Source organism: Zophobas morio, unplaced genomic scaffold, assembly GCF_036711695.1.
Source record: "Zophobas morio isolate AGI-343-1 ecotype UQ-CSIRO unplaced genomic scaffold, CSIRO_AGI_Zmor_V1 ptg000017l, whole genome shotgun sequence".
In the NCBI taxonomy this organism is placed as follows: Eukaryota; Metazoa; Arthropoda; class Insecta; order Coleoptera; family Tenebrionidae; genus Zophobas; species Zophobas morio.
This window is the reverse complement of record NW_026972122.1, coordinates 2,751,310-2,823,398: the sequence shown is the minus strand read 5'-3', so window position 1 is coordinate 2,823,398 and position 72,089 is coordinate 2,751,310. Positions and strand designations below refer to the sequence as shown.

The following is a 72,089-nucleotide window of genomic DNA, read 5'->3' as shown; positions in this document are numbered from 1 at the left end:
ATCGAAAATCCGAAAAGTAAAAAATCGAAAAACTGAGAATTCGAAAAATCAGAAGATCGAGAAATCGAAGTCATCAAGTCGAAAAATTGAAAAACCGAAACAGGCCAAAATCGAAAAGACGAAAAGTTAAAGTTGAAAAATTGGACAATCGAAAAATGTAAAAGTGGAAAAATAAAAAAATGAAAGACGGAAAAATGAAAAACTGAGAATCCGAAATCAAAATATCGAAACATCCAAATTTCGATAAATCAAGAAATCAAAACATTGAAATCTCGAAAATTTTTAACAATGAAAAATTAAAAAATCGAAAATTTGAAAGAACAGAAGATCTTAAGCCCGGAAGTCAAAGAAAGATTAAGAAATTTGTTGAAACGTTTGAAAAATAGAAAAGTAAAAGAATCGAAAAATCCAGAAGTCAAAAATCGAGAAGTCGAGGAATCGAAAATTGAAAAATTGAGGAATTGTAAAATTAAAAAATAGAATAATAAATAAACTGAAAAATCCCAAAACTGAAATTTCGAAAAATTGAAAAATGAAAGAAAAACTGAAGAATGGAAAAACTGGAACAACTCAAAACTGAAATATCCAAAGACTGAGAAATTTAAAAAATTGAAAAATGGGGAAATCGAAAAATGGCAAAATTGAAGAATTGAAGAACTGGAAAATCGAAACAGTCGAAAGTCAAGAAAGGGAAAATCAAAACATCGAGTAATTGAAAAGTCGAAAAAAGAAAAATCGAAATATTTTAAATCGTAAAATTGAAGAGAAAAATTGAAAAACGTAAAACTGAAACATCGGATTGAGAAATCGAAAAATTGAAAATCGAAAAATTGAGAAATTGTAAAATCGAAAAATAGAATAATCTGAAAATTCCCAAAACTAAAATTTCGAAAAATTGAAAAATGAAGGAAAAACCGAAGAATGAAAAATTGAGAAATCAAAGGCAGAAAAGTGAAGTCGAAAAATCAAAACCTTAAAAAATTGAAAAATCAAAAACCTAAAATTTTGAAAAATTGAAGAATTGAAGAAATAACAAATTGAAAAACTGAGAACGCATAAAAGTCAAATTGGAAAAAAAAATATTTAAAAATCGTAAAATTGAAGAGGAGAAAAATTGGAAGAATGTAAATTTGAAACATCGTAACATTGCGAAATCAAAATATTAAAAATCGTGAAATTGAAAAATTGAGAAATTGTAAAATCGAAAAATTGAATAATAAATAACCTGAAAAATCCCAAAGCTGAAATTTTGAACAAATGAAAAATGTAAAAAACTGAAGAATGGAAAAACTAGAAAATCTCAAAACTGAAATATCCAGAAACTGAGAAATTAAAAAAATAAAAAAAGTGAGAAATCGAAAAATGGCAAAATTGAAGAATTGAAGAGCTGGAAAATCTAAACAGCCGAAAGTCAAGAAGGGGAAAATCAAAACATCGATTAATTGTAAAGTCGAAAAACTCAGAAGTTAGAAAAGTCAAAAAAAGAAAAATCGAAATATTTAAAATCGTAAAATTGAAGAGAAAAATTGAAAAACATAAAACTGAAAAATTGAGAAATTGTAAAATCGAGAAATTGAATAATAAATAACCTGAAAAATCCCTAAATTAAATTCCGAAAAATTGAAAAATGAAAGATAAACCGAAGTATGGGAAAACTGAAAAAGAAAGTCGAAAAATCGAAACCTTAAAAAATTGAAAAATCAAAAACCAAAAACGTAAAACTGAAAAATTGAGAAATTGTAAAATTGAAAAATAGAATAATAAATAATCTGAAAATTCCCAAAACTAAAATTCCGAAAAATTGAAAAATGAAAGGAAAACCGAAGTATGGGAAAACTGAAAAAGAAAGTCGAAAAAACAAAACCTTAAAAAATTTAAAAATCAAAAACCTAAAATTATCAAAAATTGGAGAACTGAAGAAATGACAAATTGAAAAACTGAGAGTTTATAAAAGTCAAATTTGAAAAAATTGTATTTAAAAATCGTAAAATTGAAGAGGAGAAAAATTGGAAGAAGGTAAAACTGAAACATCGGAACATTGAGAAATCGAAAAATTAAAAATCGTGAAATTGAAAAATTGAGAAATTGTAAAATCGGGAAATTGAATAATAAATAAACTGAAAAATCCCAAAACTGAAATTTCGAAAAATTGAAAAATGAAAGAAAAACTAAAAAATCGTAAAAATGAAACATCCAAACACTGAGAAATTAAATAAACTGAAAAACTGAGAAATCAAAAAATAAAAAGGTGAAGTCGAAAATTCGAAACTTTAAAAAATTGAACAATCAAAAACCTAAAATTTTTAAAACTTGGAGAATTGAAGAAATGACAAATTGAAATACTGAGAACGTATAAAAGTCAAATTTGAAAAAAAATTATTTAAAAATCGTAAAATTGAAGAGGAGAAAAATTGGAAGAATGTAAATTTGAAACATCGTAACATTGAGAAATCGAAAAATTAAAAATCGTGAAATTGAAAAATTAAGAAATTGTAAAATCGAAAAATTGAATAATAAATAACCTGAAAAATCCCAAAGCTGAAATTTCGACAAATTGAAAAATGAAAGAAAAACTAAAAAATCGCAAAACTGAAACATCCAAAATTTGAGAAATTAAAAAAACCGAAAAATTGAGAAATCGAAAAATTAAAAAAATAAAAACTGAAACATTGAATTGAAGCACAGAAAAATAGAAACAGTTGAAAGTCAAGAAATAGGAAAATCAAAACATCCATCAATTGAAAAATGAAAAAATTGAGAATTTAGAAAAGTCCAAAAATTAAAAATTGAAAAATCGAAATGTTTAAAAATCGTAACACTGAAGACAAAAATTGAAAAAACGTAAAACTGAAACATCGGAAAATTGAAAATCGAGAAATTGAAATATTGAGAAATTGTAAAATCAAAAAATTGAATAATAAACGATCTGGGAAATCCCAAAACTGAAACTTAGAAAAATTTAAAAATGAAAGAGAAACTGAAGAATGGAAAAACTGGAAAATCTCAAAACTGAAATTTCCAAAAACTGAGAAAAAAAAAATAAAAAAATTGAGAAATCGAAAAATGGCAAAATAAAATTGAAGAATTGCAGAACTGGAAAATCGAAACAGTCGAAAGTCAAGAAAGAAAAAATGAAAACATCGATTAATTGAAAAGTCGAAAAACTGAGAAGTTAGAAAAGTAAAAAAAAATCGAAATATTTAAAATCGTAAAAGTGAAGAGAAAAATTGAAAAACGTAAAACTGAAACCTGGGATTGAGAATATCGAAAAATTGAAAATCGAGAATTTGAAAAACTGAGAAATTGTAAAATCGAAAAATAGAATAATAAATAACGTGAAAATTCCCAAAACTAAAATTCGTAAAATTGAAGAGGAGAAAAATTGGAAAAATGTAAAATTGAAACATCAGAACATTGAGTAATCGAAAAATTAAAAATCGTGAAATTTAAAAATTTAGAAATTGTAAAATCGGGATTTTGTTTCAAATTCTCGATATTTTAATTTTTCATTTATAAAATTTTAGATTTCCCGATTTCCCCATTTTTCAATTTTTCGCTTCCTCGATTTATCGATATATCGATGTTTCGAATTTTTAATTGTTCGGTTTCGTTGTTTTTCAATTTTTTGGTTACTCATTTTTTTCATTTTATCGATGTTTCAGTTTTGGGATTTTTCAATACTTCGATTCTCCATTTTTTCGAATTTCCGATTTTTTGTTTTTTCGATAAAGGTTTTTGATTTTCCAATTTTTGTACCATTTATCAATTTTTCGATGTTTCATTTTTTTTTATTGTTCAGTGTCTCCGTTTTTGAATTTTTGGTTTTTCGATTTGTCGTTTTTTTTAAATTATAAATTTTTCAATTTTTAACTTCGATTTTTCGATTTATCAAATTGTGGATTTTCGATTTTAATTTCCCGATTTTCGAATGTTTGATTTTTAAATTTTAGGTTTTTAAATTTTTCAGTTTTTTGATATTTTAATTTTTCCATTACTCAATTTTTCAATTTTTCAGTTCTTCGATATTTCTATTTATCAATTTTCCTGTTTTCAATCGTCGTATTTCTTAAACTTCGGATTTTCGATTTCTCGATTATTCAATTTTCCGATTTTTGGATTTTTCAATTTTTCAGTTTTTTAATTTTTTGTTGTCCGATTTATCGATTTTTTTAATAATCATAAATATTTCATTTTTTAACTTCGATTTCTCGATCTTTTGGTGTTTCGATTTGTCAATGTTTCAATTTTTCAATTTTCCAATTTTTCCCCATTTTAAAGTTGTATTTTTTCAGTTTCTGGATTTTTCAGTTTCTGGATTTTTCAGTTTTTCGATTCTCCAGTATCCCCATTTTTCAATTTTTCGATTACTTAAATTGTGGATTTTCGATTTTGATTTCTCGGTTTTCGACTTGTCCATTTTTTAATTTTTAATTTTTCGCCTTTTCCGTTTTGGGATTTTTTAATTTTTCGATTCTTCAGTTGTTCAATTGTTCGATTCTTCAGTTTTGGGATTCTTTAATTTTTCGACTTTTCGATTTTTGCATTTAAAATTTTTCACTTTTTCGATTTTTAAATTTTGGATTTTTCAATATTTAGATTTTCAAAAACCAAAAACCAGAAAAATAGAAAAACTCAACAATGAAAACTCAAAACATCGAAAAGTCGAGAAATCGAGATATGAGAAAATCAAAAAATCGAGAAATAAAAAAGTCGAAAAATCAATTAATCGAGAAATCGAAAATTTGTAAACGCCAATAATGAAAAAAATATTTTTTCAGTATTTTTTTCGTAGATAATGCTAACGAATATATTTTCATTGGTTGACGAACTAGAATAAGACTGTTTTTTTTGCGAAACTTTGGAGAGTGAAAACTAAAAGCGGGTTCATAAACCACAAGTAGCATTTCCAATCAAAACTTTGTGGTGACATCGGCAAATTGTTGGTGGCGATGAAATATGTAAACGAAAAACTAAAAATCGAGAAATCGAAAAATTAAAAAAATCGAAAAATTGAAATATCAATAAATTGAAAAATCGAGAAAGCGAAAAGTGGAAAAACTGAAAATTTAGAAAATCTAAAAATTCAAAAACCAAAAACCAAAAAAATTGGAAAATCGAAATATTTAAAAATCGTAAAATTGAAGAGGAGGAAGACTGTCAAAAATTTGAAATAAAAAATGAATAAAAATTCATACAAAGTAGATCAAAGTAGATTTGTGGAGTTTTTGATGTACTCTGTGGATGTATAAATTACCACCAATAATTTAGTGCCGTCATTCCAGCCGTAAACGGGTGACCTATTTTGTCACACTCTAGGGTTACTGAAGCGTCATACTTCCTTAGTTCACCCTCGGAAAGTACAAATAAATAAATAATGACGCAGAACTAATTTCCCCTTAACGAGTAATCTGCAAATAATGAAAAAACCGGCAATTTGTCCAAACGTCTAAAAATGCGCCAGATGAAAACAAAATTGCAGATAATTAAGAAAAATCCTAATTTCCGCAAATCCGGCGATATTAAGCACACTTATCTCCCATTTCCTTGAAGGATAATAATTCCGGTCATTATTTTCGATTCCCGGACTCATCTCGCCGTGGAAGAATTTTTTTAATAACTCCTTTTAAAACGCAAACATTTATAACTTGTGCCTCGAGCATTTTGCGGGGAATTACACCCCTGCGAACAATAAACCACAAGCAAGGCTCTTAATTTCGAATCCATTCCGTGCACAAAATAGAATTTTATTCGCTTAAACCCAACTAATTGAACATTTGTCAGAATTGCAACCGTAAACATAGCGTTCGGTCACATAAATCCCGAACTACCTGTACATAAATTACCTTTTTCAGCTGGCGAGTTGCCGTAAAATTAACCAGACGTGACGGCGTAATAAGTTAAAATTTTCGGTTCCTCTTTGGACGTTTATTTCAGGGGCGCGTTCTGGTGGGATTGCTTTGGGATGTTGAGATACGATATCGTCGAAAAAAGACATTTTCATATAGATTATGTCTTATGCGACTCAAAGGTGAGATTAAGCAAAGGGAGGATAGAAACTTTAGGACTTATTTTTTTGATCAGGGGAGATGTCTTCTGTCTCCGGTATCCTTGACTAGCTTTTTCGTTTTATCGGTGTGTGTATGCGAAACACATAAATTTGAAACATCTTATGTTTATTGACTACGTTCGATATACGGCTTCTAGTCAGAATCGTACGATATGCATTCAGATTCATTTCTTACTCAGCTACACTTACATCAATTTTGTTTTCTTGAACCTGAACGTCCTGACCCATAGATTAGCAGCGTTGGGGACAGATACTTTTAAAAATATAGATAAAAGTATCTAGATACAGATTGTTTTCGATTTTTACGAAATGTATCTAGATACAGATACAAGATACTTTTTGAAGCTTTGGCGAATAAAATAACTGAAAACATGTTTATGTATTTTTTATGTATTGTTTAACGAATTGTTTAAAATTAATAACATTTCGAACGATTGTCACCTAAATTATTTCTTCTTGGTGTCAGAATTTGGTTTCCGCTACTAAACACCCGTTCCACAGGTGCAGAAGAAATGATTGTGGTATTAAATTTAAAAAATAAACATTTTACTGTAGCATAGTTATTCAAGACTGAAAAATATTTTCTTTTTTCCTGCAAATAGGCCATCGCTTCGCTGTATGATGTGTTGCAAATTGTGCAATATTTATTACGTACGCTTAAAAAGAATATTTTTTTTTGTTTTTATTTCCATACTACAGTGTCCAAATTGTGTTTGAGTATATCTAATAATTATCTCCAGCATTAAAATTAATATTTCAAAAGAATACCGGAAATGATTATTCTGTGCTGAAAGTCTATTGTGAGCAACCTGTCATAAATTATTATTCTTCAATATCGGCTTACGATGTTTTTAGGACCATAGCCGGTAATCGTCTATCCCGGTGTGGCAGGTATATACATTTTAGGAAGAATTGTTAGTTCCGTTCAAGGCAAAATAAGTACAATTTCTTAGAAAGGTATTTAAACCCCTTATAGGATCAAAGGCTGTCTGGCAAGCCGGAATCACCAGAGTGCAACTTTAAATTTTCAGATTTTTGTTGAAATTCATTTTATTTTAATCTCGTTTCACGATTTCTGAGAATATATCACGATAAATTATTCTACCGAGGGTTGTAAAAATATTAATTTTATTGCCCAGATTTACACTTAAACATAATCGGCACATTCTAGGGCAAAACGGACCTGCCAAGCCCACCTAGCGTTAGGTCCAACAATGAAAAAGTGAAGAAATGACACATGTGGCAACAGGAAAAGATGCTACATTTGTTTGAAAAATAAAGGTATAAAACAGTAACAAATATGCGATTTATGCGAGAGAAATGTATGTATTGAACATTCGATTAGTCGATTACAGAACTAATTTGTGCTAATTGAAAAAATTAATCATTATGTAACACGCAATTCTTGTTTTCTAAAAATAATAACATACCTTAAACAAATATTTTTACTATTAAAATTACTCTTATTTAATAACACAAATACAACCAACGGGCTTACCGGACCCGGGTTGCTCAGGTACACAGATAAAATGCATTGCCCCGACAAGCGTAAAACGCAGCGAATGGTGAACTGTGGTTTATGGTTTTTAAAATACCATTTTACCACGGCTTAGATTTATTAGCCCTCAGGATTATATTTAAAGATATATAAGTACTGAAGGCTACAATGTAGGAAATGATGGTATTTAAAATATGAAAATTTCCGTGACAGAACACTATTAGTGGACCTCTTACCTCTATTTTTGTTTACGTGACCAAAATCACCAACATGAAGTATCAAAAATTACTACTAGTATAACTCAACTATTAACTACTGAAAAAAAAAAAGAAATAAAAAAATGTATCTGTATCTGCGCCATTAATTTTGTATCTAGATACAGATATTTTGTGCTTAAATTCGATTTTATCTAGATACAAATACTAGATACCCAAAAATGCATCTAGATAATTTATTTAGATACAAGTATCTAGATACTGCCCAACACTGTAGATTAGTAATATAGCCGATGTTCGACGCAAACAATGTCCAGTGTGGCTACCGGCTTCGAGAAGTTATTCAACTGCTGACTAAAACTTACTTACTGAAACATCATTATTATTTTAACTTTTTAGATATACTCGTACAGTCTGGCGCACTTTGCGGCTGGAAAATTGCATAATTTCGCTTGAGTTTTGTTTTTGTTTGGCTTAACAGGGATTTTAGCGCGTGTGAATAATCCATTTAAGCCGGATGCAACGACTGCAATTACCTTAGCTGAGATTTTCACAACAAATTACCTGCCTATAGTGCAAATTATTGCTGCATTATTCATACAAACGTGTATGTGAATATTGCATTTATTATTAGGTTTTTCATATTAAGTATATAATTTTCTATACATGATGTCATCAATTTTTTGGAAGAAGGAAGAAATAATAATAATTTTTTTAAATGTATACCCTCTTTTTAAAGTTTCAGGGAAATTCAGTTGGTCGTTTCCGGGATAATCGGTGCTCATACTCCAAAAAAATAAATAATAATTAAATATTCGAGTTTTATATAATAATAATTGTTTTATTCTTTCTGCTTGCCCACCCCTTCCAGTCCAGTCCTCTTCTATTCTCGCTTAGCACTTCTTTCCTACTTTCCTCCGATTCTCTCAATCCTTCACATCCTTCCAGCATATGCTCTATTGTTTCCCACTCTCTCCAATATATCCTACACCTTCTGTCAGCTTCATCCATCCAAAAAGTATTCTCTTTCTCTTCATTTCCACACCTAAATCTCGCCATCATTCTTTTCTCCTTTATACTCTCTCTCCCTGTGCACTTTGGTACTTCATCCTTTACTATTTTTCTATACTCTGCATTATATCTAGACTCCGATATTTTCGATCTGCGTTCTTGCTTATCTAGATCTTTATCTTTTACACCCAGTTCTTCTTTCATACTTCTTCCCATTTCTCTCATTCTCCCTATTTCTTCATATGCATATCCCTTTCCTTCATAATACTTGTCTCTTTCGTTCCAAACATGTTTTCCCCCTTCCTTTCTTATTTCTTTCCAACATTCTTGCAATATTTTACAATCACCTCTCTCACTAAACTTCTCTTCAAATCCAACTGGCCTTTTACCCGCTTGCACTCTCATTTTCTCCCTTTTTATTTCTTCTATCACTATATACCCCGGCGTATGCTATTCCAATCCCAATGTCCATTTTAAGTATTTTTCTTGCACTCTCTCTATTTCTTCATATTTCCTCCATCCCCAAATCTCAGCTCCGTACATAAATACACTTTTGATCAAACTATCAAGCATCATCATTCTTCTCTTATAATCATGTCCAAATTTTCTCTCTCCTATCACTTTGTTCGCTTTTGGGACCATATTTCTTGAATATGCGCTCTATCTGAGTTATTGCTCTTTAATGTATATCCTAAGTACTGGAATTCTTTCACCTGTTCAATCTTCTTCCCTCTCCATGCCCACTCTTCCTTCTCCTTTCTTACTTTCTTCCCAAACACCACCATTTTTGTTTTTTCCACATTCACTTCCAATTCCTTTTTTTGTACGTACTTCTCGAAACTTTTAATCATTGTTTTCATTTCTTCTTTTTTCTTTGCCACAATCACCAAATCATCTGTGTACGCCACACATTCTCCTTCCCACTACCACCCCTTCTGTCTGTGCTTTTCTGAACATTTCATCTATATCTCCTAGATAAGCTGCAAACAATGCGAGGCTGAGTGGGCATCCCTGTCTCACTCCTCTATTTGTATAAAAACTCTCGCTGTCTATTCCATCCACTCTCACCTTACTTACTGTTTCTTCATATATTTCTTCCATTTTCGTTACCAGGTACGCATCTACTCCCTTTCTCCTCAAATACTCCCACATTTTCTATGTATTCACACTATCCAACGCTGCTTTGAAATCTATGAACAATGCGTACATTCGTCCACCCTCTTTCCTTATTTCTCTTCCCACTAAATGTCGCAGGATGTACACATTGTCCATAGTACATCTTCCTTTCCTAAACCCTGCCTGACCGTCTGGTAACATACCCCTTGCTTCCATCTCCTTTCGGAACCTCTCATCTAGTTTCATTGGGTATATCTTGTACGCCGTATTGAGCAAGGTGATCCCTCGGTAGTTCTTCACATCACTTTTTTGTCCCTTTTTAAATAACGAGATTATTACCTTCTCTCCACTGCCGAGGAAACCGTTTTCCCTTCCAAACTCCATCTGTCCCGAACATCCACGCTCCGTTCTAGATTCCATCCCCTCCTGGTGCCTTTCCTCTTTTCAGTCTTTCAATCTGTCTTCCTATTTCATCTTCTGTTATTTCCGAACCTCTCCACATTTCTTCCGTCGTTGTGATTCCTTTATTTATTTTGCAGCTTTTTTTCTCACAACTTCACAATAATTCCAGATAGTGTCTTTTCCATTCCTGTATTTTGATTTTCCTACTGACTTCAGTCTTCCTTCTCCATTCCTTGTTCATATATGTCTATGTCTTTTTTGTATGAGTCTCAATTAATTATTTTTGGTGACTTTAATTGTCCAGAGTTTATTCGAGATACATCAAGCATAACGTTACCTACTATACCTCATCAGTGTATAATAAATTTTATTTCTTTTTACGATCTGAAACAATGGAATAATATTTTAAATAGTAACAATCGGCTTCTTGATCTTCTTCTTATTAGTAAAGATAATCACTGTATTGTTTCTCATGCACATGATCCACTTCTACCTGAGGACCGCCACCATCCTGCTCTTGCAGTTGAAATCAAAATGCCAAGGTATTACCGTAAGAAATTTCCAATTTCGGTGGACTCTGATTATAATTTTAGTAAATGCAATTTTAATATTCTCTATGAGAAACTTTTGTTAGTGGACTGGTCGGTTCTTAATACTTTTAACAGTGTTGAGGAAGCCGTTTCTAAGTTCTATCAAATCTTAGATGAGATTTTCCAAATGCATGTTCCAAGGAAAGTAACTTATGTAGGTAATTATCCCAATTGGTTCAATGGCTCTATTATCAAAATAGTGAAGCAAAAGACATCTGCTTGGAAAAAGTATAGTAAAACTAAATCTCCGGATGACTATCTGACATTTAAATCTTTGAGAACCCAGTTGAAATCTAAAATAAAAGATGCCTATAAATTGTATTTGCAACGAATGAATTACTGTGTTAAGTTAGACCCTAAGATGTTTTGGGCATTTATAAACTCCAAAAAAAAATCAGATCCTTTTCCACAGAATATGACGTACAAAGATTCAAACCTCTCCAATCCCAAGGATATTGTTGACGCATTTGCTAATCACTTTGCCCAATCTTTTACTGACAAAAATCCACCTGTTAATCTTAAGTGTACGAGTCTAAATAAAAATATTCTTAGCGTAAAACACATCAGTGAAGAGAATGTATATAACGCCATTAAGAACTTAAAACCCAAAATGACTAACGGACCTGATCAAATACCAGCTTTTGTAGTGAAAGATTGTGCAAATGTGTTCACGATACCATTAACTATTATATTCAACCTTATTTTAAAGACATGTACTTTTCCTAATAAATGGAAGTACTCTAGAATTTGCCCTGTTTACAAAAAAGGAGAAAAATCCAATGTTGAAAATTATAGGCCCATATCTATTATTTCTAATTTTGCCAAGGTGTTTGAAACAGTATTACATAATATTTTGTCCCATCATATATCACAAATGATTTCCTCAACTCAGCATGGTTTTACCAAAGGACACCCCACTATGACAAATCTTCTTTCCATAACACAATTTTTAAGTGATTCATTAGACAACCAATGCCAAGTGGACGTTATTTATACTTTTATCAAAGGCATTTGATAAAATTGACCATCGCCTCCTAATGCAAAAGTTGGAATGTTTTGGGTTTTCGGACTCATTAATTTCATTGTTAAATTCTTATTTAGACAGTCGATATTTATTTGTTAAAATCAATGGATTTAAATCAGAACTGTTCAAACAAGAGACAGGTGTTCCACAAGGCTCCGTATTGGGTCCCTTGCTTTTCGATATGTATATTAATGACATTATTGATGCCATAGATGTGCATTCCCTTCTCTTTGCGGATGATTTGAAGATTTATACTGTAGTCAATTCATTTCATGATTCTCTTCGGCTTCAAAAATGTCTTGACAGAGTTTACAGATGGTGTTTGAATAACAATTTAATGATTAATAAAACTAAATGCTATGCCATGTCATTCACCAAAAAAGAAAAACCCATTATTTACAGATACAGCATTGATAGCACCGTTCTTACAAGGCCTGAAGTTATACGCGATCTTGGGGTGTTCTTCGACTCAAAACTTTCATTCAGTCAACATATTCAGGTAATAACTGAGTCTGCTTTCAAATCCTTAGGCTTTGTCATCCGGAATGGTCGGGAGTTTGGTGATATTGAAACACTGAAATAACTCTATTTCACTTACTGTAGATCTTGTCTTGAATACGCCTCTGTCATATGGAGTCCTGTATATAATATCCACATTTCTTCCCTTGAAAGAATACAAAGACGTTTTCTTAAGACGGTGTCCTACATAGTCGATGGCGTTTATCCCCTGAGAGGTTATCCTCAGGATCTACTTCTGGGTAGATTCAAAATTCCATCTTTGCTAAATAGACGTAGAGAGCACTCGGTAATAACTTTATTTAAAATTGTCAAAGGACTGCAAGAGTGTCCTGATATACTTTGCAATTTATCACTTAAGATCAACAGAGGGAACATGAGTAGTAAAAATTCTTTCTATTTGCCCACTGTACGCACTATCAGTAGAGCAGGTTCTCCACTTGTTCAAATGGTTGTTAATTATATGGACATCGAGAATCAAGTCGATCTATTTAACTGCACTTTAGGTCAGATTAAAAGATACTACCAAACAGAGCCAAGTTGAAGTTATGCTTAAAATATTTGTACAACGCTTCTGTGTCCTGTAATTGGGTTCCCCACCCGTGGACACTATGCATTAATAATATTAATAATAATATTAATAATAATAATAATATATTTCCATACTTTTTCTTCTGCTTTCAGGGATTTTATTGTCTTCTTTTCTTTTTCTTTCTTCACATTTTCTCCTATAATTCTCTCTTGCTTTTAAGTACTCTTCTTTCCTTTCCCTGTTATTCTTCCATTTTCTTAGTTTTCCCCTTGCTTTTCTTTTCAACTCACTGCATTCTCCGTTCCATCCATTATTCCTCCCTTACCATATGTATATCTTTCTTTTTTCCGTAGCTTCTAGAATTAAGTTGATCAGGTCTGTTATCGTAGCTTCTATATATTCTTTTACTTCAAATTTCATTTTTTCTAGTCTACTTCTGTATCTTTGAATTCCCTCTTCATCCCATATTCTTTTTTATATTTCTTTTCTTTCGTTTCTTCTCTCTTGTGTTTCGTACTCTTGCTCTCTCAGTCAGGTCAGCTCATTTCAGGTCATGTCAGGTCAGGTCAGGTCAGGTCAGGATAAATGGGGAGGGGCCTTCAGGCCTGGTCATCCGAGAGGGGTTGGATGACCTTTTGACGACATTTGCTTTGAATAAGGACAACACTGGATTGTAGACAGTTAGGTGAGCCGCTCTTGGTAAAAGCCCTCGCATCACGTCAAGGTGGCGGTCCATCGAGGGGGGACTAACGCAGTGGACATGACACGGACTTGGAACATGATCAATTGACGGACTAGGCAATGGACACGGATAATGATAATTCCTGTCGGAGAAGATGGTGGTCAAGCGGGCCTCTCCTGACCGTCAACAAGCAACCGCGAGACATCTTTGGTGGTAAACCAGGCCGAGGGGTCTATAGATGCTGCTGGTAAGCCTTCCTCTGAAGAGGTGGATTATCCTGAGAAGATCACCAGTACCAAATGAATCTAACAAAGCCCCAGATACAGGGAAAGATACCGGTAAGAGAAAAGTATCAACGATATGTCTTACTTCCCCTTCGGAAGAAGTAATCGATGGTAAGAGAAAAAGGAATAGTCGGGAAGAAGAAAGGGAACAAGAAATGTCCAAGAGAAATACACCGAAACAACAGAGAAATATCTTACTTACACCGACTATGCAAAGATCAATTAATTAGTCACAAAATGTGAAAAATATTGTAGAGCGTTTCGAAACCAAGTCTAGAGGAATTTTTAATAGTCCAAGATATGGAGTGGACTGAAAGCAGCTTTACTATGGCTAAAGTAGAAATTCGGAACCCCATAAAAACAAACGAGGACAGTGTAATCTACTTCTGCGATGAAGATGGAGATAGGCAAAGCAGATGGGACAAACAAATATTCTGCGATGGAGGCAGCTAGAACAAAGGGTTAGATATGGAGTTAAGGCCCGACAAAAGACTAAAACTAGAAACGTGGTATTGGCTTTTCACGATTTCACGGGACTGGACGGCCGGTGTCAAAAGGATATTTACCAGCTCACCATAAGTATCAAACAAGCAATGGGAAGTTTTGATAATGAAGCTACCCCAAAAAAGCTAGTTCCAATCAGGGAATGTCATATTGGTGGACAGAAGATATTTTGAAACTTCTGAAATCTGCCAGACACAAAAGAAGAAAATATGAAAGAGCACGAAAATGTAAAGAATCGAAGTTATAAGCGGAATACACGTCGGCTAAAAAATAGCTAAGGAAAGCAATAACCAAGTCAAAGAAACAAAAATGGGATCAGATTTGTAATAAACTAGATGAAGATATATTCGGGGATGGATGCAAAATTGTAGTCAATCAATTTAAGATTACCCAACCTAAGGTTACTCTGACAAGAGCAGAGAGAACAAGGATCTCTAAAGTACTTGTGTTGAAAACGAACGCAGGTCCGTTTTGCCCTACAATCTGCCGATTATGTTTAAGTGTAAATCTGGGGCAATAAAATTTATATTTTTACAACCCTCGGTATAATAATTTATCGTGATATATTCTCAGAAATCGTGAAACGAGATTAAAATAAAATGAGTTTCAACAAAAATCTGAAAATTTAAAGTTGCATTCTGGTAATTCCGGCCTGCCAGGCAGCCTTTGATCCTATAAGGGGTTTAAATACCTTTCTAAGAAATTGTACTTATTTTGCCTTAAACGGAACCAGCAATTCTTCCTAAAATGTATATACCTGCCGGACCGGGATAGACGATTACCGGACATGGTCATAAAAACATCGTAAGCCGATATTGAAGAATAATAATTTATGACAGGTTGCCGACAACAGACCTTCAGCACAGAATAATCATTCTTTTGAAATATTAATTTTAATGCTGGAGATAATTATTAGATATACTCAAACACAATTTGGACACTGTAGTATGGGAATAAAAACAAAAAAAATATTCTTTTTAAGCGTACGTAATAAATATTGCACAATTTACGACACATCAAACAGCGAAGCGATGGCCTATTTGCAGGAAAAAAAGAAAAGATTTTTCAGTCTTGAATAACTATGCTACAGTAAAATGTTTATTTTTTAAATTTAATACCACAATTCCTTCTTCTGCACCTGTGGAACGGGTGTTTCGTAGCGGAAACCAAATTCTGTCACCAAGAAGAAATAATTTAGGTGACAATACGTTCGAAATGTTGTTAATTTTAAAAAATTCATTAAACAATACATAAAAAAATACATAAACATGTTTTCAGTTATTTTATTCGCCAAAGTTTCAAGAAGTATCTGTTTTCTTGTATCTGTATCTAGATACATTGCGAAAAAATCTAGATACTTTTATCTTCCATATATCTATATCTGTATCTAGATACTTTTAAAAGTATCTGTCCCCAACACTGCCTAGTACTAATAGAAACACCTAAGAAAACAGTCAAGGGAATAACCAAATACAGACCAATCTGTCTTGTCAGCTCTCTGAGCAAAGTTTATAAAAATCTGATTAAGAAAAGCCTAAGTGAAGAGATTAATGAAAGGGGTGGGCTGCAAGAAATGCAATATGGATTTAGATCGGGGAAACCCACCATCAACGCCATAAAAGAAGTGATACGGATCGCAAAAGGAACTGATGAACCGGAACGCCGGGATGGTGTGCTCTCATTTTAATAGACGTCCAAACGCATTCAATACAGCGGACTGGAAATTGATAAATCGGTAAACTACAAAAAAGAGAAATTTCTAAATACCTAGTGAACACCATCAAAAACAATCTTAAAATAGACAAAACACCATGTTGGAGATAAGAGGGGGAGTTCCACGAGGATCCGTAATAGGACTATCAACAAACTGCAAATAGCCAAAGAAAAAAATGGAGGCGATAATACTCAATTCCATTAGGAAAATAGAAGATACCGAATTCGAGTTGGAAGAACACAAAATAATACCTAGTAAAAGCATTAAGTATCTTGGGATGGTTATCGACCGAAAATTGACATTCGAGGGAGATGGTAGAAGATGACGAAAATAATCGGACAAAAAGAGAAGGACGAGAGAGGGGAAGAACAAGAAGGTAGAAGATTCAAGATAAGAAGAATGACACAGACCGCTAATGATAAGTGATAAACGTGTATACTATTATTAGTTCGACTATTCCATGCGTATCGATTAAGAACCAATCTGATTGGTATTAAGTGAATTAAAAATGAGGAAGAAAATTGTTTATAATTATTGTGTGTTAGTACTAGCTGCATGGAATAGTCTTGCAAAATACAATTCGTAGGATGAATATTTTTATAATTCAGACTTTTATTAGCAAACTCATTTTGTGTTGCGCTCAGGAAATACCACTCGTTGCTATGCAACTCGTGATATTTCCATCGCAACACAAAATTCGTTTAGGTAATAAATCGTCTGAATTATCACAAATATTCATCCTACTCACGGTATTACTATTGAGAATAAAACCTTATTTTATGGTCTAGTGATTGTAAGTAATTGAAAAAAAAATCATAAATATAAAAAGGTCAGGTAATAATTTTAAGTACTGTGTTAATCACTGCTTCAAAACTAACCAAAAGCCTTAGATACTCGTAATATAACTAACTAACCATTAAATTAAACATGTGATATCTATAATTCTGTTTATCACATAAAATAAATAAACAAAAAGATAACAAAAGTAACGAAAAATGATTTTACTTGAAAAGGCAAGTTAGTTTTTTGCTTTATTACCTACCAAATTACGATCTCGAAAAACATTCTTTCTTCAAAAGTTGAAATTGATTATCTTATATTAACAATAATCATAAATACATAATTTTAAGCGAACTTTATTGTGACATGTGATCTTTCTTCCTTTGTCTCTGATACACAACAAATGCGACATTGTCATTCTCGTCTATTTTTTGTTAATAATTTATTTAATATTTCTTTAATATACTGATTTTTTCATTAGTTTTTATAAAAAAATTAACGTTCAAAGTTTAATGGGGTCTTTGAGTAACATACACTAGAATGTGCTACAGAAGAAGCATGCTTTGCGTTGTTTCGAGTGAAAATTGTCTATAACAATATTCTGTGATGAGGCCATCAACATTTTTACACGGATATCAATTCATTATTTTTTTCGAGCTATCATGAAATTTTCTAGCTGCGATGGGTCCTGTCCCTGTTTAGACTAGTGCCTAATAGTGACCAATTCACTTAAGTTTATAATAATAATAATAAGAAAACCGAAACATATATACTGCCTTTATTGATTATAAGAAAGCTTATAATTCTGTCCCTCATTCCTGGCTATGCAAAATTCTGGAATTATACAAAATTGATACTAACAACATCTGCACTTTTCTCAAATGTTCCATGGAATTTTGGAAGACCGCCCTCCAAATAACCTTAAATGAACAAACAATTCAGTCAGATCCAATAATGATCCGAAGAGGAATTTTTCAAGGGGATTCTCTTAGCCCGTTATGGTTCTGCTTAGCAATAAATCCCCTCTCCGATATCCTGAACAGCTGCAATTATGGGTTCAATATAAGAATTAACAAACAAAGAGAAAACAGAATAAATCACTTGCTGTATATGGATGACATAAAAATAAATGCAAGTACACAAAATCAGTTAACAAACCTATTAAATCTGACTGAACAGTTTTCCTGTGATATTGGTATGTGTTTTGGTATTGAGAAATGTAAGACCCAAGCAATCAGAAAAGGCGTCCAACACCAAGTACCACAAATAACCCAGAATAACAAAATAATCGAAGCCCAAGAACGACATGATACATACAAATATCTGGGTTTCTGTCAATCCTCCCACATCAATCATACCAAAACGAAAACACAGTACCTAGCGAGATTAAAATTAATATTGAAGACACAGTTAAATGGAAAAAAATTAATGAGAGCAGTAAATACATTCTGCTTTCCACTGCTAACATATTCTTTTGGAGTCATTAAATGGTCCAAAACTGATCCTGAAAATTTAAACATCGCAACAAGGAAAATCTTCACACAGTATAGAAGGCATCATCCAAAATCGTCCATTGAAAGATTCTCATTAGCAAGACAGAATGGAGGAAGGGGTTTCCAGAACCTAGAAAACTTATATCAGAGACAAATCTCAGATCTGAAGAAGTGTTTCTTGAAACGAGCAGAAGGCATATTTGAACCACACACCCTTAAATCTGTCGAACACCGAAAAAATCCACACCCCTCACACAATAAACAAAATAATAAGTGGACTAAAACAAAAACAACTACATGGAAAATTCTACAAAGACTTAGAAGAAACTCATGTCAACAAGAAGATGTCATTGATTTGGTTAAAAAAAATCAAGTTTGTATGCCGAAACAGAAGGATTTGTGTTTGCTATTCAAGAGGAAGTAATCAATACCAAGAATTACAGAAAATACATCATCAAAGATCCGAATATAAAAAACGACTGCTGTCGCCTCTGCAAAGCAAAACCTGAAACGATCCAGCACACAATCTCCTCCTGTAGCATCCTGGCACAAACTGACTACAAAGCTAGACACGACAACACAGCCAAAATCATTCACAAAGAATTAGCAACACTTATGAACTTACTCGAAGATACGACACCCTATTACACTTACACTCCATCTCCGTTCCTTGAAAATAACAAATACAAATTATACTGGGATCGCACAATACTTAGAGACTTAAACATTACAGCTAACAGACCAGACATCATACCTATCAAAAAACACACGAACGAAGCCATTCTCATTGACATTGCTATTCCTAACACAAACAACATTATTCAAACATACCACACCAAGATTTCAAAATATCTACAATTATTATCGATAGAAATGAAATCCATGTTGAATCTTAAAAAAATTTCAATTCTACTCTTAGTTATCTCTAATGTAGGTGTAGTCCCAAATAGCTTAGTTGAAAATTTAAAGTCTTTGCATTTGAGTGATTCAATAATTGTCAAAATTCAAAAAGCTGTTTTGTTAGGAACATGTCATATTGTTCGTAAGTTTCTCGAACAGTCTGATCATGTCAGTCAGATTAGATTAGCACCAGTAGGTCAGAGTAGTGTAGGTCACTTTCCAAGTGATGCGCGTATAAATGATCGGTAGTTACGCTAGATTTTTGGGGATGGAGTGAGATTAGAGAATAATAGCAGACTAATTTGTATGCTGTAATTCTAGAATCTCGAAAGTTGTTTTGTTAATCTAATCAATGCATATCATTACCTGGTCTTAGTACCCGTAATGATAGAAGTCTTGGCTGAATGCCGGTCATTTACGGGTCGGTGGTGGGTCTTAATAATAATAATACTTCATTTCCTACAGGTTACAAAACCCAGTTACAGGAAACAGAAAATAAATAAACCGAGGGGTAAATCGCAGAGGAAATCAATTGTACACGCTAGAGGAAATCACAGGAAATCACAGGAAATCACAGGAAATCAAAGGAAATCAAAGGAAATCAAAAGGAAATCAAGAGGAAATCAACAAGAAAGCAAGAAGAAATCAATGAGAAATTAACGAGAAATCAACAAGAAAATAAAGGAAATCCAAAATCATCATAGCAAATCCAATTAAACTAGATATTTTCTAGAACTAATAAACGTAACATGTACGACATAAGTCATAGCATTCATCATAAGAAAGAAAATGTCAATTTAATCTTAAAAGTGGAGATTAAATAACCTTTTAAGGGCATAATGATAGCAAATTCCAGTCTAATATCATTAACTGACAGCATGATATTTCAGTTTGACAAATATTAAAGTTGTAGTTAATGAAGTGCAGTTCCGATGAGAAATGATACATTATATTGCTTTATGCTACAAACCAAATTTATAATTTCACCCCAAATTAGTTTCTAAAAATTGAGTTTGTAATATGAGGTACCAAATTCATTAAGTTCAGGTCGTGCAAAAATCTCACTGATGATATGTTCTTGCCTTGGAAGTTTAGCTCTCAAACTTGTGAGAGTATGTTTAGAAATCTTAGATCAATGACCTCAACTTTTAGCACAATTGTTAATTTTAATATAAGAGATATGTTGCATCGAAGTGACAGACTGCAAACTATAAACAACATTAAAAACAATTTGGATAAAAAATTCGTTTTTCCTAGAGAAATCAGGAAAAAAAGTTCAATCATGAAGAGAGATTTTGTGAAAAATGATGACTTAGGAAACATTTCCGATAAAGATATACAAAGCACCGTAGAATCAGCTTTACGGGATTGTCTGCGTGACACTGAAGATTTACGAATGAAAGTGATAGATTTCAACTATGTATTTTTGCCTCCGTGTAAAGACAATGAATGCAATGACGAAGTTGAAGATGAAATGTTTAGTGAAGGATAGTGCAATCACATTGAAAATTACAACAATTCTCAAATAGCCATGAAACGTAACTGTTTTCAAAGTTTGGAAAACGATCCAGTTGACAAAGATGAAGATTTACTGAATGATCTTTGCACAATTTCGTACGAATCTAAGAAATTTGACACAGACATACACCTTAGAAGTTTTGATAGTGACGATATTTTTGTTGTGAAAGGTGATCTAGTCAGAATACGCTTAGATAATACAACAAAAGTTATAAAAAAGTCTTCACTTTGCTGGCTGTTAGACAATGAAAAGGATCGCGTCAGTGTGGATCGTCTCAAAAGATTTATTCAAAATAAGAAATGTAATAGTAGTAGAGTTAACTCAGAAACAGATAGCTGCCTTCAACATAAAGATGCATCTCAAATTCAAAAACCAGTCCAAATTGGAAAACCAAAAAGACGCTAAAATATATCAAGTGACTCTGATTTAGACAACCCAAGTAGTATCGAATATGATGACAGCACGGACACCGAAAGTTTGAATTCTTCTGATGATTTGAATCCTCGTTTGAATCTCAAGGCTGAAAATAGTAAGACTGATCGTTCTAAACCAGACTTAAATATAGACGATTATATTATAGTACAATTAACAACTCAAAAACAAAACATAATAAAACTTTCTATCTACCAAAAACCTCAATGACACACCCATTAATAAACTTAACTGAATTAAAATTTATGTCGCAAAAAGAAAATATATTATTAAATAAGTCGCACATTAACGCTACTGGGGACCGTTTTAAAATGTTAGTTCTATTAGAGACACAATAGAACACATTATGTTGTCTAGAGCTAGTTCTAGGGACCAAAAAGTTTAACTCTTCAAGAATCGAAGGGCAATCAATCTTATTATTGGCAATTTGTACCACAAATTTGATGATAAGCATTATGCGTCTAGTATTAAGGGAAACTAAATTAAACCTATTGAGCAATAGTGTGTGATCATAGCCTCTCTCTGGGTAAGTGCCATCTAATAGAAAAGAAACAAATTTTAGAAATGATCGCTGAACTGATTCAATATTACGAATATGGATTTGATATACAGGAAACCAGATTATTGCACCATATTCGAGCCTTGATCTTACTAAAGAATAAAATAAAGTACAAAGTGTCTGTATTTGAAAGTCTCGACAGATTCTGTACAGGAATCCGTATATACGATATCCTTTAGTTACCATATCATTAATGTGATTAACACAATAAAGTTTAGAATCAAACAGTATTCCAAGATCTTTGATAGTGTCCGTTCGATTTATAATTACATCAGCAATTTTATAAGGAAAGATTATGTTCTCATGTTTCCTCGAATAAGTGACAATAAAGCATTTATCATTATTTACAAATAAACCATTATTTGAACACCAATTCATAACGTTTGCTGTTTTGTTGTAAAATTTCACAGTCGTTCTACGAGTCAATTTTTAAAAATAATTTGATTTCATCAGCGAAGAGAAGTTTTTCACATGATAAGGCACTTGTTATATCATCAATGAACAATAGGAAAATCAACGGTCCTAAATTGGACCCTTGCGGTACTCAGAATTAGGCCTGATGATATCGGATTGATAGTTATGATATTTTACATATTGCTCACGGTTGAAAAGGCACGAACGAAATAGCTGTATAAGAGTATTTGAGAAACCAAACCGTCTGAGTATCAATCAATATGAAATGATCGATTTGATCAAACTCTTTCTTAAAGTCCAGATAAGTGACGTCAACTTGTTTTAGATCATCGATCGCCACGGAAACATATTGAGCAAAGCAGACTAGATTTGAACTTGTAGAACGTTTTTCCATAAATCCATGTTGGTAGGGTGATAACACGTTTCTTATCGAGGCATATATGTATTTATACATAACTGACTCAAAAACTTTCGCGAAATTACATAAGAGAGATATAGGTCGATAGTTAGTGATGTCAGTTACATCGCCCTTTGTGAACACTGGACAAATGATTGCTTTTTTCCATATATCCGGAAAAATGGAGCATTTTAGAATTAGATTGAATATTCTAGAGCAAGGTTTGACAAAGATACAGGCACAATCTCTTAAGAGAAAACTTGGTATTCCATCATGACCCATAGTTAGGGAATTTTTGCAATTTTTTAAAGCGAGAAATGTGTCATTTTCAGACATATGGGTAATATTTATGAAGACCGACGAGTTAATATTGACGTTAGGTAAAGTTGAGTTTGAATTGGAGATCTTATAGACATCATTAAAATATTTAGCGAAGCCTTCAGTAATAGAGTCTGGCGTATTTCGTTCCGCATCATTATATTTCATTAAAGCAGGAATTCTTGAGTGATCTTTTCTACTATTAACGAATGTCCAATTTTTTTTTGAGTCAGTATTTAGTTCACTTTCGATGTGTAACATGTAATTTATATAAGCAGCACTCATTAAATTTTTTAGAAATGATCTATAATTTTTGAACATATTGTAATAATAATCTGTTCCATACTTTTTTAATCTACGGTGAACTAAAGGTTTGTCTTGAATACATTTTTTTATTTCGGAGTCAAACCATGGAGGAGAGCGTTTACGAGTTCTAGATGTAAAGCGATATCTGGGAACAGCAATATCAAGTATCCTGTTCAAAGTGTTGTAAAACTGGCAGCAAGCAATGTTTATATCGTTTTCCCGATCCAAAAAAGACCAATCTACTGTAGATAGAAATTCAGGATGGTGGAGATCTTCTTGAACTAATGTATCTTTAGCTGTCGCAATACTACAATTGAAACTGACAAAGATCAAGTCTAACACTGGACTGACTATGGATGGTAAACACAAGGGTAACAGAAGAGAAACCTTTATGTTTCAGTGTGTTATTGTTTGCGATTTAAAATAATAAATTTAAAAACCACCCCCTTCTGAAGTGTGTATGTTACGCTACTGTCTGACAGTCCGTTGTTCGATTCTGATGATTCACCATGTTGAACTTAAAATAATCCATCTTTAACAAGCTTTATTCTTCAACACTTGGAAATAGCAATCTAACGCTCAAGTGTTTATTTATATTTACACATCGAAAGAATGTCACGTAGAAATTAGTTTGATTTGAATGAGTTTGTATTCTCAAAACACAGGACTAAATTTATTAATTAAACTACAATCGAACAAAAGTTCTGAATAATATAGTTTTTATTTTATCATTATTATATATAGAAAGTATTCTTTACATTTTCGAGAAAACTGGCTGACTCGTTCTTAATTTGACAAATAAAAAATTGAAAGTGCCGGGATCAGTAACCGGAACTTCGAATTACGATGTACATTCCGCCTACACTAAGCCACTGGTCACGCTTGCGTTATGTTTATTGTATGAACGATGTTTAAACCATAACAGTTATAACAGTGATAATAAAAGACAAAACCAGAGGGATTCATAAAACACAAGTGTGGGAATATAATATTTTATGCAATTCAAGTTCTATTTATGGGAGAAAATTTTGTGGGGATGTCATCACGTTGTTGGTGGGGATAGTTAGAGACACTTTGGTTAGCATTTTACAATCTACGTGACAACTTTAAAAATTTCAAAGCATTCGGTTTTGCAGGTTCTGAATAAATCAATAAAATAAATTCACGCATTCATTAATTTTTTTGAGACACCCCGTATAAGCAAATCTAAAAAATATGAATGGAATTATTAATCATAAATGTAAACTCATCACACTCATGGACATTTTAGATAGGATTTATTATAATATATTTTTAAAAATAAATAATCGACAAAATAAATCGCTTCACAAATTTATTTTTCGCTCCTTGGTAAACTTTTTTACTTGTAACACGGAACCTATGAGACATTAATCAATAAATATTTCGACATCATTCACCGAATAAAATTACATCAATTCCCCAAACACCATTAATAAATAAAAATTATGTCACCATAATAGTTTACAACCCTAGTTTAATAAACAACAAAAACTATTACGCCACAATAAAAACACACACGCAAGGTAAATAGTTGACCTATAAATCGCCTAAATAAAACAGTTCCGAAAACGCTTACTCTTCAGTTCTCCGCTCCGACACTCCGCCTTCTTCAGTTCCAGTGAAATGTTCAAAGTGTAACTTACAAAACCGAAAAAGAGTTCTCTACTTCCGCCATCAAAATGAGGATTATTAATATTTCGTTCGCTTTATTATTACTCTGCAGTTTTAAACCCCTCACCGAAATGGCCGTCATAAAAGGGTGAGTCCTTAAGAAAACACATTAAAAAGTGCAAAACTCGCGCCAAAATGGGGCTAAAACGAATTTGCATGCAACTAATCCTATTACGGCCAAATCCCCTGCTCGAGTAATATTTATTTAATAACTTCTTATAAAGAAGATGAGCCATAAATTCTCGTTGCCGTTCTTTAGTACAAAGTCGGGCCGTGTGGTAAATGCAGATAAAGCTCTGTAATCTTTCAGGGAACAAGGGTGGATGGGGTTTAATGCTTCTGCAATGCATAACACCGCAATATGTTGCCCCAAATGTTGTTGTTTTTTAGAGACTTGGTATTTTGAACACTATCATAAGCAGATATTGTTTTAAAATTTTACTCTAATTTTGTAAATTTCGTGTCTATTCTTTACCATAAAGCCAGGTCGTGTGTTAAACGGAGATAAATTTCTGTAATCTTTCAACGAACAAGGGTGGATGAGGTTCAACCAGCTCTTGTAAATGTCATAATATCGCAATATGTCACTGGCAAATATTGTTGTTCGTTATTAGTTCCATTTCGAGGGTTTTAGAGCTTTTGTTGTGGTCGCAGTTCATTAAAACGTCAAACGAATGCGCTTTGTACAGTGAAATATAAAACTTAATTGGAATTTCGAAGTATTGATGATAAACTAGGACAATTAGACTGAATTGTGTAGTTTTAACTATTTCGTGATCAATTTTAAAGCGGGTGTTTCGGGTGGTAAAAGCAATTTTCTTGAAAGCACGAAGTTGGAAAGTTCGGTGGAAATGCAGCTTGAAGGTGCAAAATGCAAGGAATGGTTGATGGCAGGTTAGAAAGTTTAAAATGAGATTTTTTGGTTAATTGTTACCTTTGTCGATGTCAGACTGGTTAAACTTGGCAAGAGTTTTCCCGGGAGGAAAGTTTCTGTTGAATTATAAAATTAGCGGCCGCTGCAGGAATAAATTTAGCGCAGGTTGCCACCGAAAATTGCATTTTATATTCTTTTTAATGGATTTCCTGTAGGTGCAGTTTCCATAAAGACAGCTACTAAAACAGTAATAATTGTTCTCCGTCCATAGGGAATTGTGACTTGTATTGAAAGTGTTTAATTGGTTGCATAAACTATTATAAAACATAAAATTAACTTACTTAAAATTATACAAATTCATTATTTAAGTTGACAACTAATCATCCTTATCTAATTCTCTTAAAAAAAAAACTAAGATACCCGTAAAACCTCGCTTGTTGGAACTATTTACCTTAATAACAATATAATTCTTTGAAAATTTGTCAGAACGGTTTTTGATGTAATTAAATGAAGAAAAGAATCGACGACCGGTACAAAAGTGTATTATTTACACATTTTGAATTCAATTTACTCAGCAAAATTGTAAATAACGTCATCAAATTTTATGGGAGAAAAACAGAAAAGAATGGTTGATCCAGAAAGCACACAGTCGATTATTGGGAAATTCTAAAAAAAAATTCGTAGTTAATCGCCCTTTCCTTTTATTTATTTATTTTGTTTCGATCTCTAACCCTGTGCTTTTATTAGTGTTTCCCTTCCAAATATCAAGCTTGGTTTTACTGTTGCTTCTCTCGAGATTTTTTTATTAACAAGAAATTAAAATGCAATTAAATATCGTTCATATTTTGTCTAATCTCCCAATTATTTCATGTTTCATAGTTTCGTCACTGTTAATTATACGTCCCAAATAAGGTATTTAAAAAATTTTACTACCTATGCTGCTATTGTGCCCCTTATTTTGATGTCATACTTCTCATTTATGTTCCCAATTGTCTCTGTTCTTAACCTATATTATCCTGTTTTCTCCATTGATTTATTTTACTTTTATTGCCATGTTCTTTGCCTATTTCATCTTTATTTTTATCCTGCTGTATATCTCGAAAAAATTAGATATGAAAAAAATTTTAAAATCCGTGAAAAATTCAAAACCTCGAACTGTGATGGCCAAAAATAGAAGCCTACGTTGTGTTTTTCTGACGTAATGCGTTCAAATCCAAAATAGTGAATCCCCACAAACTGAAAATGACAACTCTGAACTAGTGTAACTGGATATAAATACACACAAAATTAACGTCGTGTTAATTAACTTGCCTAACTTTGAACGATTTTTTTTTACTTTCAAATTCAGATTATTCGAATGGGATTTCGCGGCGTTGTTTTTTTCTATTTATCACTTTCTTGACTTTTCGACTTTTAGATTTTTCAATTTTTTTATTTTCCAATTTCTCGATTTTTCGACTTTTTGATTTCTCGAATTTTCAGCATTTCAATTCTCCAATTTTTCTATTTTACGGTTTGATGATTTTTGGAATTCTCGACTTCCTGATTTTTCAATTTTTCGATTTATCAGTTTTTCAATTTTCCATTTTTCAATTTTTCGATTCTTCGATGTTTCGATTTCTCGATTTTTCAATTTTTCGATATTTTAAATTTTCGATTTTTTAAATTTTAGATTTTTCGGTTTCTCGATTTTTTTAATTTTTAAATTATAGAGTTTTCAATGTTTTATCAAAACTTTGATTTAGGATCTTTCGGTTTTAAATTCTTCGATTTTCAATTTTTCGATTTTTAAAATATTTTATTTTTCGGTTTTTAATTTTTTGACTTTTAGGTTTCATTTTTTTTAATTACAATGTGCAAGAAGTAAATTGAAAACGATCCATAAATAAATCTGTGTTTGAAAAATAAAATTTTACAAAAATATGTCTTGTCAAAAAATTTTTATGGTAGATAAGGCACATTTTGAATTTTTTCTTAACGTTACACATGCTATTTATATTTTAAGAGCAACCATATTTTCTGCATAAACGAAATAGTTTTTTTTTAGTTTCGGAACGTAAGCTAAGAAAGCATACTAACCGAGGTCATCGGACGAATGGTCACTTTTATATTTTCTCGACGTTTCATGACCCCTACAGTCTGTCTGTCTATCTGTATCTATTTTTATTATATATTATATTAGAGGTATCATATAGATGGTTAAATACTAACAAAATTTTGCTGATCATCCCCACCAACAATTTGATGACGTCATTTCAAAAAATTCTATGTTTATTTGATTTAACTGTTCAACATCCATGTTGTTGTATTGTATTATTTTTTCGATATTTTTACTTCCGAAGCTGCAAAACCGAATGCTTTAAAATCTTGCAGATGTTTTAAAGTCATAACTTTAAGCACGATAAATTTTAAACAAAATATATTTACTTGTTCCCTCCAAAGAATTGATGACGTCAGCTCAAAATTTTGCTGAATAAATCCTATCTAAAATGTAGAAAATATGATGAATCTGTACCTGTGATTTATCATTCCATCCATCTTTTTTGGATTTTTTGGATTTGACTCAGAAAAAAATGAATGCGTGAATTTATTTTATTGATTTAATCAGGAACTACAAAATCGAATGCTTTGACATCTTAGAGATGTTTTAAAGTTATGATAAACATGGTAAATTTTTGATCAAAATGTATTTGCTCATCCCCCCTAATAAATTGATGACGTCAACTCAAAATGTTGTTGAACAAATCCTAACTTAAATGTGCAGGGTGTCTCAAAAAAATTAATGACTGAGTTAATTTATTTTATTGTTTAAATGAAGAATTGCAAAACTGAATATTTGAAACCTTGTTGACGTTGTAGAATGTTTTGGAAACACTGTTCTATTTTGTATGAATTTTTAAATGTTTTTAGTGACAATTTTTGTGGTTGATTTCGATACACTGTATGATATTAACAGTGAGAAAAAAAAAAGAAAAAATAAAATAATCGAAAATTCGAGAAATCTAATAATAATAATCGAAAAATCGAAACCTTAAAAAATCGAAATATCGAAGAACTGAAAATCGAAAAATGAAACACCAGAAAATCGAAAAAATGTAAAATTCAAAAATCTAAAATTTAAAAACCGAATAACGAATAATCGAGAAATCGAAACTCCCAAATTTAAAAAATCGGATAACACCGAAATAGGCCAAAATCGAAAAATCGAAAAGTTAAAAATTGAACAATTTATAAATTGAGAAATTGACAATCAAAATATCGAAAAATCCAAATCTCGATAAATCGGGAAATCAAAAAGCTTAAAAATTCGAAAAATCGAAAAATTGAGAGATTGAAAGATCAAAAGAACGAGAAATCGAAGTGATGAAGTCGAAAAATCGAAAAATAGAGAAATCAACAAACAAAAAGTTAAAAGTTGAAAAATTGGAAAAGCGGAAAAATCAAAAAACGAAGAAATGGAAAACTGGAAAAACTGAGAAACCGAAATAGGCCAACATAAAAAATTGAAAAACTGATAAATCGGAAACTTGAACAATCAAATCTCGATAAATGAGGAATGAAAAATGAACAAAACATATATTGAAAAATTAAAATATCACAAGATTGAAAAATCTAAAATTTAAAAATCCAAAAATTGAAAAATCGAAAAAGTAAAAAGGCAGACACATCTAAAGATTCAGAAGTAAAAAAGTAGAAGAGCTGAAGAGCTGAAAAATATTGAAAAATCCTAAAGCTGAAATATCTAAAATTTGACAAAATGACAATTGAAAAACAGAAAATCTAAAACCGGGAAGTCGAAAAATCAAAAAATCAAGAAATCGAAACATTTGAAAAATTCGAAAACCTGAAAAATTCAAATATCGAAGAACTGAACTGAAAAATCGAGAAATCGAACAATCTAAAACTTAAAATCGAAAAATTGAAAAATCTAAAAAGTAAAATAATAATCGACACATCGAAAAATCCAGGAGTCAAAAATTGAAAAGTCGAAGAATCGAAATATTGAAAAATCCCAAAACTGAGATATTGAAAAACTGAAAAATGAAAGATAAACTGAGAATCTAATAACCTGAAAAATTCGAAAACTGAAATATCCAAAAACTGAGAACCTAACAATTCGAAAAATTGAGCAATCGAAAAATCAAAAAAGTGAAGTCGAAAAATCGAAACCTTAAAAAAACTAAAAAATGAAAAATCGAAAAATTAAAGAATTGAAGAACAGGAATATCGGAACCTTCGAAAGTCAAGAAATGGGAAAATCAAATCAACGATTAATTCTAAAATCGAAAAATTGACAGTTCATAAATACCAAATTTGAAAAATTGAAAAATCTAAAATTTGAAAAAACGACAATTGAAGAACAGATAATCTAAAACCGGGAAGTCGAAAAATCGATAGATTAAGAAATCAAAACATTTGAAAAATTCGAAAACATGAAAAACGCAAATATCGAAGAACTGAAATGAAAAATCGAGAAATCGAAAAATCTAAAATTTTAAATATTGAAAAATTAGAATATCAAAAAACTGAAAAATCGAAAAATTGAAAAAACGACAATTGAAAAACAGAAAATCTAAAACCGGGAAGCCGAAAATTCAAAACATTTGAAAAATTGAAATATGGAAGAGTTGAAATGAAAAAACGACAAATCGAAAAATCTAATATTTTAAATATTGAAAAATTAAAATACCAAAAAATTGAGAAATCGAAAATTTTAAATCGAAAAAGTACAAAATCACCACATCGAAAAATCCAAAAGTCAAAAATAGAAAAGTCGAAGAACAGAAATATTGAAAAATCAGAAACTGAAATATCGAAAAACTAAAAAATGATAGAAAAATCTGAAAAATCCCAAAACTGAAAAATCAAAAACCTGCAAAATCGTAAGATCGAAAAATTGAATTGAATAATAAATAAACTAAAAAATCCCAAAACTGAAATGTCCAAAACCTCAGAAATTAAAAAATTGAAACATTGAGAAATCGAAAAATCAAAAATGAAGTTTAAAAATCGAAACGTGAAAAAATAGAAAAATTGAAAAACCAAAAAACCTGAAAAATCAGTCAATTGAATTTAAAAATTGTAAAATTGAAGAGAAAAACTGAAAACCGAGAAACTGAAAAATTGAGAAATTGGAAAATCCAAAGATTGAATAATAAATAGGAGTAAACTGAAAAGTCCCCAAACTAAACTTTCGAAAAACTGAGAATTCGAAAGTTGAAACAGCATGAAATTATTGTCGAAACGGGTGAGGATGTTTCTGTTTTTACTTTAGCTTATAATGGTTGCCATAAAAAACAATAAAATTCGCAAAATCAAATCTTTTCATTTTTCGAAAAAGCTGGATTTGATAAGCTATACTTTATGGGTGAGGGAAGTTCTGTGCAAGTAATCTTCGACCAATTTTTTTGTCTTTTGGTGTTTTTTTTTGTATAAACATTTAGCACTTTAATTAAATGAACTGTTAAAATAATTTTTTTTCCGTAAACTGGCAAGTATTTGTCATTTAATAGAGTCATTTAATTTTGAATACAGATTCGAACAAATAATTTTGATGATGAGTTTTATGGTACGGTTTTACATTTATATTTTATGCTGCAGTTGTCAGCATGGAATTGGTAATATTATTTTAGAAAAAATTTAGAAAAAAATAAATTTATTGATTATTTGTATACCACTCCAAAATTTCAAAATGTCTCCTCTTTCTAACACAAACTAACATCAGTCACATCAAACATCTAAAAAGTTTATTAAAAGAATATTGAAACAGAAAATACAAACAACAAACCGTTTTTTATTCATCAACATCTCGCCAAATGATAACACCTAAACTCACTTTTTCATATGTACTATAATAAATTAACGGTTTACAACAAATCTGTCAAATGTCGTTTATACACAAGGGTATTCATTATTTGGACGGATACCTTAAGGTTAGAGGAATGCCCGGTCGCTGAATTGAACCCGTAGATGAGGTAAAACATAATCGAAAAAGGGGAACCCAATCGGGAGATTTGTAGATCTCATGGTAAATACATTTGATCGGTCAATGCAATACGAGGGCAGAATAATGCGTATCAGCATAATTAACTAGGCCAGTGGCAACTGACGCCATCTAATCGAGCACTGTTTTAAATGGGATTCTGACCATATTGGTAGTAATTTCTGCCTATATTTGGCGTTGGAAGAAGCGTGATCTGTGACAATATTTGGTCAAGGAATGTGTGTACTGGAACAACTACATTACATTATTTCATCTGCTTATTAGAATGCTATAACCCCACCCTACAACATGATTCCAAAATTCCTCCGGATTTGTCATCTTGTTAACATGTCACCCCCCACGTTAATAATCGTAACATCACACTTTCATGTTTGTTTTTAATTTAAAGTCCTCTACAAACTCGTTCCAGCGTGTGAAAACCCTTTTCCATTAGAGATTATGCTCCTGTAACACAACAAAGCACACAAAGTGTCAGAAGAAATCACGAGCTTAAAATGATTACGTTTCTGCGGAATATAACCGGAAGTTTCTCAGAAGCTCGTCTGTTGCCCGAGCCAACAAGGCAGTAGTAGTAAAATATTTTCTCGTACTTTAACCCACCCAATCCTCTACTTCCACTAATAACGAGCAAATACACGTCAAGAAGTTCGCTAGTTTGTCATCCCGAACACTACACCACAGAATTTAATAATTCAGCTCACATTAGCAAACACCTACCTGACTCTTATTGTCGAAACTTAGACGCTTAACTGCTTCTTCAGTTGCAAATTCAGCCTTGGAACGTTTCGACAAACTTCACAATTTCTTGGCTACTTTTCCGCGTCGCTGAACTTTCCATTAAGAAATTTTCACTAACAAGATTTCCTACACCTTTATTTACTTTGCCGAGATTTACTACGAGACTTAACTGTTTTGTCACTCTATACGGTTTTACGATCTGAGTTTCTGTATTAAATAAAGTTAAGGCGAGTTTTGAGAAAACCTAGACAGACGAAGGAATTAAATGGATGTCGTGAGGGGGTTATTGAGTTAGCAGACGTGTGTGAAGCCATTACTGTTACAAAACCAACTTAAAAGTTGATATTGCGTGTTTGTAAAACTGGCATTAAATTAGGAAAGTTGGGACAAAGAACGAACTTTCGCACAAGGAAACAGAATGTCATAATCCAGAAATCACGTGACCGGTTTCTTAATCCGGGAGAGCGATCAGGGTTTTCGTTGTATGCCTGAAAATAGTCTGTAAGTTGTTATGTTCTTGTGTAACTTCCCCGTCCGTGGTGGAGTAGCGCTGAATGTTAATTTCCTGTATGTCACAGAGAGGGATCTCCGGAAAGTAACCAAGGTGGTAACAGTGGTGAAACTACCCAGACCCCGGAAGGAACCGATGTTCTCCCTACAAAACCAGAAACCGATTCGCTGAATGATGTGGCTTTACCGCAACTAAGGGCTGACCTCAACGAGTCTGAGCCATCGTCTTCTGACACACCTTTAGCGAAGCGTTGTGCAAGGTGAGCAGAATTGGAAAGATTTTATAGAGAATTTTAAGTTGTCAAATTTTTCAACAACAATTTTCAGTAAATTTTCATGTTTCAAACGGAAAATTAGTCTTGCGCGCAGCGAGCACGTTCAGGTGGCATTTTATTTATTGATACAATTTTGATTTTTTTTTCCAAAGGTCTAGATGTGCAGGAGTATCTTATTTTATAAAATTAGATATAAATTTGCTATTGTAAATTTTGGAGATGACGTCATCCCATTGGTGGTGGGGATGATTAACCAAATAGCGTTTTAGCGTTTTACCATCTAAATCCTGATGTATATACAAAATTTGACAACAATCGGTCTGGTAGGTTCGGAGATTATCTGTCTAATGAAAATTAACACAGAGAGAAACAGACGGACGGACAGACAGACAGAGGGACAAACAGACAGACGGAAAGGGAAACCATTTATTTAGGGGTCATGAAACGTAGAGAAAATATGAAAGGAACAAGTCGCCTGATGTTTATGCAGAAAATATCGTTACTTTTAAAATAAATAACATGTATAACATTAAAAAAAATCCAAAATGTCTTCATTTACGATAAAAAATTATTGACAAGACATATTTTTGTAAAATTTTATTCTTGAAACACAAATTTATTTATGGATCATTTTAAATTTGCTTCTTGCACATATTGTAATTAAAGAAAAAAGGAAACCGAAAAGTCAAAAAATTAAAAATTGAAGAATTAAAAAATCGAAAAATAAAATATTTTAAAAATCCAAAAATTGAAAAACCGAAGAATTTAAAACCGAAAGGTCAGGAAGCAAATGAAACATTGACCACTCTATAATTAAAAAATTCGAAAAATAAAAAAATCGAACCGAAAAATCTAAAATTAAAAAAATCGAAAAATGGAAACGAAAAATAAAACATTGAAAATTTCCAAAATTGAAAAATAGGGAAGTCGAGAGGTCAATAATCGTCAGCCGAAAAACCGAAAAATCGAAAATTTAAAAAATTCAAAACTCAAAAACCTAAAAAATCGAATAATTGGAGAATTGAAATGCTGAAAATTCGAAAAATTAAGAAGTCGAAAAATCGGGAAATTGGAAAATAAAAAATCGAAAAATCTAAAAGTCGAAAAACAAAAAAAATGGAAAAATCGGAAAATTGAGTCATCCATAAATCGAAACATCAAAGAATCGAAAATTTTCGATTTTTCGGTTTTTCGGCTTGACGAGTTTTAACTTCTCGACCTCCCGAATTTTCAATTTTTCCATTTATCAGTTTTTCGATATTTCAATTTTGGAAATTTTCAATGTTTTGATTCTTCAATGTTTTATTTTTCGTTTCGATTTTTTGATTTTTTTCTGTTTCAATTTTCCATTTTCCAACTTCGATTCTTTGATGTTTCGATTTTTCGATTTTTCAATTTTTCGATTTTTTAAATTATAGAATTTTCAATGTTTTGATGCTTTGATTTCTCAATTTTTCGATATTTCAGTTACCTAATTTTGCAATTTTTCAATTTTCGGCATTTCTAAATTCTCGCTTTGGCGATTAATCGATTTTACAATTTTTTTATTTTTCGACTTTTAGATTTTTCGATTTTTTATTTTCTAATTTCCCGATTTTTCGACTTCTTCATTTCTGGAATTTTCAGCATTTCAATTCTTCATTTTTTTGATTTTTTAGGCTTTTGATTTTTGAATTTTTTAAATTTTCGATTTTACGATTTTTCGGCTTGACGCTTTTTGACTTCTCGTCTTCCCGATTTTTCGATTTTGTGATTTTTTAATAGTTCGAGTCTCCAATGTTTTGTTTTTTCATTTATATTTTTTGATTATTTACTTCTCCAATTTTTCGGTTTTTCAAATTTTAGATTTTTCGATCTTTTTATTTTTTTATGTTTCGATTTTTCCACTTCGCGATTTCTCGATTTTTCAGTTTTTTGATTTTTCAATTTTTAAAATTTTCGGTTTTTCGATTTTTTCTTTATAATTTATCAATTTTTCGAAGTTTCAGTTTTGAGATTTTCAATGTTTCGATGTTTCAGTTTTGGGATTTTTCAGTTTTTAATTTTTCAATTTTTCTTAGATTTTACGATTTTTCAATTTAACTAATTTTTCGATATTTCAGTTGTAAAATTCTTCAGTTTTCGGCATTTCTAATTTTCGATTTCGCGATTGATCGATTTTTAGGATTTTCAATTTTTTTATTTTCCAATTTCCCGCCTTTCGACGTCTCGATTTCTCGAATTTTCAGCATATCAATTCTTCAATTTTTTAAGTTTTTGATTTTTCAATTTTTTAAATTTTCTATTTTCCGGCTTGACGATTTTTCGACTTCTAGACTTCCCGATTTTTCAATTTTTCAATTCATCAGTTTTTCGATATTTTAATTTTGGAATTTCTGAATATTTCGACTCTTCAATGCTTTATTTTTCGTTTCGATTTTCCAATTTTTCGATTCTTTTATGTTTCGATTTTTCGATTTTTCAATTTTTCGATATTTCAATTTTTCGATTTTTTAAATTTTATATTTTTCGGTTACTTGGAAGTCGAGAAGTCGAAAAGTCGTCAAGCTGGGAAATCGAAAATATAAAAAACTGAAAAATCAAAAACCTAAAAATTAGAAAAATTGAAGAATTGAAAAATCGAGACATCGAAACATCAAAGAATCGAAATTGGAAAATGGAAAATTGAAAAAGTAAAAAATCGAAAAATCGAAACGAAAAATAAAACATTGAAGAATCGAAACATTGAAAATTTCCAAAATTGAAATATCGAAAAACTGATAAATGGAAAAATTGAAAAATCGGGAAGTCCAGAAGTCAAAAATCGTCATGCCGAAAAACCGAAAAATCGAAAATTTTAAAAATTCAAAAATCAAAAACCTAAAAAATCGAATAATTGGAGAACTGAAATGCTAAAAAAATGAAAAATGAAAAAGTCTGAAAATCGGGAAATTGGAAAATAAAATCGAAAAATCTAAAAGTCGAAAAATAAAAAAATAGAAAAATCGAAAAATTGAGTAATCCAGAAATCGAAACATCAAAGAATCGAAAAATTGGAAAATGGAAAATTGAAAAAGAAAAAAATCGAAACGAAAAATAAAACGAGGAATCGAAATAATGAGAAATTCCAAAATTAAAATATCGAAAAAGCGATAAATTGAAAAACCGAAAAAAAGGAAGTCAAGAAGTCGAAAAATCGTCAGGTCGGAAAATCGAAAATATAAAAAATTGAAAAATCAAAAACCCAAAAAGTAGAAAAACTGAAGAATTGATATGCTGAAAATTCAAGAAATCAAGAAGTCGAAAAATCGGGAAATTGAAAAATAAAAAATCGAAAAATCTGAAAGTCGAAAAATCAGGAAATCGATAAATAGGATAGAATAATCGATTAATCGCGAAATCGACAATTTAGAAATGACGAAAATTGAAAAATTGTAAAACTGATATATGGAAAAATTGAAAAATCGAGAAATTCATGAAGCGAAAAATTCAAACATCCTAAACTGAAATATCGAAAAATGGGTTAAATCGAAAAATCGTAAATTCTAAGAAAAATTAAAGAATCAAAAACTGCAAAATCCCAAAGCTGAAATATCGAAACATTGAAAATCCCAAAACTGAAACTTCGAAAAATTGATAAATTATAAAGTAAAAAATCGTCAAGTCGAAAAATCGAAAATTTAAAAAATTCAAAAATCAAAAACCTAGAAAATCGAATAATTGGAGAATTGAAATGCTGGAAATTCGAAAAATGAAAAAGTCGAAAAATAAAAAAAAGAACAATCGAAAAATTGAGTAATCCAGAAATCGAAACATTGAAGAATCGAAACATTGAAAATTTCCTAAATTGAAATATCGAAAACCTGTTAAATCGAAAAAAAAATAGAAAAATCGATTAATCGCGAAATCGAAAATTTAGAAATGATGAAAATTGAAAAACTGGAAAATTGTAAAACTGAAATATCAAAAAATTGAGAAATCAAAGCATCAAAACAATGAAAATTCTATAATCTAAAAATCGAGAAATCGAAAAATATAAAATTTAAAAACCGGAAAATTAAAATATCGAAAAATTGAAAAATTGAGAAATCGAAAAAACAAAGAATTGAAAAATTGGAAAATGGAAAATTGAAAAAGTGAAATATCAAAAAATCGAAACGAAAAATAAGACATTGAAAAATCAAAATATTGAGAAATTTCAAAATTGAAGTATCGAAAAACTGATTAATCCGAAAATTGAAAAATCGGGAAGACTAGAAGTCCAAAATCGTCAAAAAAATCGAAAATTTTAAAAATCCAAAAATCAAAAACCTAAAAAATCGAAAAATTGGAGAATTGAAATGCTGAAAATTCGAAAAATTAAGAAGTCGAAAAATCGGGAAATTGGAAAATAAAAAATCGAAAAATCTAAAAGTCGAAAAATAAAAAAAATGGAAAATCGATTAATCGCGAAAGCGAAAATTTAGAAACGCCGAAAATCGAAAAATTGGAAAATTGAGTAACTGCAATATCGAAAAATTGAGAGATCAAAGCATCAAAACATTGAAAATTCTATAATTTAAAAAATCGAAAAATTTAAAAATCGATTAATCGCAAAATCGAAAGTTTAGAAATGTCGAAAATTGAAATATTGAAAAATTTGTAAAAGTGAAATATTGAAAAATTGAGAAAACAAAACATCAAGACATTGAAAAAATGATATGCTGAAGATTCGAGAAATCAAGAAGTTCAATGGTGAAATTGGAAAATACAAAAAATCGAAAAATGTATAATATAATATAGAAGAAAAAGAAAAATTTAGAAATGCCGAAAACTGAAAAATTGTAAAACTGAAAAATTGTAAAACTGAAATATCAAAAAATTAATTAAATTGAAAAATCGTAAAAATCGAAAAACTGAAAAATCGAGAAATCGAGAAGTGCAATAATCGAGAAATGTGAAAATCACAAGTTCGAAAAATCCAGAAATCGAAGAATTAAAAAATCGAAATATCAAAAACTCAAAAGATCGAGAAATTGAAAAATCTAAAATTTAAAAAATCGAAAAATTGGAAAAGTAAAAAATCAAAAAATAGTAAAGAAAAAACAAAACATTGGAGAATCGAACTATTAAAAAATCACAAAATTGAAAAATCGGGAAATCGAGAAGTCAAAAATCATCAAGCCGAAATATCAAAAATCGAAAATTTAAAAAATTCAAAAATTAAAAATCTAAAAAATAGAAAAATTGAAGAATTGATTAATCGCTAAATCCAAAAATGCCGAAAATTGAAATATGGATACATTTGTAAAAGAAAAATATTGAAAAATTGAGAAATCAAAGCATCAAAACATTGAAAATTCTATAATTCAAAAAATCGAAAACAAAAATCAAAAAACCGAAAAACATAAAATTTAAAAAATCGAAAAATTAAAATATCAAAAAATTGGAAAATGGAAAAATGAAAAAGTAAAAACTCGCAAAATCAAAATGAAAAATAAAACATTACAGAATCGAAATATTGAGAAATTCCAAAATTGAAATACAGAAAAACTGATAAATCAAAAAATTGAAAAATTGGGAAATCGAAATGTCAAAAAATCGTCAAGTCGAAAATCAAAACACCGAAAATTAAACAATTGAAAAATCAAAAGCCCGATAAATCGAAAAATTGAACAATTGGTGAATTGAAAAAAGGAAAATACGAGAAATTGAAAAGCCGAAAAATCTAAAAACCGAAACATCGATCGCGAAATCGAAAATTTAAAAACACCAAAATTTGGAAACGAAAAATTGAAAAATCGAGAAACAAAATATCGACAGATCGAAAATTTGAAAAAATCGAGAAACTGCTGAAGCGTAAAATTGAAAAATTCCAAAAATATCAAAAAAACGTAAAATCGCATAACAAAAATTCGAAAAATCGTCAACTCGAAAAATCGAAAAAACAAAAATTTTAAAAATTGAAAAATCAGAAATCTGAAAACTCTAATAATTGAAAAATTGAAAAACTGAAAAATCGACAAATCAGAAAGTCGAAAAATCGAGAAATGGGAAAATTGAAAATTAGAAACATAAAAAAATCAAAAGATAGAAAGAACAAAAACCTAAAAAAAAATATTGAAAATTCCCAAAACTGAAATATCGGGAAATTAAGAAATTAAGAAACAAAATATCGAGATCTCCAAAATTTGAAAAATCGTCAAAACTGAATAATCAAAAATTAAAAAAATTAAAAAATCAGAAACCTGAAAAACCGAATAATTGAAAAATTGAAGCGTTTTAAAATCGAAATAAGATTTAGAAACGCTAAAAATTGAAAAATTGAAGACTCGAAAAACTGAAAAATCGTAAAACTGCAATATCGGAAAATCGAGAAATCGAAAAATAAATACGTCAAGAAATCTAAAATTTGAAAAAAAGAGAAACTGAACCGAAAAATTGAAAAATACCAAAACTGGAACATCGAAAAATTGAGAAATCAAAAAATTCGACAAATTTGTTTCAATTTTGTAGAATTACATGTGTAATTTATGAATCCGCATCCAGATTAAAAAAAAAATCAAAATTGTATAACATTTCGCAATTTAATTTTGAAACGTTTTAAAGTTGTCGTGTGCATAGTAAATCGTTAATCAAAATTTATTCGTTTATACCCCTCCAATTTGACCAATTCCACAAATTTTTGAAAGCCTCATTTTCTTTTAACACAATCTGAACGTTGTAATAGTCGAATTCCTTCGCAGTACAAACATAAACAGTCGAAGTAGGTATTGAGATAGATACTGATAAATTGAGAATGCATTTTTCCTGTTGATTAGAAATACAAACGGGTTCAGTACTACTAGTACTCCCACTGCTACTAGTGCCAGGACTAATATACCAATACTAGTAGTAGAATTAGTACTGTAGTGGCAATGAATCCAAGAGCACTGGCAATTTTTATTTTATTCTCAACCATCATCAAACCATGCGTTTTTTAGGATATCAAGCATTTTTTTGCTAACAGAATTAACAATGTTAGAAAGTAGTAGGAAAATAATAATGGAATAAAATGAGCAATAAAAAACATGATCAAACTTTCAAAAACCCACTGTTTTTTTTTCTGATAGTTTTGAACTTGGTTACAGACCTGAAACTCTTAGAAGTCGCAGTGGTGGACCCAGAGTCTCCCTAGCCCGACGGGACCTCACTACCCGAAAACAACTCTGCGAAACCTGTCAAAAATCCATCTTCTGCAGAAACCAGAACCCATGCGCTAGATGCAACAGATGGTGCGACAGCATCAGTCCAACAACAACTGAAAAGAACGACGTTACAACAAATCGTCCAGAAGAAAAAAGAGAAGTCACAGATCCCCCAACGAAAGTGGAAGCCAACGACGTAATTGTAACTTCTAGATTAAAAGAAAACGACGACAAAGTTTCAAGATACTACTCTGTAGCATCTGTGGAAACAGGACCTGTGATGAGGCTGTTTGAAAAACTGTTCAATCTACCAACCGGTTTCGACAAGTTTATAATTCTGGGGAGATTACCCGCAGAGCAGGTTCAAGATTTTCCCGAGATAATCGTCACAGATCTGGCTCAAGCATTTGGTGACAATAAGAAAACCAAAATCCATATCCACAAGTTTGAGAATGAGAACGAAGCCCTTACCAACGTTAAATTAGTTCAACTTTTGAATGAGAAACTTAACCAACTCAGTAAACGCAAATTGCTGGAATTGGGTCATGGGCAACTCACTTTGGACGAAGTGAACACACTTATTGACGAAGCAATGGGAGAAGTAAGTTGGTTAGAGTGTCATTTCACGTTTCTCATTTTTTTTTCTTTAGGTTAGCGACAGTGTTAGAAGTACCCAGGAACACACCACTGGAAGTCCTGAAGCGGTAACTAGATGCAACGTAGACGAAGCGGTGGAAAATATTGTCGACATGTTACCAAGCGGTTATGCAGGGCCGTCTTATGGTGCTCCCCACCATAAGGAAAAGCCTGAAAAATCTCACGGTGAACATGAAACTTCCTGGGTTCCTCACGTTGAACCTCATGTTGTCGAAACAGAAGTATCGTCAGAAATAAAGAACCCTCCAGTCATACAAGATAACTTACACTACGTTGGCAAGACGGCACAGACACCGACTAAGAACTTGGAAGATGATTATGTTGACGATACGGAAGAAGGCAGGCCTACTTTGATTACCGAAAACAAGAACCAACCCCCAATTCAAGAAGCAACGAGACTCATCACCATACCAAAAGAAACAAATTCTACGTCTACTAAAACTATAGTTGGAGAGGCTCCCGACAACAGATTGAGTTTATCAGACGCCAAACAAATTCCTTCGTCAGACAATCAAGTAAACGGACCAACTGTACAAGAGGGAACAAACTTTGACGACGAACCCGCTAATCCCTCCCGAGATCTAGAGAAAAATGTCTTCAAAATTGTTGAAGATAGCTTAAAGGCGGTAACCAATGGCCAAAGCCCCAACGAAGTTCAAGAAACAGAACCCCAATCCATATTGGTAGCAGAACAAAAGCCAAGTCAAGCTAACTCGGAAAGTGTTATCAAAGCGTTCGAGAAACCCCAACTCAAAGACGACATCCTACAAATCGAAGAAAACTTAGAACCGACGAGTAGCATAACGACTGTCGACGGTAACACGATTGAAGAAAAGAAAAAACCTGAACAAACTACGAAAAAACCTAGACCTTCCACTAACTTCGACTACCAAGATCCGACCCAGTTGTCCATAGATGATCTAGATCCAATTCCTGATGTTCCTAATGTGGCTGAAGCGGCGCCTGATTTTCAAAATCGTGGACAGTTCACTGAAAACTCTAGAGACGGACAGAACGACTTCGGCTCTCTAGTTCCAGCTAAGGGTGTTTCCACGGATGTAGACGATCCTAGAATGAAGAAATACATCTATGTTGGCAAAAACATCAATCTTCCTTTGAAGATGTTCCAGGACGAAGATGGTGTGATGAAATTGCGAGTAGACACTGAGGCTCTTTGCAACTGTAAGAACGAAAATTGTACCAAGAAGCACGTTGATGAGAGATTTAGAACAGCACTAAGGGAAAATGAGGATGATCAGAACGCCAAGATGCCTGAATTGAATGTGAGATTTGGAAGGGATAGTCACCACAGTGACAATTTGATGGACAGTTTTGTGGAATCGTTGCATGACCACAGCGAAACGTCTGAGGTTTTCAAAAGATCGCCAAAAATCGACTCGGGGACGACGATGAATGTCGAAGATGAAGAAATCAAGGGTCTGGACAATGAGAAAGTGGAAATGGAGAACGAAATCAGGAAACTGAGTGAAGATATTGAGAAGTACGACAAAGCGAACAAAGAGTTGTTCAATAAAGGGACTCTTTCGGTTTTTAGAGATGTTGAAAAGACCAAGAATGTGGATCGGATGATTACTTTGGCCAACAATTTATTAGTTTGGATGAAAGATTTTGCCATGAAACATTTGGAGACTTGAGGAAAGGGAAGATGTTTATATTTTTGTACTTTTGTAAAATTATCTGTGTATTACATAGTTTGGAAAATAAAGCAAAATATGAATGTGTTGAAATTAATTATTTTATACATCTAGTGGTTAGTATGTTTGTAGGTAGTGAGAGGACCAGACAGAAATGAGTAATAAAAATGGCGGTGTAGTCTTGATATTTATTGAAGGTATTGAAAGCAAAGTCTGTGAGCGTTCGTCATTTTATTATTAGTATGTGATTGTCAAAACTCAACATTGTCTGACTTGAAATATAAAGAAAGTTTAACAGGTTATGGGCCCAGAGAAGCTGGACAAGTCAGACAAGCAATAAAAGTCAGTTAAATCAGTTCAGCCTCTGTTATTGTTGTCAAGTCTTGAGTGTCAGAAACGTTGTCGAACTCAGCACATTGTAGTCCAGTAGGAAACAACCAAGTCGCCTTCAGTCGAGACCTACCCAGCGAAACCATCATTTGGCAGCAGCATAACGTGAAAACGTCATTGCAAAATGGACACAACAAAGTCGAATATTGAAATGTTGTCGGAAGATCAAAATGGTGAACTAGATTATGAAGCCTGGCGTTTTAAAATTATTTTAATTTTAAAGTCGAAGAAATGTTTTGATTGTGTAATTGGTGCAGAGCCAAAACCATCTGGTGATCCAAACCAAAAAGAAGTAAAAGAGTGGTTAGATAAAGACGTAGAGGCTCAGACAATTATTGGCTTAAATCTTAGTAAGAAAATTGCGAAACACATCCTATGTTTTAAAACGTCGCAACAAATGTTCGAAAAGTTTAGAACTTGTATGGCAAAAAGTCAGATTATGAAATTGAAGGTCTGCAGCGAAAATTTTTCGGCTTTCTGTTTGACAGCACAAAATCAGCTGTTGAAAACTGCAATGAGATACAACAACTAGCTCAAGATCTCAGTGCACAGGATGGAAACGACTATGAACAGTGGGCAATGACTCGAATGCTCGCCATATTGCCACAACGTCTCTACCATTTTCACACATCATGGGACAATGTCACTGGAAACCAGAGAACCATCTCAAACCTGATTGAGAAGTTGAGATTAGAAGAGGACAGAATTAAAGCAGCTGGAAGATCAAGTGAACCTACAAGCAACAACGCACCCGTGATGCAGCACAAGAAGAGAAGCCAACAAGACAATCAAAAACAAAACAAGCAAGGTGGAAGTGCTGATAGCATTTGTTTCAAATGTGGACAGAAGGGACATATAAAGAAGTACTGCAGAAACAAACCTTTTGAAAAGTATTTGGTCTATTGTAAAGAAAATTACCTCTGTCATCTTTGTGGTCAAATAGGTCATTTTGCCAAGGAGTGCCCAAAGAAGAATGATGACAAATTGGATAATGAGAGGTCGGAAAGGAATGAGAGAAAATTCGGAGGTCGTTCGAAAAAACTTTATGTAGCCGTCAGTTTGTCGAGTACTGAGCTCCCAAAACAACAACGAGTAGAAAATGTCAATGCTAACTGGTACCAAGACAGTGGAGCCACACAACATATGACTTCCAACAAAAACTGGTTTGTGAATTTGAGACAACTGAAGCAACCTGTAACAGTTATTATGGGAGATTCAAATCAACTCAAGGCCTCAGCGGTTGGAGACATAGAACTTGAAGCCTGCAATGGTAACAACTGGAGACTAGTCATTCTGGAAGACGTACTCTATGTACCAGGTTTGAACTTTAACTTGATTTCACTCAGTCAAGTGATTGGCAGAGGACAGATTGAGACGTGCAACAAAGATGTAGCAATTATCAAGTCAAGTGACAACCAAACTATTCTTACCATGGCTCAACGAGAAGGAAATTTGTATTGAGTAATGCTCCGACTACCCAGTATGAACACCAGCCTAATTGCAACTTCAACTGTCACCTGGCATGACAGACTTGCACATCAGAACCTGAAATACGTCAAGGACATCCTAGACAGGAATAACATCAAGTACATAGATAACTGGAACAATCGAGTCTGCGAAGGATGTATTTATGGGAAACAACATCGAATTTCACATCCCAAAAATGAGAAGGTAGCAGCTCAATCATTGGATCTAGTTCATGTAGATCTTGGGGAAATGAATGTCACGTTGATCGGAGGAGCGAAGTATTTCCTGATCTTTAAAGATGATTATTCGCACTTTCGAACCGTTTACTATCTGAAGTCGAAAGATGAAGCTCCAGACAAGCTGAAGATATTTCTGTCACAAGTTGAAAATCAATTTGGAAGGAAGGTGAAAGAACTGAGGTCTGGTCATGAAACCGAAATAAAGAACAAAACCACATGTCAACTTTTGGAGGAGCGAGGAATCAGGCATACGTTCTCAAACGTTCACACACCACAACAGAATGGCAGAGTTGAAAGGGAAATGCGAACCGTGGTGGAATCAGCGAGGTCGGTCATACATGCGCGAAATTTGAAAGAAAATCTATGGGCAGAAGCTGTTAACTCCGTCGTGTTCACCTTAAATCAGACTGGCACCAGCTCAGTCAACGCCAAGAGTCCAGCAGACTTATGGTTCGGTCGTCGTATTGATATCAACAAACTGAGGAGTTTCGGATGCGACTGCTACGTTCTGAAAACTGATCATAGAAGGAAGAAACTCGACAAGAAGTCTAGGAAGGGAATCCTTGTTGGATATGACATCGAGTCATCAAGCTATCCAATGTGATTTTTGATGAAGAGAAAACGAGATACCGAGACATTATAGGAAGTGTGCCAATAATATCTGAAAAGACTGATCTAGGTCATGAAGATGAAGGATGAAGATCAAGAACAAGAAAATCTTGAAGGCGAAATTACTGAAAATGAAGATGAAGATGAAGAGATAGCACCTCAAACAAGGCGAGGACTTCGTGATCGATCAGCAATAACAATACCACACCAACTGAAAGATTATGTACTCGACGATCTCACACCGAAAAGAAGTGCAAATGTAGCTTTGATAGGGGAAATCAAGGATATCACTGTCAATGAGGCACTGAAAGATGATAGATGGAAACGTGCGATGCAAGAAGAACTTAATTCTTTGACACAAATGAAAACTTGGAGACTTGTGAAATGCCCCGAAGGAGTTCAACCGTTGACATGCAGATGGGTGTTACGTGAGAAGGCAGATGGAAGATTGAAAGCACGTTTGGTAGCACGCGGTTTTGAACAAGAAGAAATTATTAACGAAATTCACCAAATTAAAATCGACCTATATAATAAAACTGCGAATTCAATCGTGACCGTTGAAAAACCTCAGTGTGCGATTGATAAAAGACTTATTTCTCCAGGTACTGCTGCTGATTATAAGAAAACAAAAAATGTACAGCTGATGCACGATAAACAGCTGCAAATCATGAATGAAATTATCTATCTGAATGAAGATGACAACAAAACTCAACATGACGCAGACGATGATGTCTTCCAGGATGGTTTTAAACTGGTGACTCATAAAAAACGTAGCAATAAGAATGAGAAACAACTTAACTCTGGTAGCAGCCCCAAAGGAAAACCTTCTCTTAACGAGAAAAGGAGATCTAAACCAATAGTTGGTAGTGGTGTTTCGTCAAGTGGGAATACCTTAATTGGTGTTCCAAAGCGTAATAAAACTTCTAGCTTTCATATAAGCCACCTTCTTCCTGGTACAACCGTTGAAGATGTAGTTGCATTTTTTGCATCAACGTCATCAGAGATAAACTGCGAGAAATTGAGCTCTAAACATCCAGAAGTATACTGGTCTTTTAAAATCACCGTTCCAAACTCGTTAACTGTATCTGTAATGGATCCAAACTTTTGGCCTTCTGGAGTAACTGTCAATAAATTTTTTTTGGAAGCGCACGAATCAAAACCAAGTGGCCTAGCTATCACTCACCTGAACGCAAGATCCTTGTGCAACAAATTTCACAAGTTCAAAGACATAGTACTCCAACATGATTATTCCCTCATCGGCGTCAGTGAAACATGGTTTCCATCGGATGTTCCAGACGATACTTTTAGCTTGGCAGGCTACAACATCATTCGCAAGGATCATGCCACAGTAGGTGGAGGTGTTGCTTTATATGTTAAGTCTTTTCTTAAATTTGAAATTTTAAAGTTTTGTTCGGATGAAACCTCTGATAGCTCTATTGAATACTTATTAATTAAACTTAAGATAAACTCACAAGAGATTGCCGTAGGTACATTTTACAGACCACCTGATATTAATTTTAACAATCTAAATTTGCTAGGAGATATTATAAATTTTTTGACCCTGAAAAAACTTGATTTTATATTTATTGGTGACTTCAATGTTGATTTGCTTGTTGATTCTCCTGGTAGCAAATTTCTAAAATCTTTGTTATTTGAACTTGATTGTAACCAATTAATTAATGTTCCCACACGGATTACCAAGGATAGCGAATCTCTCTTAGATCTAATTATTGTTAGTTCAAATGTTGAAATTATTAAGTCTTGGGTATCTGATCTTGCACTAGCCGACCACAACAATATTCATTGTATAGTAGATTTTAATAATTATAACGAGATAACTAATCATAAAATTACTAGAAGTTTTAAAAATTTGGACATAAATGAATTTTCCAAGGATGCTGAGAGAATTAACTGGAATCAAATATATATGTTGCCAGACTTAGATGAAAAAGTTAAATATTTTAACGAATGCATTTTAAGTATTTTTAACGTACATGCTCCATTAAGAATCTGTTGTCATAAAACTAAAAGATCTCATCAACCATGGTATACTCACAATCTTAGAAAATTCAGAATCCTAAATAGGAAAGCTTGGAATCATTTTTGTAGGACAAAGCTTGAACAACATAAAAGATACTATTGTGAATTAAGAAATTTTTATAATATTGCACTAGAGCAAGAAAAACGTGGTTTTATGACATACAACTTTACACAGAATTGTAAAAATAATCCAAGAAAATTTTGAGCAACTTTACGGAACTCTAATATAATAGCAAGTAAAAATAATGAAACCATACCTCCTGAACTAGCTAATGCTGACCAGATAAAAAAAGTAGAGAAAATTGAAGAAGCAATACTGAAATTAAAACCTTCTATTATGGGGTATGACGGTATTTCTAGTAGGATGTTGAGAATTGCTTTGCCATTTGTTAGTGCCCCCTTGACACACATCATTAACCTCAGTTTTGAAAATGGTTATGTTCCCAAATTATGGAAAACTTCATGCGTAACTCCCATACGAAAAAAGAATAAATTTACATCTCTGAATGACATGAGGCCCATTAGCATTCAGCCTGTTGTTTTGATGATTGCTGAGTCTGTTATTTATCAGCAGCTTAGTGACTTTATTAATTCCAAAAACATCATACCACCGGTTCAATCAGGTTTTCGTAAATGTCATAGTATCCCTACTGCACTTGTGTCGTTAACAGATCATATAATTAGCAATATAGATTTAGGAAATTTAACTTCTGTAACGTTATTAGACTTAAGCAAAGCGTTCGACTCATTGAACATAGACTGTTTATTAGAAAAGCTCTACTATTATGGTATCTGTAATCCAAACTTTGATTGGTTCAGAAGCTATTTATACAATCGTAAACAAGTCTGTCGTTTAAATACAACTGAAGGTCAAGTTTTTTCTAGTGAGCGCAGAGTTAGCAATGGGGTTCCTCAAAACTCCAAATTAGGCCCCCTACTTTTTTCTGTTTTTATATCTGACGTCGTTTATATGCCAAAGTTTTGTAAAATTCATCTATACGCCGACGATATTCAATTATTTTTAAGTTTCCCTCCCTGTGAAGTATTACTTGCTCCAGAACGGATTAATCATGACCTAAACGAGATTTACCAATGGACATCATCAAATTCATTATTGATTAACACAAAAAAGTGTCACAATATCTTGTTTGGCACATCACATAAACTTTCAGGCGTCAGTCTTCAAATAACTATTAATAATGAAAAAATAGAGTACGTAGACAAGGTTAACAATTTTGGGGTTATATTCGATTCTGAATTAACATTTTCCTCTCATGTGTCTCATATCCGTAGAGAGTGTTACTTAAAATTTAGGCAACTTATTCCTCTAAAACATATTTTAAATGGAAAAACTAAACTTGTGCTTATGAATTCGTTGATTTTATCACGTCTCAATTATTGCGATCAATTGTATGGTCCTTGCCTTACTATAGATGACAAGGCAAAGCTTCAAAAAATTCAAAACAACTGCATTAGATTTATTACAAATGTTCCTTTTGGTGATCATATTACTCCATATTTGAGATCTTTTGGTTTACTTAAAATGAACGAACAACGTTGTATTCATTACAGTTGTTTTCTTAACAGTGTCTTAAAGGAACAAGAACTCAAGTTCATTCCAGAAAGTTACGATTTGTCGATGCACAACTTGATATACCTTCGCATAAAATGTCAATGTTTAAAACTTCATTTTCTTACTTGGCTACTGGCTAGTTACGTTTTCAATAAGTGCCCTGAGTTAGCATGTGGGTACTCTAATTTTGATCTTAAAAACAAAATAAATAAACAAATTTTGAGCAATAATTTCAACATTGATACAATAAAATTTATTTTAATGGGTTTCTTTTTTCTCATCTTATTTTATTTTGTATACTCTTGTTTGTATTTACGGGTTTGGTTCTTAGAAATGTATCAGGGTTGGGGTGTAGCCGAACCTTTTGTTCTCACATTGTCTCTTTTGTAGAACAATAAACGCTTTTATTATTATTATTATTAAGAAGGGATTGATTATACGGAAACGTTCAGTCCAGTAGCTCATCATACTTCAATAAGTCTCATGCTGAGTCACGCAGCTACCCAGAGGATGAAACTTGTTCCCTTTGATGTCAAGACAGCTTTCCTATATGGTAACCTGGAGGAGGAAATTTACATGCATCAACCGGAAGGATTTAAAGATGGCACCAACTATGTCTGCAAATTACAGAAAGGAGTATATGGACTGAAACAGGTCCCGAGGAACTGGCATGATACGATTTCAAAATTTTTTGAGAAGAAAATAGGATTAATGAACACCAATGATGATCCCTGTTTGTATTACAATAAGGATAAGACTATCATAATAACTTTGTTCGTCGACGACGGACTTATCGCTGGCTATGATGAAAAGGAAATCTACAAGATACTCGACATCAACTCAAAATTCGAAATCACATACAGCCGTCAAGTTCAAAACAAGCTCGCATACCTCGGAATGGAAATTCACATTGACAAAGAAGGCATCTTTGTAGGTCAACCAAAGTATACAGAGAAGATCATTCGACGCTTTAAATTCGATACGTGCAATGCAAAGTCAACTCCCATTGAGAAAAGCATGGTAGCAGGAGAAGAGGACAAGATGAACAACCAACCCATATCGCCATCTATCCCATACAGAGAAGCGATTGGAAGCCTGTTGTACTTGGCCATAATTTCTCGACCGGATATCAGTTTTGCTGTTAACTTTTTAAGTCGCTTTAACGGAAAGGCAATGATGAGTCACTGGCGAATGGTAAAAAGGATTTTTCAATATCTCAAAGGAACACCAAATCATGGTATCTTCTTTGACGGAGCGACACACCCGTTGCTTACTCGGATTCCGACTATGGTGGAGATCCTGAGACTAAACATTCAACTACGGGGGTACTTGTGATGAGAGGAGGACCAATCGTTTGGTACACACAGAAACAACGTTTGGTAGCAACATCCATTGCTGAAGCAGAGTACCGAGCAGCCGTGTCTGCAATTGACGATGTTTGTTGGATCAAAAGAATTTGTCTGGAACTTGAAATTGTAAAGGAAGATAAACCCATCGAATTACTTATCGATAATCAAGCGGCAATTCATATGATGTACAACGCTCATGAAGGTAAAACTACAAAAGGAAAGAAGCATATAGAAATCCCACGGAGGTTCATTCAAGAACATGATTTACAAAATCTCTCCCAAGAAAATTGTTTGAATCACTTTGTTCTAAAATAATTAAGGAGTGTTGAAATTAATTATTTAATACATCTAGTGGTTAGTATGTTTGTAGGTGAGTGAGATAACCAGACAAAAATGAGTAATAAAAATGGCGGTGTAGTCTTGATATTTATTGAAGGTATTGAAAGCAAAGTCTGAGAGGGTTCGTCATTTTATTATTAGTATGTGAATTGTCAGGAATGTTTCTTTAGTTACAAGGCGCTTTTTGTTCAATAAAGAAACCCAAAGAAAATTCAACATTGTCTGACTTGAAATATAAAGAAAGTTTAACAGAATGTTACTACGTTTCAATTCAACAAAATTTTATAGTTTAACTTAGAAACTACAAAACTGATTCCTTTGAAATTTTACACTCTTTTTGGTTATCGTGGAAACAGTAATTCCCTTATAAAAATTCGTCTCTTCGTCCCCTCCAAAAGCTTGATGACGTCATTTCAAAATTTATCCAAAAATGAAAAGAAAATATTCAAATATAGAACGAAGAATCAATAAACTAATTTCGTATTAACATGACCTTCGCGTCTATTACAGGAGTGGTGTAAAAACTTCACGCCCAGTCGATCTGAGCCGAACATACTTACGTATTTACTAAAGTACCTACTTAGTTTCATATTTGTAACAATAGTGTGTACTAAGTCCGTCTTTATTATCTAATCACAACACTTGCGGCTATGTTGCACTACGTGTACCAACTCTGGCGGAATTTATTTATAAAACAACCAGTCGAGTGTATTCCCCACTTTTAGCTGATAAGGCGAATTTAAAACATTCCGCACACGTTTCTAACCTTGTTAAATCGTGGCAAGTTGACATTCATAACTGGTTTTTCAAAATGGGAGAATTACCGGAGACTTTTGTGCCAGGGTTCCACAACGAAGCGGAAGTTAGGAAAATGAAGTACAGCAAGTTTGGCAACACTGGAATGAGCGTGTCGAAACTTTCACTCGGAACGGGCGGCTTCTGCTTGAACTATGGGTAAGAAGTCTGTGGAAATTTTTACAACTTACCTGTTATACCGGCTGTAATAATTAAAAAACAGGAGTTGTGGTGTTTGTCCAGTTTACACTTACAACAAGTGATATTTTGTTTTATTTTTAAAATTTCATATCATCTTTGGTGGGTTTCTGCAATTTTTGAGTTTTAAACAGATGCACATAAAATTCACTCTGTGAATGAAAAACAAGAACAAGACGACGAACGTATCAGAACCGAAAGGTCAAACATTGTAATGGAAAAAATATACAGGCTGTCCCACATACAATTTCGCCGTCTAATATTGAGAATGAATAGAGTTAGAGATATGGAAATTCTGTAAACGTCATTGTTTTTAATATGAAGAGGGAATTTAGTACACTGCAAATATGACACATATATTTGAGTGATTTTGATAGATCATTAAATTACGATTACAACGATACTTAAATCACGATATAAAGCAATTCGATAAAATATATCTCTTCTTTAGAACATTTATTTTTACAGATAAAATTAATGCAACATGTAAGTGTTTTGCATCGTTGCAATTTAACTGTGTCGTGACGCCGATAAATGCGTCATATAAGCAATATATTAAATCAAGCTTCCCCTTCAAGCTAAAAACAATAGCTCTTACGGAATTCAATATTTCTATTACTTCTCGGGATAAAAGGCCGCGGAGTTTTGTCTGGGACAAGTGTGCACACCCTATTGTTATTATGCTGAATTTAGTGTTGTGTAAATAAATAATAAATTTAATTGTTCGGTTGAATAGTTGAAATACGATATGATAACTAGGGCTACTGTATATTGCAAAGTATATGTAATAGGATGATTAAAGATAAGTTTGAACGGATTTTATTTATTTATTGATTTATTTGTTTATTTATTTATTTATTTGTTTTTAAAGCAATATTACTGTTTTAAAGTTTACAAAAATATAGAGATTTATTTTTCAACATATGTACCGAACAAAAATTAAAAAAAATTAAGAGCCTTCAACACTTTTTTTGGCCTTACATTTTTATTCAGGAAGTTCGAATTAGAGACAGGAGTCATTTTCAGACAAATCGAGGTATGTTTAAATGAGATAGCTTGATATGGCTAAAATTCTAAAATTTTGACTGCAATAGCTCATAAAAAAACTGCAAAAAATAAAAATATAGATATTATTCCTTTTGATTTCCTATAGTTTTTTGGACATTGGATTATAATTTCAGCTAGGGGTCTTTGTCCGTTTAGAATCAACGTACACATTCATCGGACGGTGTCATTTTCAGGAAATTCGTATATTAAAAAATTTAAAAAATCAGAAGCCCTCTAGAATCTTTTTAGGTTCAGATTTTACAATAACTTTCGACCATTTTGTTATCTTGGTTTTTTGCCTTTTTCGCATTTCCTGTTATTTTTGTCGCCTTTTTTAAAAAGCCCGATATATATTTCAGCCCCTTTTTTCGTTTTTTACCGTCTCTCTTGTTCCATTTTTTTTTGTCATTTTTTAGTGATTTTTGTGATTTTTGTGTCTTTGTGTCGTGCTTTTTCTTCTTTTTTTTTTGTTAACGTTATTTTTGTCCCGGTTTTTGTTGGTTTGTTTTTCGCCTTCGTTTTCGATCCCTTTTTTTCTCTTTGTGCCTTTTTCGCCATTTTTGTGGCCCATTTTTTAATCGCTTTTTTCCTTGTGTACATTTCTTTGTTCCATTTTGTTGTCGCCATTTTCTTGTGTTGCATTTTTGGATTATTTTTTCTGAAGTCTTTGTTTGCAATATTTTTAACATTTTTCGTTCGTCTTTCCTTGTCGCCTTTTTTTGTACTCTTTTTTGTAGTTTTCGTTTGTCTTTTTCTTTGTCTTTTTGGTCCCTTTTATTTATCGACACTTTTTACACAATTTTTTGTCGCCTATTTTTTTCGCAATTGTTTTTAGCATTTTTTTGTCACGATCCATTTTTTCCGGGTTTTTGTCTTCTTTTCTGTCGCGTTTTTCATCCTTTTTTGTCATTTCCCATTTTTTTTTATTCCCTTTTTTTGGCGGCCTTTTTTTTTACACTTTTTTTGTGACCCGTTTTTGTCATCGTTTTTGGATCCGTTTTTACTCCTTTTTTGTAGCCCGTCTTCAAATTATTAATACAAATAACCAGACAAACTCTGGTTAGCGTTTTACCATCTATAAAATTTTTCTAAAATCCGTGTAAGGTTTTGCAACATTTATTACTTTACGTCTTTATTTTACCTGTTTATGAATCGGCATTGATTTTTTACCCTAGATGTCAAATTTTTGTGAAAAATCCCAACTTTTAAAAGCCGCATTTGGGCCTTACGGTTCTTTCTTATTTTTTCTTACAATGTTACTACGACTATCTACATTTTTTATGTATATAGGTTACCATAAATAAAATGTCGTAAAATCAAATTGTAGAATTTTTCAAAATAATTTTTTTAAAATAACTTCGTCAAGAAGTCAAAGTTGCTGAATTTTGTCGACTATCTCGGAAACGATTCATTTAGATTCACGGAAATTGTGAAGCACAATTAAGAAATCGTTTTTTTGATTTTCAATTTTTTGGTTTTTCGATTTTTTGATTTCCGATTTTTCGATTTCTATGTCTACGTTTCGATATTCGAGTTTCCAATTTTTTTTCTTTCGATTTATCGACTTCTCGATCTTTAAATTTTTCGATTTTCCGATTTTTCAATTCTTCGTCTTTAGATTTTGATTTTTGGAATTTCCAATTTTTCCATTCTTCATTCTTAGAGTTCAGTTGTTTTTCTTTTCATTTTTCGATATTCGAATTTTCATTTTTTTATATTTCGATTTTACAGTGTTTCTACTTTTCGATTTTTCGATTTTCAATTTTTCGAATATACGATTCGATTTTTAGGTATTTTGTATTTTCCATTATTCGATTTTTTTATTTATCGAGTTTTTGAATTTATAATTTTTTGGTTTGCGACTTTCCGAATTTTCAATTTCTGGATTTTCCATTTTTGTATTTTTGATTTTTCAGTTTTCCGATTTTTCAGTTTCGAATTTTCCATTTTTTGATTTTCGATGTTTCGAATTTTCGTTTATCGAATTTTTGACATTTCAATTTTTTAATTGTCGATTTCTCGGTTTTTCGATTATTGGATTTTTTGATTTTTCGAATTTTCGAATTTTTATTTTTTACGATTTTCGATTTCCCGATTTTTTGAATTTTCGAATTTTCAGTTTTCCGTTTTTTTGATTTTCAATTTTTTGGTTTTTTCGATTTTTTTTCCGATTTTCGATTTCTGGTCTTTTTTCGTTTTTTCGAGTTTTTTTTCGAATTTCCGACTTTTATATGTTTCGATATTGGAATTTTCAATTTTTTTACTTTTCGATTATTCGATGTTCGAGTTTCCAATTTTTTTTCTTTTCGAATTTTCAATTCTTCGACTTTCAATTTTGATTTTTCGAATTTTCAATTTTTCCATTCTTCATTTTTAGAGTTCAATTGTTATACTTTTCATTTTTCGATATTCGAATTTTTTATTTCTCAATTTTACATTTTTACTTTTCGATTTTTCAATTCCCGATTTTTCAATTTTCTGACCTTTCGATTTTCCTGAAGATTTTTCGATTTTTCCATCTTCCGCTTTTTCGCTTTCTCGAATTTTAGATTTTTTGATTTTTCGATTTTCGATCTTTCGGATACACGATTCATCGAATTTTCATTTTTCGGTATTTTGAAATTTTGACTTCGATTTTTCTATTTTGCACCATTTCAGTTTTTCGACCTTTCGATTTTCGATTATTCGGTTTTTAATTTTTCGAATTTTCGAATTTATAATATTTTGGTTTGCGATTTTTTTATTTTCAACTTTCAAATATTTGATTTTTCGAATTTTCAATTTTTTCATGCTTCATTTTTAGAGTTTACTTGTTTTGGAATTTTCAGTTTTTTTGTTTTTAGAGTTTACAGTTTTTAATTTTTGGATTTTTCAATTTTCCGACTTTTCGACTTTGAGGAAGATTTTTCGATTTTTTATTTTTGGATTTTCGTTTTTTCGAATATTTCATTCATCGAATTTTTAACTTTTCAATTTTTCACATGATGGAATTTTCGATTTACAGATTTTTCATGCGATTTTTTGAATTGTCGACTTCTCGGTTTTTCGATTATTGATTTTTTCATTTTTCGAGATTTCCAAGTTTTGATTTTTACGATTTTTGAATTCTCGATTTTTTGTTTTTTCGATTTTTCAGTTTTCCGTTTTTTTGATTGTCAATTTTAAAAAATACCATCAAGGGCATAGATTTCAAATTGACGGTAATCTAACAAGATAAAAATTCTGTCAAATAAAAATTAAAAAAAAAATCTTAGCTGTGTTTTTTATTGCTCTCTTGATATATTTATATCGTTATATACTAAGTACGCTCCTCGATATTTCCATTAATGAATAGAAATCGAAAAAAGTCAAAAACCGAGGTGATGCGATGTACTCTAAAATTATTTTTACATATTTTGACTGATCTCTTCTTAAGTTTTATAACCACAGTTTATTTTAGAAATTCCGATGCGACGTTGCCACGTTGTTCCAATTTTTTGGATTTTTTTTGGAATGAAAGGTTTCACATAAAAAATCGAAGTGGGGATATTTTTGAAGTTGGTATTATTTTGTTTCTTTTTTTTATTCATGTTAATTTCTATAATTCTAACCAATTTTTGATCATCTTTGTGATAAGAATAGAAATAATTTGTTAATTTAATAATAATGTAATTCATTGTAGAGAGTATTGTTTAATATTGTTATATGTTTTTAAAAACTCAGTTATGTAACTAGTATTTACAAATAACATAATCGGAATGTTATGTCATAATAACACAAGATAAGATAAACATTATTTTCACTAACATATAAATCTAATTATGCTTTAAAATAGCAGGAATGAATACTTTTTCTCGTTTCGTTATCTTCTTCGTTTTCTAAAAAAGTCCTTTATCTTTGTTGAGGGTCAGTTACTAACATCATTCGACATATTTTTATTGGTGAACACCTCGAGACATTTATTTCATGTATATTTAAAATGAAGGGCTAAAAGCCCTCTTTGATTTTTGTATTTGAATTTTGGTGACTATCGTACCCTCTGCGCTACTGCAGAAATAAATAGTTAAATTCGTTAGTATAATAATTCCAATGTTTTTCAATATTTGCTTCCCGAGCGTAAGTTAAGGAAGTATAGTAATCGAGTCCATCGAACAAATGGCCACTTTTATATTTTCTCGACGTTTCATGACCCCTGCAGTACGAAAAAAATAGTCTCCCGTTTTCGTCTGTCTGTCTGTCTATCTGTCTGTCTATCTGTATCCATTTTTATTAGGCACGTAAAAGATAAAAGGATATCTACATTCTTTTCGAAGCAAACTTATATAACTTTTACGTCTAGCTCTTTCCCCATTTAAAATATGCATCTAATACAAATTAAAAACTATCAATGACATGATAACTTTGACGTCATCGGCTAAAAAACCATACGACCGCCATTATCTTATTTACTTTAAAAAACCCTCTTAAACTGTTCTATTCATTGTAATTTATTCGGCTACACTTTACTGAAAACATTTTTCGCATCCCTTCAGGCAATTCTCCCTCGAACAATGCAAAACCACCGTCCACGAAGCCCTCAAAAACGGCATAAACTACATCGACACGGCCCCCTGGTACGGCCACGGCGTCTCGGAGGAAGTTTTAGGCAAGGTTAGCTCTATTTACTCGCCGAAATTACATTCATTCCAAAAATAACCGATAATAATTTTAAAGTGCCTCGAGGGAATCCCCCGAAAAGCTTATTACATAGCCACGAAGGTAGCTCGCTACGAGGCCGACCCCAAACTGATGTTTGATTTCACTGCCAAGAAAACGAAAGAGAGCATTGAGCTGAGCCTGAAACGGCTGGGGCTCGATTACGTCGACGTGCTCCAAGTAACACAATTTTTGATTCGCGTGGGTGTTTTTGTCAATTATGTGTGTTTGGACAGGTTCATGACGTCGAGTTCGCGCCGTCTTTGGATATCGTGCTTAATGAAACGCTTCCGACGGTTAAGGAGGCCCAGAGCCAGGGGAAGGCCAGGTTTATAGGGGTCACTGGGTACCCGGTTTCCGTTCTGGCCGACTGTATCAAGAGGAGTAGCGTGAAGATTGATATGGTTTTGTGTTATACGAGGTTGTCGATGCTGAATCAAACTGTTAAGGAGTATCTGCCACTTTTCAAGGTAAATTTTTTTTTTAGAACTTTTCGATTTTTGACTTAGAGAGAGTGTTATAAGAAACTACGTTCCGTTTACCGAACAGCTGGAGTTATAAATTTATATAAATTCTATAAATGATTATAGGGTCGAAGTAGATTATGAAGACGTGCCGCCTCTCAGTTTGGACCTTACTAAATGCACAAGGGCGCAATTCAAATACCACACGCATCTGTATAACTGGTTACCTAAATGCATCATACATTTTTAAAAAATGAAACTAATTCATTAAAACTTTTGACAACTGTTAAGGTTACTATGTTTAATGCTCCAATTGTAATTATAATAATATCCAAGATAGTGGTGAAAATGTATTTTCGGTTGCGTTTCAACTCTATTCAGGCTCTTCATTACTCATGGAGCACCGTATAGTTATAAAAAAGAAATAGAAATTGTTATAATCTCAAACTATTTATTGTTAACTTAGCAAAAAATAAAAGTAAAGTGCCCAGAACAGTTTGAAAGTGCCTGATGAAACTAACATTATTCCTAACGGTAGAAGAACTTTTATATTTTAACAGGTGTCCTAATTTATTATATTGGTTTGTTTTTATATTATGATTAAGGTTAAGCATAGTTCGTAATATTGAATAGTATCAGTGTTGGGGACAGATACTTTTAAAAATATCTAGATACAGATATAGATATATGGAAGATAAAAGTATCTAGATACAGATTGTTTTCGATTTTTTCGAAATGTATCTAGATACAGATACAAGGAAACAGATACTTTTTGAAGCTTTGGCGAATAAAATAACTGAAAACATGTTTATGTATTTTTTTATGTATTGTTTAATGATTTTTTTTAAATTAACAACATTTCGAACGTATTGTCACATAAATTATTTCCTCTTGATGTCAGAATTTGGTTTCCGCTACTAAACACCCGTTCCACAGGTGCAGAAGAAGGGATTGTGGTATTAAATTTAAAAAATAAACATTTTACTGTACCATAGTTATTCAAGACTGAAAAATCTTTTTTTTTTCCCTGCAAATAGGCCATCGTTTCGCTGTTTGATGTGTCACAAATTGTGCAATATTTATTATGTACGCTTAAAAAGATTTTTTTTTTTTGTTTTTATTCCCATACTAATAATTATCTCCAGCATTAAAATTAATATTTCAAAAGAATACGGGAAATGATTATTCTGTGCTGAAGGTCTGTTGTCGGCAACCTGTCATAAATTATTATTCTTCAATATCGGCTTACGATCTTTTTATGACCATGTCCGGTAATCGTCTATCCCGGTCCGGCAGGTATATACATTTTAGGAAGAATTACTGGTTCCGTTTAAGGCAAAATAAGTACAATTTCTTAGAAAGGTATTTAAACCCCTTATAGGATCAAAGGCTTGCCTGGCAGGCCGGAATCACCAGAGTGCAACTTTAAATTTTCAGATTTTTGTTGAAAATCATTTTATTTTAATCTCGTTTCACGATTTCAGAGAATATATCACGATAAATTATTCTACCGAGGGTTGTAAAAATATTAATTTTATTGCCCAAGATTTACACTTAAACATAATCGGCACATTCTAGGGCAAAACGGACCTGCCAAGCCCGCCTCGCGTTAGGTACAACAATGAAAAAGTGAATAAATGACACATGTCGCAACAGGAAAAGATGCTACATTTGTCTGAAAAATAAAGATATAAAACAGTAACAAATATGCGATTTATGCGAGAGAAATGTATGTGTTGAACATTCCATTAGTCGATTACAAAACTAATTTGTGCTAATTGAAAAAATTAATCATTATGTAACACGCAATTATTATTTTCTAAAAATAATAACATACCTTAAACAAATATTTTTACTATTAACATTACTCTTATTTAATTACACAAATACAACCAGCGGGCCTACCGTACCCGGGTTGCTCAGGTACACAGATAAAATGCATTGCCCCGGATACGGGTAAAACGGAGTGAATAGGGAATTGTGGTTTATGGTTTTTAAAATACCATCTTACCATGGCTTAGATTTATTACCCCTCAGGATTATACTTAAAGATGTATAAGTACTGAAGGCTACAATGTAGGAAATGATGGTATTTAAAATATGAAAATTTCCGTGACAGAACACTATTAGTGGAGCTCTTACCTCTATTTTTGTTTATGTGACCAAAATCACCAACATGAAGTATCAAAAATTACTACTAGCATAACTCAACTAATAACTACTGAAAAAAAAGTGAAATAAAAAAATGTATCTGTATCTGCGCCATTAATTTTGTATCTAGATACAGATATTTTGTGCTTAAATTCGATTGTATCTAGATACAGATACTAGATACCCAAAAATGTATCTAGATACTTTGTTTAGATACAAGTATCTAGATACTGCCCAACACTGAATAGTATCTCCAATGTCATTCTTTCTTCCCCATTCTATAATTTATTTGTATGTAACTTCATACAATTTCATTTTTCTGGGATGATGAGGTTTTTTCAACTTGCATCATGGTCCCTATGTCGTCATCTCTACGTTGCGTCAGCCTGCTGCATCTTTGTTAGTAAAAGCGGCGTTTGTTGATCTGTCTTTTATGCGTCTGGGTTTCGCCTCCTGCTGTTTTAGTTTGGGTACGATTTCGGATGAAAGTAATTGCGATTGGAGGTTTTTTATAAGTGTACGGTTCTGCGCGTGTTGTTCGCAATGTCTGACAGGCGCAGTGATATTTGAAATTTGCGAATATGCGAATTTTGCTCTTACGTTTGGGGATTGGTAGTCGAGTCTGATTATTTGTTTGAGTGGTACTACAGCCTGTTATTGAAAGGTACGTACAAAATAAAATCGGAAATTGGTCTCGCAATATGAGTGCTAAAAGTAAAAAAAAGTTCAGGTAAAAGTGTTCTCCTTTTTGAGATAAAAATTATTAAAATTTATATGCAAATTCGTTGTACGCCTCTGATTAAAAGGTCATATTTCGTTTCTATAGCAACAAAAGGGTCTTTTATTTTTTATAATTGTTACAGTTGCTAGGATTTACTAAAATAAATTAATTTTACCCATTTATCCTTCAGTAGCGCCTAAAAAAGTTGGATAAGGTTTTATTTTCCCGTTGTAATTTTGATAACACAAGATAAGTTTTTCCGACTTCTTAGACTTCGCGAAGAACTGTCAATTTTGTTGTACGTACCTTTCAATAACACCCTGTATATGCAGATTTAGACATGCGTGTTAAGACTGTTAAGTAATTAACATTTGCAAAATTGCGAAGTAAGTTTTTATGTTCTGGGGATTTGTTTTTCGTCTTTTTGTTGCGATTTTCTCGTGAGCTATTTTAGTGACGGCCCGTTTTTATTCTTTGCTTTAGCAAAAACATCCAGAAGCTTTAGTTATAACTTGATAAACTAAAGGATGAACCTTGACTAGGTGAATTTCCTAGCACGTGGTTTATATGAACAAGTTCATAACCACTAAATTGTGTTAGAACCAGGAACAGTTAAAAATCTTAACATAAACTGTGAATTTACAAACAATAAACAAAAATTTACATCACGTCTTAACGTCGAAACTTTACAACATTTCAGATTAGAAAATGATGAATAACTAATTACGCTTGTGGGGAAAATGTGGCGTCACTGTCGGTACGATTAATTTTGGATTAAATAATGGCTATTTTATGAAACTACCAAACCAAATTAAACTTAACCTAGGTACCCTTAATGCTCATCATGTCTTTATACTAGTACCATTCAAATACGGTTTGGCGCTGTTGTTTTTTCTTCCTCCACGCGAAATTTTAATTCAAACTGGGACACCACAATATAAAGCTATTTAATTCAAATCATTTAAGTTATTGCAATAAATTAATATTTATTATTATTTTTATTTAATAGATTCCAATTTTTCAAACTTATTAAAATTAGTGAGAAATAAGTTCACGATTTTGGTTAAAAATTTTAACTCATTAAGCAATACTTTTATGATAATTCAGTACAAAAATGAGATATTTATGTCGTCAACTGAAAAAAAATCCATAGTTTTCTTCTATACCGCCTGATCAGAAATTACTGAATCTGTTGGCACTCCTAAATTTTTAGTTGGAATTGGTATCATGATGTTTTCTATAATTTCCGGTTTGCAGATGTCAAGATTGACAGATTGTTGACACGTTTAATTTGAAAAATGTTAAAAAAACATAACCTAAATTTACGATTGACATATCTGTTACATAATTACTTCCATTATGCCACCATAAACGCAAGAAAAGTTCACATTTTTAAACGACAATATATTGAAAAAGCATTAAAAAAATGCAAAATGTAGTAGAAACATCTGAACTCCAAATATAATTTCTATTAATTTATTGAAATTATTTTAATAACATCTTTAGTCTATCAACAATCACTTAAATTGCCTCAGATTCACAAATAAGTGACATTTTTTACAGTTTCGTTTATGATTTAGAAATTACTATTTAACATACGGTAAAATCTAAAAGTGTGGAAAAAGAAACATTTCATCGATTATATTTATCCTACACTCTTTTCTACACATTTCTTTGATAGTAAAAATATTAACATTAATAGTAATAATATACGAAAATAGAGCAACTACTTTAATTACAAGAACATGAAAATTACCTGTTCATATTCAGTTGATCTCTTTATTTTTTTTTTTTTTTTTTGTAAACTTAAAAGCAATTTCTTGCAGTTGTTCACCACTGGGCTAAAATCATGTTTAATTAATTTATGATCTTATTATGATACTGTGTACAGAATCACATTAAGATCATTAACTAATTACGCCTGTGGGGAAAGTGTAGCGTCTCTGTCGGTATGATTAATTTTCGATTAAATAATCGCTATTTCATGAAACTACCAAACCAAATTAAACTTAACTTAGGTACCCTTAATGCTCACCATGTCTTTATACTAGTACCATTCAAATGCGGTTTCGCGCCGTTTTGTTTCCTTCTCAACAGGAAATTATTAATTCAAACTGGGACACCACATTATAAAGCTATTTAATTCAGATCACTAATCATAATCATTTAAGTTATTGCAATAAATTAATGCTTATTATTATTTTTATTTAATAGATTCCAATTTTTCAAACTTATTAAAATTTGTGAGAAATAAGTTCACAATTTTTGGTTAAAACTTTTAACTCATTAAGCAACACTTTTATGATAATTCAGTACAAAAATGAGATATTTCTGTCGTCAAATGAAAAAAAACCATATTTTTCTTCTTACTGAATCTGTTGGCACTCCTGGATTTTTAGTTGGAATTGTTATCATGATGTTTTCTATAATTTCCGGTTTGCAGATGTCAAGATTGACAGATTGTTGACACTTTTAATTTGCAAAATGCCGTCGCAAAATGTTAAAAAAACATAACCTAAATTTACGATTGACATTTCTGTCACATAATTACTTCCTTTATGGCAACATAAACGCAAGAAAAGTTCACATTTTTAAACTACAATATATTGAAAAAGCATTAAAAAAATGCAAAATGTAGTAGAAAAATCTGAACTCCAAATATAATTTCTATTAATTTATAGAAATTATTTTAATAACATCTTTACTCTATCAACAATCACTTAAATTACCTCAGATTTACAAATAAGTGACATTTTTTCCAGTTTCGTTTATGATTTCGAAATTACTACTTAACGTACAGTAAAATCTAAAACTGTGGAAAAAGAAATATTTCATCGATCATATTTATCCTACACTGTTTTCTACACATTTTTTGATAGTAAAAATATTATTATTAATAGTGGAAATATAGGAAAATGGAACAATTACTTTAATTGCAAGAACATAAAAATTACCTGTTCATATTCAGCTGATCTCTTTATTTTTTTTTTGTAAACTTAAAAGCAATTTCTTGCAGTTGTTCACCACTGGGCTAAAATCATGTTTAATTAATTTATAATCCTAATATAATACTGTGTACAGTATCATATTAAGATCATTAACTAATTACGCCTGTGGGGAAAGTGTGGCGTCTCTGTCGGTATGATTAATTTTCGATTAAATAATCCCTATTTCATGAAACTACCAAACTAAACTAGACTTAACTTAGGTATCCTTAATGCTCATCATGTCTTTATACTAGTACCATCCAAATGCGGTTTCGCACCGTTTTTTTTTCCATCTCAACACAAAATTTGAATTCAGACTGGGACACCAAAATATAAAGGTATTTAATTCAGATCACTAATCATAATCATTTAAGTTCTTGCAATAAATTAATGCTTATTATTATTTTTATTTAATAGATTCCAATTTTTCAAACTTATTAAAATTTGTGGGAAATACGGTCACAATTTTTATTTAAAAATTTTAACTCATTAAGCAACATTTTTGTGATAATTCAGTACAAGAATGAATCTGTTGGTACTCCTGGTTTTTTAGTTGGAATTGGTATCATGATGTTTTCTATAATTTCCGGTTTGCAGATGTCAAGATTGACAAGATTGTTGACACTTTTAATTTGCAAAATGTTAAAAAAACATAACCTAAATTTACCATTGACATATTGATCACATAATTACTACCATTATGCCAACATAAACGCAAGAAAAGTTCACATTTTTAAACTACAATATATTGAAAAAGCATTAAAAAAATGCAAAATGTAGTAGAAAAATCTGAACTCCAAATATAATTTCTATTAATTTATAGAAATTATTTTAATAACATCTTTGCTCTATCAACAATCACTTAAATTACGTCAGATTTATAAATAAGTGACATTTTTTACAGTTTCGTTTATGATTTCGAAAATACTACTTAACATGCAGTAAAATCTAAAACTGTGGAAAAAGAAACATTTCATCGATTATATTTATCCTACACTCTTTTCTACACATTTCTTTGATAGTAAAAATATTATTATTAATAGTAAAAATATAGGAAAATAGAGCAATTACTTTAATTACAAGAACATAAAAATTACCTGTTCATATTCAGTTGATCTCTTTATTTTTTCTTTTTTTTTGTAAACTTAAAAGCAATTTCTTGCAGTTGTTCACCACTGGGCTATAATCATGTTTAATTAATTTGTGATCGATTTCAAGGAATTTATATTAAAACTAAGACGAGAACGAAACGTTAATATTAAAACAAAATTATTTTTTTGTAGGAAAAAAATTTGGGCTTTGTGAACGCCGCAGCCCACTGTATGGGCCTGCTGAGCAGCGCCGGGCCTCCAGAGTGGCATCCAGCCCCTAAAGACATTAGAGATGTGTGCACAGAAGCTCGAGAATATTGCAAAGTAAGTACATCCCCCGCATCCAATTTCCATTCTTAACTAGTGCCACCACTCCAGAAAAACAACGTTGAACTCGGCAAACTAGCGCTGCAATACGCTCTGCAAGAAGACGGTCCCCACACCAATTTAGTCGGGATGAATACGACCGACCTGTTGAAACTAAATCTCGATGGGTACCACAAGGGCATAACCCAGAAGGAGAAAGAAGTTTCCGATTACGTCAAGAACAAGTGAGTGTGCACCCTTCGGTGGTACATCGAATAATTCTCGACTTTTAGGATTCTTTCAAAACTCACGAAAACCGATTGGGAAGGAATCGAAGTTGCGCGCTACTGGGAAACCGTTAAAGGATGATACGTTTGACCTTGTTCCCAGTTTGATTACTTGGAAACAAGTTCAACTTGCTTTAAAATTTCTATTTAAATGTACTGTTGAAATAACGCCTTCAGTTTCCTTATAATTTCTATCCCTTTATAATGAAGTTCCACAGCAGCTGTATCAACATTGAGCTGAATAAAGTTTCTACTTTGAAAACTTGAAAAGTTTTATTGAATAGTGACTATTTGGTGTCTTACTACAAAGACGACCAGAAGCTCTGGATCCTGACCCACGCAGGTTTATTAAACTGGGTTTTGTGAGAAAATGAACTGTATTTCAAGAGGGGAAACTTTTGGTTTATTTGATTAAGTTACGAGGTTTATGATTCGTGAAAATCCGTTATCAGGGAGTTTATAGGATAGTGGATTTGTGAAATAATATATGTATAAAGAATAAGCCGACTGAGTGAATCTTAATTTGTAGAAAAAATATACCAATTATTATTCATCAAGCAGAAAATTTAAGATTTTTAACTGTTCCTGGTTCTACTCGTAATACAATGTAATAGGCATGAAACTCTTTTTTTTATTATTTGCTTACAGGTTTAATACTTTGTTTCAAGGATAACTATTCTCTTGTCGGATTAATAGTTTTCTGGTGGCTTGAATTTGAACATTTATTCTTGCAGTACGCTGAGCGTTTCCGAAACTAGCTTACTGTAATTTTAATTGTATTGAATGTGTTTTTCGATTTAACTAATAATTTGAAATAACGCATAGTTTTTCCATCGGAATTTCGGATTAATGCGACCAAGTGTAAGATGAATGTCAACACATATTTCTATAACGCCATATTTAAAGATGAAGAAAATCTGAAATTAAAAATTCCAAATAAGTCTATTTTAGATTAATACAACGACAAATTTCCAGCTCTATTGATTAACTCCGCCAGCTATTCATTGCCGAGATTTCTAAAACAAACAAGTGTACAGATCCGAAATTTATGAACTTTTTTAACGTCTGCTGTTCTCGGTGAAGTAATTTATGTTCTCGGTTGTGTTAGCTAAAATAAACGTGAATATGTTGGCAAGATTTGACATTTTTAATGATTTGTAAATAATTTTTAAGCAAAAGATATACATGCTCGAATGTTTATTTAAGGCTGGGTTGAAGTTTTTACTGTAAGTATTACAATAGTGTCAGTTCGCAAGGCATTCCATTACTTATTTTTAATAACATCTTCCAATAGTAAAAAAACTGAAGTAACAACATGGTAAAATTACTTTTTGCAGAATCATGATGACCTATGCAAAATGACCTTATAACCCCTTTAATCTATTAATAATAAATAATTAATAATAATTAAACAAATATTTATCATAAGTTTATGTCAACACTTTTTCCAAAATTAAATCTTTATTCAGGAAATTTTTGACCTTGCAAATGCAATATATATATTTGAAAAAGTCGTCAAATTGGCTATATTTTTTTGAAAACGTAGCGAAAACGCATCTGTTTCATCAATACATGGTATTGTGTATAACTGACATTTGACAGAGTTATTGAAATACGTTAATGTTATTATACGAAAAAATGAGGTTAGGGTATGGCATTCCAGGTTGTCAGCTGCCATCGATTACATTTTAGGTTTATTGTAAACATGTACCGAACAAACACTCGATATATTAAAAAAAAAATTTTATTTTCAAATATGCTCAAAAAACCTGCCGCATATTATGCTCTATACCCTAACATCTCAAAACAAGCAGTTATTTCTAAGCTGCGCGTTCCACGCGGGCGCAAGTCTTCTCAATAGATGAAGAGAAACGAATCTGGAGATGTAATAAACGTTTAGACAACGCAATAAAAATTCTATAGACTGAAATTTCGATCTTCTATGTCTCATCAGTACAGCGTATTACAATGATCTGGTACTTAGATTAATACAACGAAATTACTAGCTCTATTGATTAACTGCGTAAGTTATTTACTGCCGAGATTTCTAAAAAAACACATGTATAGACACGATATTTATGAATTTTTTAATGTCTGCTGTTCTCGATAAAATACTTTATATTCTCGGTTTTTGTTATCTAAAATAAACCCGAAAATATTGGCAATGTTTGACATGATTTTTTCTTATTCGTCGTGAGCTGAAGGGTGGAGCTTAATTTGCAAAATCCATATTTTTAATAATTTACCACTTCAAACCTGTTTCTTGTTATTAAAAGAAAACTATATATATTAAGAAAAAAAAAAGCAAAATATAAGCCCCGCCCAATTGCCAGCCTTTCAATGGTGATTTTTTTATTCGTCGTGAGCCGGGAGGCGGAGCTTAATTGCAAAATCCTTATTTTGCTCAAAAAGTACCATATGAAACATGTTCTTAAGTAGTCGTCAAAGAAAACTATGTTTATTAAGTAAAAAAGAAAGTCAAAGATTAAGCCCCACCCATACCTGTCCCAATCTTAATTGTGATGAATTTTTTATTCGTTGTCAGACCGAGGGGTGGAGCATAAATGCAAATTCCATATTCCTCGGCAACAATTTACCATTTTTAATATGTTTTTAGTTCCTTGTTGTGAAAAGAAGACTGCGTATATTAAGAAAAAACAAAAGGAAGGAACATAATCCACGCCCACCCTCCCTATCTCATATGTAATGATTGTTTTATTCGTCGTGAACCGGGGGGCGGAGCTTAATTGAGAAATCCTTATTTTTCTACAAGAAATTACCATATGAAACATGTTCTTAAAGAGTCGTCAAAGAAAATTATACATATTAAATAAAAAGGACAACCAAAGATTAAGCCCCACCAATACCTGTGATGAATTTTCATTAGTTGTCAGACCGAGGGGTGGAGCGTAATTGCAAAATCCATGTTCTTCTGCAAAAATTTACCATTTTTAATATGCCAAGCATAAGCCCCGCCCACCCGCCCTATCTCATGTCTGATAATTTTGTTTTCGTCTTCACCCGTGTGCGGAGTTTATTGCAAAATCCGAATTTATCTGGAAAAAATTACCATTTTAAAGATGTTTTAAGTTTCCTGTTGAGAAAACAAGACTACGTATATTAAGAAAAAAAGTCAAATATAGTCCCCGCCCACCAACCGGCATCTCAATAGAGATCCTTCTTTCTTTGTCGTGAGCTGGGGGGCGGAGCTTAATTGTAAAATACTTAATTATTTTACAACAAGAAATTACCTAATGAAACATGTTCTTATGTAGTCAAAGAATACTATGTATATTAAGTAAAAAAGAAAGCCAAAGATTAAGCCCCACCCACAGCTGTCCCGATCTTGATTTTGTTGAATTTTTCATTCATTGTGAGACCGAGGGGTGGAGCGTAATTGCAAAATCGATATTTCTCCGCAAAAATTTACCACTTTAAACATGTTTAAGTTTTTTGTTGTGAAAAGAAAACTGTACATTTTGAGAAAACAAAAAGCCAAAATATAAATAATATATAATATCTAAAGTGTAATGATTTTTTTCGTCGTAAGTCGTGGACGGAGCGTAATTGCAAAATCCATATTTGTTTACAAAAATTTACCGTTTTAAACATATTTTAAGTTTCCTGTTGTGAAAAGAAGACTACGTATATTAAGAAAAAAAAGCAAAATATAAGCCCCGACCAACCACCAACCTCTCAATAGCGATTTTTTTATTCCTCATAAACCGGAGGGCGGAGCTTAATTGTAAAATCTTCATTTTTACGGGGTTAAGCCCCACCTACAGCTATCCCGCTGTCCACTGTGATGAAATTTTCATTCGTTGTCAGACCGAGGGGTGGGGATTTATTGCAAAAGCTATATTTTCCTACAAAACGTACCATTTGAAATAGGCTTTTAGTCCTTTGTTGTGAAAAGAAGACCGCGTGTATTAAGAAAAAACATAAGGAAAAACTTAAGCCCCACCCACCCGCCCTATCTCATGTGTGATAATTTTTTTTATTCGTCGTGGACCAGGGGGAGGAGTTTAATTGCAAAATCCATATTTCCCTACAAAATGGACAATTTTAAACAAGTTTTAAGTTTCTTATTGTAAAAAGAAGACTATTTAGATTAAGACAAAAAAAAAGCAAAATATAAATAATGAATAAACAGTAAAACAATAAATCTAGGGATTAAAAGAATTCTGTTTGAACAGAAATCTGACAAGTCACAAGCGGTATTTTAGATGACGTCATCAATTTTTTGAGGGGTAACAAATTGTGCGAATTATTTTTAAATTGTATATTAACAAGTTTCAATAAAACTGTTCCACGTAAAGAATAATTACCAATATTTACCCACAAATAACCGAGACTGGAAGAATTATAAACGTCACAAAATTAAAAAAAAAAAATAAAAAATCGCATTTTATAAATAAATGTGTAAGTTCTGAAAAAATTAAAAACTGCAGTTTTACGAGCCGAACTGCTTCTATGAATGTGAGTAAATTTAGAACACCCAGGAGTAGCGATGACCTCTAAAAAATAACCTAATAGTTCAATTTATCAGGACATCAACTCGACGACATAATCAGTCAAACAAATTCACTATTTAAAGACGTGTAAGTGCATCCGGATTAAGATTTTAAACGTTTGTTAAAAGAAAAGAAAAATGTGTGCACTACCCGAAACATACGTACCAGGATTTCACGACAAAAATGAGGTTCAGAAAATGAAATATATTAAATTTGGGGACACCGATATGAACATTTCGCAATTATCTTTGGGAACCGCTGGTTTTTCTTATTTCTTTGGGTAAGTAAAGCAATACTTAGATGTTATAAAATGTTTCACCTTAAGTCACTTTCTGTAGTATTACACCTACACCTTGTTTATTCTTCTCGGCTGACATTTAACTAACCCGAAATTATTATTTTATTACCTCATCATCATAAACCATGTATAACTATGTAACTATGTCACCTCTAGCGGCTACGATCTTGAAAAATGCAAAGCCACCGTCCACGAAGCCGTCAAAAGAGGCATAAACTTCATCGACACAGCTCCTTTTTATGGTCATGGCGTGTCAGAAGAAGTTCTCGGAAAAGTAATACTTATTGATTATTTACATAAACCCTACAATAAATATTAATAATTTAAGTGCCTCGAGGGAATCCCTCGCAAAGCTTACTACTTAGCCACTAAAGTCGGTCGATACGAAAAGGACCCCAAATTCATGTTCGACTATTCTGGTAAAAAAACCAGGGAGAGTATCGAAGTCAGTTTAAAACGACTTGGCGTGGATTACGTCGACCTCCTACAGGTAAGTAATTCTGCGTCCAGAGATATTTTAAACAAACGTTCGTTTAGGTCCATAGTCTTGAACATGCCAATCCGGACGTTGTTTTGAACGAAACCCTTCCAGTCCTGGAGGAGTTGCGAAAACAAGGGAAAACAAGATATGTGGGAGTCACTTCCTATCCTGTTTCTTTGTTACAAGATTATCTTAAGAAAAGTACCGTTAAGATTGACTCAGTTTTAAGCTTTACACGGTTGTCTTTGCTGAATCAGACGCTGAGGGAGTACATTCCATTTTTCCAAGTAAGTCTGTCAACAAGAATATTTTTTGATATTTAAAAGTAGGGACTGAGTGTTTAACGCAGATGCTGGTCCGTTTCTCATTCTCGCTGTCAAAATAGTGAAAACAATATTTTTTTAGTCCAAAAATGTGGCCATTATAAATGCCGCTCCTCACTGCGTTGGTATGCTTAGCAGTTCAGGCCCTCCAGAGTGGCAACGAGCGAGTCAAGATATCAAAGATCTGTGTGCTGAAGCTAGAGAGTATTGCAAGGTATGGAAGTAAATTGTTGTTTCAGGTTTATTTGTCTATTCTTTTAATTTAGAAAAATGACGTGGAAATAGGAAGACTGGCATTGTACTATGCGTTAGCTCAAGAAGGTCCTCACACTATTCTAGTTGGGATGAATAACACTGATATATTAAATATTAACATGGATGTGATGTACAATGGTTTGACTGACAAAGAAAAGAAAGTGTATGAGCATGTTAAAAATAAGTATGAATAATATTATTAACGAGGATTTCGTTGTAAATTTTATTCAAATTTTAGCATCATGACCAAGTTGAGTAAAACAGATTGGGAGTAGAAACTACTATTACAATGACAACTCTGTTCTACTATTGCAGGATTTGTCCATAAAGCAGAAACAAAATAAACAGATACAGCTCTAAAGACTGCTTTTTATTCCATACGACCGACGGTTAATCAAAAGATCTAAAACATGTTCATTAACGTATAGCTTAAAATCCGGTATTGCAGAAGAAATAAATATTCACATGAACACTGGTCCCTTTCCTTTCGCCCGGCAATCCCAGTATTATAAATACAAGGAACAAAATAAGCAAAATTTAATTATGCCGCACTATATCAAGAATTTCCAACAATAAAGAATTTACAAGATGTCGAATTATGCTAAATCAAGTTGACGGTTGCATCAAAATGAGATCACAAAATCAGATCGTGTACCAAATGAATTCCC

The 72,089-nt window shown here is 32.1% G+C and overlaps 2 protein-coding genes across 2 annotated transcripts; both read left to right on the top strand.

Moving 5' to 3' along the window:
• The first annotated feature begins 51,419 nt into the window (after nt 1-51,419).
• Nucleotides 51,420-65,812, top strand: LOC135130299 (uncharacterized). The gene is made up of 7 exons (XM_064057665.1): nt 51,420-51,783; nt 57,381-57,498; nt 57,562-57,723; nt 57,780-58,013; nt 65,150-65,281; nt 65,336-65,508; nt 65,557-65,812. Exons 1-7 carry the CDS (start codon nt 51,641-51,643, stop codon nt 65,630-65,632), a joined length of 1,038 nt encoding a protein of 345 aa, XP_063913735.1. The 5' UTR covers nt 51,420-51,640; the 3' UTR covers nt 65,633-65,812.
• A 4,264-nt stretch (nt 65,813-70,076) lies between these two features.
• On the top strand, nt 70,077-71,782 carry LOC135130226 (uncharacterized). Its single transcript, XM_064057578.1, has 7 exons — nt 70,077-70,344; nt 70,519-70,636; nt 70,691-70,852; nt 70,900-71,130; nt 71,249-71,380; nt 71,433-71,605; nt 71,660-71,782. Exons 1-7 carry the CDS (start codon nt 70,202-70,204, stop codon nt 71,694-71,696), a joined length of 996 nt encoding a protein of 331 aa, XP_063913648.1. The 5' UTR covers nt 70,077-70,201; the 3' UTR covers nt 71,697-71,782.
• The last annotated feature ends 307 nt before the right edge of the window (nt 71,783-72,089 follow it).

What these genes read in the sequence shown, in the direction of transcription:
- LOC135130299 (XM_064057665.1), top strand. Translation starts at nt 51,641, where the DNA reads ATGGGAGAATTACCGGAGACTTTTGTGCCAGGGTTCCACAACGAAGCG. An exon ending in GGCTTCTGCTTGAACTATGG is followed by an intron (nt 51,784 to 57,380) that starts GTAAGAAGTCTG and finishes GCATCCCTTCAG; the next exon opens with GCAATTCTCCCTCGAACAAT. An exon ending in TCCGATTACGTCAAGAACAA is followed by an intron (nt 65,509 to 65,556) that starts GTGAGTGTGCAC and finishes CTCGACTTTTAG; the next exon opens with GATTCTTTCAAAACTCACGA.
- LOC135130226 (XM_064057578.1), top strand. Translation starts at nt 70,202, where the DNA reads ATGTGTGCACTACCCGAAACATACGTACCAGGATTTCACGACAAAAAT. An exon ending in CAGAAGAAGTTCTCGGAAAA is followed by an intron (nt 70,637 to 70,690) that starts GTAATACTTATT and finishes TAATAATTTAAG; the next exon opens with TGCCTCGAGGGAATCCCTCG. An exon ending in ATTACGTCGACCTCCTACAG is followed by an intron (nt 70,853 to 70,899) that starts GTAAGTAATTCT and finishes ACGTTCGTTTAG; the next exon opens with GTCCATAGTCTTGAACATGC.